The sequence below is a fragment of the Azolla caroliniana genome, unplaced genomic scaffold (genome assembly GCF_043228905.1).
Source record: "Azolla caroliniana isolate FFs.n. ecotype wild unplaced genomic scaffold, voAzoCaro1.0.p SCAF_18, whole genome shotgun sequence".
Classification (NCBI taxonomy): Eukaryota; Viridiplantae; Streptophyta; class Polypodiopsida; order Salviniales; family Salviniaceae; genus Azolla; species Azolla caroliniana.
The window spans coordinates 4,959,360-5,031,220 of NW_028230453.1; the positions used below are offsets into that span (position 1 = coordinate 4,959,360).

Below are 71,861 nucleotides of genomic sequence, written 5' to 3' on the forward strand. Positions count from 1 at the left end.
GACATGTTGATTATGTGCACTGTAGTGAGTAGAGCCTCAATGCAAAAGCCCTCACAGAGACAAAAGCACTTTATCATAGCAACAATTCTTTCTTGAATTTTTCGGTTCATGTATTCAACAATGCTATTCTGCTCCAAGGTATGATGTTTCGTGAATTCACGTTAGCTACCTATTTGTTTGCAAACCACTATGAAATCACCTTATTTATTGTCTCACCCACTATTGAATCACGAACATTAATGAACACTACAATGAACAAAACCAAATTGTTGTCCTAGGAGTACATTTTTAAAGCGATGGTACTAGTTTAACGTAACCTTTAATGGGACTACTATGTCTCCTATAATAGGTAGGGGGACTAGACTTCTCTCTCATGGATGGTCATTCCATGATCACAAACTTCAAGGCCACGCTTAATGTCTTACATTCTAGACATAAATGAAGAGTGTAATTGCATCCGGATTAAATGTAATATCACAACCAAAATGTTATATATTTGACAAAAAACTTCGGCTAAACATATTGATGTTAGGATGCACTTCTTCAAAGATATACACAAACACAAGGTTTTATTATGGTTGAGAAAATCAACATAAAAGTAATTCAATAGACATGATGACCAAACCAAATCCAATAGCCAAATCTAGGCATTACCTAAACTTGAGTGGCATATCAAGTTGATAAAACTTCAAGAGGGAGAGCAATAGAAAAACTATGATAGATTGGCATGTTTGGTCAAGAGATTGAGCTTTGGGCCCAATACTCAAAGAATAGCTAAATTCTTGTATGTGGTTATTTATAGATTTAAGGGAAATTAAAGGGGCAAAATAGTGACAATGTGAAATGTCACTTCCACTAGCTATAAATAGCCTTAACTCCCATCCATTTATAGAAAACCAACATTCCATGAATTACATACTCTCTTTTTCTCTCTTTAGTTTCTACTACAAAAAATCTCTTCAATGAGAGCGTGAGGGTAAGGGATATAAGAGAGGACTTTCGCTCTAAAGGTTTATATTGGGCATAAGTGATCTTAGGGAGTATATCATTACATTTGAGTTGTGAGTATGAATTGTAACTTTTCTTTGGCAAAAAAAATCTTATTATTCTTCTAGAAGTAGCCCCATTAGTGAACCATGTTCAATCCATGTATCCCTATTTTGTCAGCATCTTTTATCATCAATGATCATTATGCACATATGTGTTTCTTCACACTTGTAAATACAATATATAATAATTGTTTGTGCTTTTTGCATACATGTTGAGTTAGATACTTAATCACAGTTTAATCTTGGGTTAAGTTTGCTTCCACTAATATAGAGAAACAACTAGTGAGTGAACATGTATAGTATCATGTATGGATTAAATAATGACTATCATTTGCATTTGCCAGTGAATTGGTTTTTAAATTATCATGTTATGGATTAAATAGTGACTATCATTTGCATTTGCTTGTGAATTGGTTTTTAAAGTTTTGTTTGGAAGGCATCAAAGATAGTGAAGCAATAAACTCTTACAACACAACATTTTAAGATGTATGTCATGTTCAATCTCAAAGGCCATTTCGGCCTTTGAAAATACCTTGTTATATATCTTTCTTTCGACTAATTTGTTTTTTCTAATTCATTTGAAAATAATATCTCAAAGTAGTGAATAACTTTTTGCTTCTAGGTGTCTCTAGAGAAACTTTACTGACCTTTTTAAGTTTCTCTTTAACAGTATTTTTGTCCAAAAATTGCATGTCAATATTTTTGCATATACATGTTTTGGATAGCTATTTTATTTGAATGTTAGTATGCTATAACAATGTTGAAGATATGAGAAACTAGGGCATATAACACTCGAAGACAATTTTTCCTGTCTAAAATGATATGGTCTATCAATGCTCATCTAGAGGACATGTCTATTTCATCCTTGATTAAAATATATTAGGAAGAAAAGCATTTTCTTTTTCCTTTTTTCTATCACAATACACATTCTATGAAAAACGGGTGAAATGCAATATGTGTTGGGCGTTGAACTACTTTAAACAAGTGACACTTTGCATTGTTAAAGACATGAATTTCTCATGGTGTGTCCTTTCTCTTTTCCACATAAATCACAAACCTATATAAGGTTTGGTGGTCATAGAGGGTTTTATCTTTGTTGGGAGCATTTCGATCGATTTCGATATCACCATGAATGCTCTTCGGTTTAAAATGGCCTCCCTAATTTACACATTTGTAACTATCTCTTTCTTATGTGGAAGCTTAATGCTTCTATTGAATGTGGTTGTAGCACGTCCTGAGAAAGGAGCTCTTAACACGTACATGAGATGGTGGCCCACAAGTCATCAAGAGTCCAAAGGTACCTTTTTGAATTGTAGTGTGTGTGTGTGTGTGTGTGTGTGTGTGTGCGTGTTTATGTGTATATGTATGATTAACTATCATGGAAGATTGAATAAGGTCAATGTGTCAAAGTTGAGCCCAAGGTGAGGATTTCAATGTTGTGACTTTTGATGCTAACTATTCAACATAGAGTGAGAAAGAGATAGAATCAATTGACCCATACTTGAGAGATTGTATAGAGTGTAGCAAAGATGTGTGGAAGTAAGGATGTGAACCCATGACTTTGTGTTAATAGCATAATATGCTAAAACTAGACTAGGCCAAGCTTCATGGGCACAAGTTTATACAATGGAAAAGGAGAGTCCATGATGATAATGATACATACATACATACACACACACACACACACACACACATATTATATTTTAATAATTTGCATTGCCCAAGGTAGACTTTCTCATATTCTTCTAATAAAAGAATACTTATGGAACCAATGTGGGTGCGTGGATTGGATTATAGGTGAATTGCAATTGAGATTGCGCATTGTGAGACGAAGGTGTATGGAGTTGAAAATGTTGGAAATCAAGTTCTAATATGGAGTGAGGATGATATGATGACTTGATCAGCTATTTCATCTAGGCAATTGAATGAAAAGTTCACATACTATTAATAATATTATAATAAACCATCATAAAATCGAAAGTTTTATTTAATGCTTATAAGACTGTTACAACTTGGCTTCTCGTTAGATAGAAAAAAATGGTATTCTATGGTTGATCCAATATGTTCTGGCTACTAGTGAATTTCTATTGAGAACCATTTTGCCCTATTTTGATTCGATTAATGTTTAATTTTCTTCACCATGTAAGTTTTAATTTCACAGATGAATGTTAGACGACATAGAATGTTTGATGCATTAGTATTAAGACCATGGCTTCCTCATATTAGTTTTCTATAGTTTACAATGTTGTACATGGGATGTAAATATGCATGTATAGCTGGAGCACAAGTGGGTTAACATTATCGTGTTACCCAAATATCGTTGTTATAAAAGAGTTCGTTGGGATAAGTAGAGAGGGGGTAAAATGGGGCTAATTTCAGTTTTGTTGGAGATAGGGGCCGCATAAGTTTTTGTTGTTTTCTTACTAGTTCTGGAGTTGTTCCTCCGGGTTGTATATTTTAATCCCACAATGGATTCAAGTTGAACTCTTTTGTATTATGTTTGCTAACTAATACGAAGTAGTGTTTTTTTTTGAAAAAAAAAAAACCAAATTGCTTGTACTTTGCATGCTTCTTAGATGTTTTTTGCACAATTCCTTAAATAAAAAAAAGATGAATTCTTAAACTCAATTTTAAGGCTAGAGGAACAAGGTTTGTTGCAACCAACACGAAGTTTTTGTAAATATGCCCTTTTTTTAATCATTACTTGACATATGTTTTGCATATAGATGAGACGCGAAAGGTATCGTCAATGGTTACAAGCATGAAACCTCAAGATAGTGCATTTGGAGTCAACAACGAGATGGATAGCTCAAATGGTGACGTACTTAACAAGATTGATGAAGATGCATGGTGGCATGACCTTGCTAATAGCTACCCTCCGCCTTTCTTGGGCCCGGCAATTGCAGTTGACCCTTTATATGTCGGTAGTGAACTTGAAGACACAAGCACAAAGATGTCTAACAATCGTGATGAAGCTCCTATTAGAGACACTAGGGTAAAACATGAGTCTCATGATATACACCCTTAAAATATAGTGGTAATAATAATAGTTATAATAATGATGTGTCTACTAATTTAGCCATAAAACATCATAGAGAAATATAATATTAAGTTAAGTCTTAGACATCAATGGGTTTTACAAGTAGGCTCTACTACATTTAAGACTAGGTTCTCTTTGTTGGAACTTTCTTCTTCCATTTTGATAATCGAGGCTTTCTCACACACTCCTTATAACAAATCCATCAATCAAAGTTGGTTAATGTTTTGTTGCTTGAAATTTAATGGTGTCCAAGTAATTTAATGTAACCTTTTAGTAAATGTTGCTTCATTTTTTGTTATCAATAAGTATATTTCTATTAAATTAGAATGAACTTCCAAATGAAACGCTCTTATGTTTCTACCTTTGCTGATTATCTAAAATGTCTAAAGAGAAATTAAGAAGTATTTTGGTATTGCTTACCCTTTACAAACACTACCGTTGTTTTATCTCATGTTTTTAGGTTGCATATATCATGTTTTTTTTTTTCTAAACAAGATATCCTTCCATTAGTTTTAAGAAGCATGTCTGCTAAAAAATACAACCAATAGCTCAGCACTTCCAGCAACACCTTTGTTACAAAAGACTTCAAAAGCTTCCTTTGGAGCCTTGTGAAAGAGGGAATGGTGTACAAAGCATTACTCACATATTGCAGATATTTATCATGCAATTCAAACACATTCCATGCAAATGCCTGGTCTAATCCAGTTACAACCTTCTTCTCAGCCTTTGTATAAGATAATTCCAAAGGTCTTGGCAAATAGATTATGGAAGTATTTGTCAAAGTTTATACGTCCCGCCCAATATGGTGTTGTTCCAGTTAGGAATATATTGCATGTAATGTGTTGGACGTTCAATTACCATGGATTATGCAAGACACACTCATCAAGGATTGATTATGGTACAATTAGGTTTGGGGAAAGCTTATGATCATGATAATTATTCATTTATTTCTACTATAATGAATACAATGGAATTTGGACCATGTGTGTCTCGCCTCATATTTATATTAGGACAACCTGAATAATGCTTAATTGGAAAATTACATCTTGCCCTCACGAGATCAATTAGTCAAGGATGCCCTCTTAAACCATTGTTGTTTGTTATTGTTACTCATCCCTTGTTAGTGATTTATCAACGCTTGCAACTAATGGTGACATTGTGGGCCTACTTCCATCTGGAGGGCAACTGGTTGCATAAGCTTTGGCAGATGATCCTTTAATATCTCTACGAGCCTCATGTGAGAATCTTGATAAGGGGATGCTTGTATGGAAATAATTGTGTTGGCTTCTGGATTACATATTAAGTAGTGGAAGTCTAGTCTTGTATCATGTACCAAAAGGGATTTGGAATGTCTAGGATGGTAAGGACCCGTGGTAAGGAATGGCTCTATTTTTTTTATACTTGGGGTATCCATTGAGAATCAATGTTACGAATGGTCAATTGATTGAATGTACGTCAAATCACTTAAAGGGATAAGTTCAAGTACTGGAAGTCACAATCTTGGTTATTTCATGTATGACTAAAGGTTATACAATGTATTATGGAACCCATGATATTATATCATTTGTCATTGTTGTCATGGACAAAGAAGGATTTGTGTTATGTTTTGCAATCTCTTTAATATTTGTTGTGGAGAAAGAGGGGTAAGATGGGAATCATATGGGTTGCAAGGAATCATCTAGCAACCCCAAAGCACTTGAGGAAGTTAGAATATTAGACTTAACTATGCATATGATGACTCGTAGATTTTCGTTATTGCAAGTCATGTGTTCTAACTCACAACCATGGATATCTATTGTTCAATATTTCATTGAGAACAAGGGTTTAACACATGGGAGGACAATGATTAAGGCTTCATGGTGGCAATTACTGAACGTATGTATTTTACTTAAGATTCTTGACCCTTAATGTGTTCAAAACTTCGTTATCTCATGGCAAGAAGGGGTCTCTTTTTCTAGTAGAGAGAACAACTACAAAATATTATATTGATTCAAGGTCCTTTATCTCTACAAATAGAATAGCAACCTTGGGTTGACTAGTGTTTAAGGCGTCAAACGTCATTTTTTACAAGTGACTTATAATATATTGTATCACTTCTCTGTTGAGTCTCTTCAATGATTATCATCCAAAGCTGAACAAGAATAGAAAGTACATAACTTTGATTTTGGATGGTGGCAAATCTTAAAACGTAGTTGTCATTCTAAAGTGCCAATTGTAGCAAAGGTCTTGATTTGGAGAGTTTTGATTGGGGGTTTGTCTTTGAGATTAGATCTAATGCGATGTGGACTAATAACAAGCAATTGCTTCTTTTGCATTATTCAAGTGGAAGATAGTACTCATAATTTCATACAATGTTCGATTGCTTGTCATATTTGGAGTTACATTTGTCACGATGGTGTTTGAAGCCAAGACAATGAGTGTTTGTACAATTCATAAAGTCGGTCCAAATCAAAGATAGAGATCATTTTTCCTATTGATAAGGTATTATTGGGGATTGCATGATAATTGGGATATGCACAAGGCTTTTGTATTTGATGGTAGGCATGGAGTCAAAACATATCTACGAAAGTTGAACGGAGTACTAATTTGGCAATTTTCTTTGTGTTTCTTTGTCAAGCAATGGTGAATGGTTTAAAATGTCAACAATTTTTTAAATGGATATTATTTTTCTATGCAATTATTGATGAGGATTCTAGGCATGGATGGTACCATTGTCATAATATATGCGCAAAGAGGAGGGACGACAAGAGATTATTAAAGTAATGAGTGTTGCACAAAGCAATGGTGAATGGTTTTAAAACATCAACAAATGTTTGAAATGTTACATGATTTTTCTATACTCTAATTAAGGAGTTAAGTATAGTGTCCTTACATTCAAAGTTATTAAATCATCTCATTCTTATGTCTAAGATTTGGGCATCATTAATGATGATATTTTCGTCCTCTTTACCAACGGTTTACATTCAAAGTGTCAAAGCTTTACATTCTTCATCATGTACGGATTTGTTTAACTACATATGTGATGGGGACTATATGTTGAAAGTTCAAACAAAATCGATCAGCTCGTGATCGAGGTTTGGAAGGTCAGATCCTCCACAAAGACATTTGGATTTGTCCTTTTTGTGTGCTTGATGCACCTTTTGAATTTCTCGACTTTGTGTTCAAGTTGGGTGGAATTGAGCTCCTTTGCAATACATTCCTTTGTCCTTTTGGAAAGGTATGGTTGGCATGTGAACTTGGGCCAATCTTCATTGATGCCAAGGAAGATGGTGGCTTTTGCAGTTAGGATGTGGTCATGGGAAGGTATTTCACCCTGTGACTCCTCAACATGGTTTGTTAGAGAGAAAATGAAAATCCATTAAAGTGCATTAAGAAATGATAATAAAGTGGGATTCGAACTTTGTGTAGATACATTATAAATGTTTGAATCATCAATATTCATCCTCGCTCCTTGCCTACTATGCATTGAAATATCCTAGAGTTTTGTATTATGTTCCCAGATGCCCTTAAGTTTCTGTTACTCAGCAAATACCCCTTGTTAACCCTTGAAAGAGAGAAAATGTAGATGATTTACAATGCACTTTATGTTACATATAGTTGTCATGACGGTTTGTCAAGGGCATTTGGGAATTAATGGACACTTACAAACATTTGGAAAATAATTAATTTTTGAGTATTTGAGAGAAGATATTTTTCGAGAAAAGTACAATGCATAGCCAAAAAATTTAATACAAAAATGTAAATTGTACATTTAAATCATCATATAGGCTATCGAAAATAAATTAAATTGGTTTAAAATATGGTGATGGAAGACAAAACCACATCATGATTTGATATTAAAGATAAGTATGAAATGTGACAAATCCAAATTTTCCTTGCATATTGGGTCGCAACATTTGATGTTGTAGAATATGATTTCATGGATCTAACAATGTTAGTTACATTTTTGTAACCTAGCTTTGACCCTAGGTCACATGTTGAATTGAATTTCTTGTAAGATTTGAATGTTGTGAAAGTGTTTGGAATACATTGGGATTTTTTTCAAATCTAGTGTACGTGATAAAAATGAGTATCGAGGCAATTACAACTATAGTATATTTGGTTGTACATCTAAGATTTGATTTTTCATTCCATGAGAAAGAGGTAGATTGCTGCCACTATATCTCAAAGAGTTGCAAAAGCATAGATGTGTGTTCCACCATGAAAATAACGAGAAATTTTTCACCATGATAAATAATAATGTGAAAAGACACTATTATTTAGAGTAAGGAAATTTTACTTTGATATTTTGCTAGAATAAAAAAGTGCAATAAAATGATATGTTTGTTGAAGGACGTCACACATGTAATACATCAATCACTAGAACAAACAAAATGTGTAATGCACTAGAAAACAACACATTGCCCTATATAATTGTTCGTGTGAATGACAATCAATAGTGGATGTATTGATTAACAACAATATTGGTGGATACTTATGTGCATTGTTATAGACTCATTGACCTCCAAAATAGTTTGTTTGAATGATTATCTTTGATCTTGATTACCATGTTAGGTTGTTAGAAGAACAAAAATGATAGATTGTCAAATTAGTGTGATAATCACATGTGCATATTCGTCACTCGATTATCATTGTAACTAGTAGGACACTATACAACACAATAGGAAAGAAACAAGTCAATCTTGGTCATAATACTTGTTGTATCGAACAGGTTGGAAATTTGGTCATGGAGCCAATTGTGTATTTTGTCACAACTATTAACTTGATCATTGGTTTCTCTTTCTTCATTGCCACATTTACCAATCTAACTATCAATATCCTAGGAGGATTGTTTAATCTACTTGCTAGAGTTGGAAAGAACATGCCAACAAAATGTATGCACGATATCATGTAAACAAGAGACACTCCATTCCTAACTAACCATGAAAAATTCATAACACAAGATGTGAGCTTGAATTCAATGTCAAGTGTGGATAATATTTGGTACATTCTTGTAGCAACACTTTGTGATTTTAATGTAGAATCCCTTTGTGTCATTAGAAGATGAAGAAATTTCGTAAACTATTAGGCAATCAAGGAAATAGATGTGCCCTCATTTTAATGCAATCCTTTTATAAGCTTAATACAAATAGTACAAGACATATCACAAGCAATAATTTTCTAGTTTTATTTAAAATAAAGATTGCATACATGTGCAATGCATGCAAGTACTATGCTAAAATATGGAGAGACAAATGTTATCATCAAGCAAATTGTGCAAGGAAATAATCATGGTCATCATGTGTCACATAAAGGTTGTGATCATTTATATCTAGTTATTAATCCCTTCCTATGTTGAACATCACAACAAACAATTTCCAGTTATAGCATACAAACAATCCTAAATCGAATGTGCTCAAGGACATCCTTCATGGCAATGGTTTAAAACTATTATTTCCTTAGGTTGTGGCTATTGTACAAAAATATGTCCGCATTCAGAAGTAAAGTTATTTCTCAACAAAACTCAAAAAGGCTAATATATTGAACTTCACATCAAAACAAGTAGAGAAAAACAATGAAAAATAACAATGATTGCCAACTATTCATAAGTTCCTCGAAGATTACTAAAATACCATATGTTTGAAATTAACCATATTATGAGTCTCATGTCGCTGAATTACAAACAATTTGGAAGGCCTAGCTACAAGCTACATCCACAGAAGTGCAAGAGGTGTTGTGGGGGGGGGGGCTTCAACAATAGCATGAAAGCCTAATGAAGAGAATGTGACAACAAGTTTTGAAAATATCCATGGGATGACTTGCCAACTAATTAAATCAATCGTTGGGAATAGCTTTAAGGAACTTCCAAAGTAGGGATAACTCCCTTCTACAAAAGTTATGATTGATTATAATGGTAGTTTTAACAGTGAATCTCAAAAAATGTATTGTACTGAAGAACTTTTGAAGATTGGTACCCTTGGCGACGGTTTAGTTAGGCATCGACACAGCTCTACCCATCGATGATTCTCAAACCCGATCGTGTTGGTTAGGAAAGCAGCTCTTACTCATAAGGATAGTTTACTACTGTTGAATATCAGAAATTGCATTTAATTGGTGACGATTGGTATCCCAGAGGTTGTTTGGCTACGCATTCCTTTTCTTCTTCCGAGAGAAATTATTTGACACTCATTATCGCATAGCCAAAATAAAAACATCATTTATTCATATCATCATGTGTGGATGTGCCTAGCATACAACTGGTTTATACATCACATTTCACCAGATTTCCAAATTTGGCTACAGAAATATGGACAAACAAAATTATTTGATACTCATTATTGCATAGACAGCTTAAAAGTCATTTGAACTTGTGTAGAAGTGTATAGAACACATTTGGTTTATCCATCAACGAAAAGTACAGACCAGCGGTTTCATTCTTACATTTATTTCTGCAAATTTACTTAATATTCCATGACTAATTATGATTTCATAGCCTCAAATTTCCCACAACATGTCAACTGTCACAAACTAAACTTAAGTATTCACTATTCTCAGTCGATCATGACATGCTCTGGATATAAAAACTTTTGGCATTTATTATTATCAAGCCTGTCATAAATACAAATTCTTAACAGTATTATTATTCAATGAATAACTGTTACAATACCTTTAGCTGCACCACATTCTGAGGGTCAATTCTTCGATCAATGGACTGGAACAGAGATTTTGTCCTGAACCTGCTATGTGATTTAAACTACCATTTGGGCATATATCGCCTTCTTGCCAGAGGCAGCAACATTATGCTAATTCTTTGCAAGATTGAAAGCAATAGGAAAAGAAATCCAAAAACCCAAAAAAATAAAACAAAAAACTTACTCTCCCCCTCAATCTTCCATTATGGGCATAATATACCATTGGTATATATCAAAGCAACTTTTTGTGCTTCGTATGGAAGTCCAGATACGGTGAATTGGGTCCAGGAATATATTCACCATAATGCATATGAAGACGGATAGCTGCCAGTTTAGTCAAAATGCCCTCTGGGACATCAACTTCAGTGTATTTCACCGACTCTCTAACAGGAATTCCCTTACAAGTTGTCTGGTCTTTCTTGTGATAATCCAAGTAATCTATAGGCACTTCTTGGGTCTTTGGAAGATATCTTTTCATCTTCTTTGCTTGCTCTGGTGTTATGTTCTGTGAATGGATAAGTCTACGTAGGATTGTTTCTTGTTTCCTTAGACTCCTCCTTTTTGTAGACCCTCTCAATGATTCCCAGTCATACTTAAAATCCTTTCTACCACTTGGTGGTTTCAGCCTTTCTCCACCAGCATGATGACAATAGTATTAGCAATTTAGCATCCAATATCAATTTATGAAAGACTAATTCTCCGTCTTGCTCCATAGCTATTGTTAGTCCAACAGAATAAGGTATAATCAGAAACCAATGTCAATAATGATTTCACTCACTTGTACGCATCTCCTTTGATGAGAGCTGATCTTTTCCGATGGCAAAAGTCTGACATTCTAACTTCATGCAATGACCGCAGCCTCTTCAAATAGACTAAATTCTTTCTCTCTATTTTGCAAAGCCGATCTGGTAACACCAATAACACGTGTTTCCTAATGCTGATCTCACATTATATTGGAAAGAAATTTCATTGAACACCAAATGTCTCATGGCCACTAATATGCTTGCCTTCATGAACTACTAAGCACAAGAGAAATCTCTCAAAAGTTCACTTAGACCTTGAAATTACAAACCTTCTTGAAGTCTCATTCTCTTCGCATTCAGAGTCAGAAAAGGGCCTCGGTCAGGGGATTTATTATCAACAGCTGGTTTAATATTCTTAATGCGCAAATGATGACGACGTAATTTGATATCATGCTCCCACTTTAAGTATCCAGTCATCACTTCATACTTCTTCATCCTTGCATCTAATTTAAATGCATTGGAACACATTTTCGGTTCCTATCATCCGAAACCAAAACCAGTAAGATGCAGAACAATATATGAATTGCAAATATTAACAACGTTCTAAGACGATCTTATCATTATACTAGAATAGGCGTTGATGTCACCATTTTTTAGAAACACTGATGTTCAACATTGATAGGCTGCCATGACTCTTGCTATCAAGTCAACATTGATTTTTCAAGAATATGTATATGCAAAGTTTTCCCAATCAGCAACATACAGAAATTAGCTCGTGAGAAATCATTTGGATATGCATGTCTGATGGTGCATTAAGATTGTTTAGAAATGCCTCGTGTAAAATATGAAGGTTATCATGACTCTTCGTGGACAGCACTTCCACATGACTTTATCGTGTATAACAAATGATCTGATAATAATTCTCACAGTTCAAGGTACTTGCATGAGTGAAGATCTCTCAACGAGAAAGCTTATGATGAACAAAATTAATTTGTTTAGCATATCACACAATAAGATTATCTATAAATGTTTCTTCAATAAAAACAGGAATGCTCCATGACACTTGATAGAATGCGTTCATGAATGCTCATTGTAAAGTGGAATAGGCTCGTCATTTTTTAAGGTATTTTATATGAATTCTTCCCAGTGTCATGAACTTACTTATTGTCTTAATGGTAAAACTATCATATAGACCATGATGCAGAGAAAATCACTTTGAAAACAAGTAAGACAACTTATCATGTATGAAATGGAGAAAACATGTATATATTGCTTAAAATTATAGACTTTATTAGAAGGAATTCTCAGATACTGGCATGGATGTGACATGGAGATCTCATACGTTATGCTACAAATATCATATACCTCATCACGCAGAGAAATTTTGAATAGAAAGTGTTTAAGATTGTAGCACAGAAACTAAGGATCAAGAAACATATGACATACAAACTAAGAAGGGATGTGTTTCCAGACAAAGAAAATATGAGGAGAAACACATGTTCTTTTACCAAAAAAAAAGGAGTCTTTTTCTAACAGAAAATATAACTTTTAACAAGAAAGAAAGCAATCAGAAAATATAAACATATAAAACATCAGGAAAACATCTAACTTTGAGCAGAAGAAAAAACATCAGAAACAAGGACAGTACCAAAACAAAGTCTCTTTCCGAACAGGAAAGGATGGAAGAAGACAATGCATTCAGCATATCAACAGAGGGGGGAAAAAAAACAAGTAAAATCAAAGGATGTAAACGCTTACTTGATTCGCGAGTCTCGAAGAGTGTTCCCCTTGATGAAGAAGAGAAAGAAAAAGAAGAAATACAGATATATAGATGTATATATCAGCAGGAAACGGGGGGAAATCCCTGTCAACAAAAGGATGCGGATTAATGGAAGAAAGAAACAGGGACTAGAGCGCAGGAGGCCCTCGAAGAAGACGAAGGAAGGAAGGAAAGGTGTAGATCATCAAACGCGGCATCAATCGAATGTCCCTTCCTTTCCTTTGCCGATGTGTGTGTATGCGCATCTGCAGAAGGACGGACTGAAAGAAGGAAGATCGATCTGCAGGAGAGGGAGAGAGGAAGATCGATCTGCAGAGAGAAAACGAGATGAAGAGGCAACGCCGTCTCACGTCGAAAGGGTTTTCCAAAAGAGGAAAAAAAGCATGAGGCAAAAAAGCAAAAAGCAAAAAGCAAAAGCCAAAAGCCAAAAAAAGCAGAAAAGATACAACAAAAAGGAAAAAGCAAAAAGACCAAAAAGGTGAGGAGCGAAGAGATGATTATGTATATAAAAATAAAGAGAAAGAAATGCTTCGAAGAAGAAAGTAACAATCGGCAACGGCTCGGCTCGGTTCGGTTTGAGAGGGTCCAAACCGAACCGTTTAACAATTTTGAAACCTGAACCAAACCAAACCGCAAAACTGTTAAACCGAACCGTTAAACCATTAAACCGTAAAAATCGCGGTTTCGTGATTCGGTTTCGGTTTTCAACATAGGTCAAATTTTAAAATATTTTAAATTTATAATATTTCATTATTTAAATTTTTTAGAATTTTTAAGATGTTCCTAAAATGTGAGAATAAGGTCTAAAAATGAAAAGATTGTTTAAAAACAATTTTTACAATTTTTTAAATAAAAAATAAAAAACCGTTTAAACCACGGTTTCACAGTTCAGTTCAATTCAAACCGAACCGTTGCCGATTGTTAGAAGGAAGTTGTGACTTGACTTAACTGATCGGGTTGCTACTATGTGGGAACTGTCTGTCCATCTAGACGGAAACAAAAGAGACTATGTATTGACCTTTTTCTCCCTTCAGATTGTTGGCAATGTCCATACCCCGGCCGGACATGTGTGTCCCTCCATCCCAAGACGTTCTCATTCCAGTGCAGTTAATTATATGCCTCTCTTTTATGACATGCTCTGTTTTTATTTACATACTTGATGCGATGAGATTCTAGTAGGAATGCTTGGGCCCTCCATCACTAGCACGTGTGGCCATTATATCATTAAGTGATCCAAATTACCTCCAAGGACAAGGAGGGTGATTATCCTCAATGAGTTTGGTTGAGTATATGTATATATATACTGGCACATATATTCAACTGTAATGATTATTGTTTTCAATTTGTTTAATGACATGCATAACCTATATCAAATGGCACATTTTAATGTTTTGCCGCTAATATCAAATTGCCCCGTTGTCTTCTACATTGATGTTGTATCACATGTCACGATAACTTGCATCCCATCTTGACCTAAAATTTGATCCTCCCACTTTGAAACATCTTGAATCTTTTTGCACTGGTTTCCATGGGTCAATTTCAACCAAGTTTTTGTTGAAAGATGCGGGAGGATAAAACCAATTTTTATCTTAGTTGTGGTGCACCCAAACAACCCCAAACAAAGTTGAGACAGACCCGAATAGCCCCCCATCAGAGTTGGGACAATCAATCCCAAGGAGTCATAAGCAAAGTTGGGACAAGCTCACATAGTCCCAAACAGGGATAGGACAATCTTGATTAGCATGCAATTCCAATATGAGTTGGGACTCACTAAAAGAGCCAAACCTTGTCCTTGTCCCAAAAGGGGCACCGCCTTGGGGTGGGACAACCAGTCCCAATAGACTACCCAATGGCTAGTCCAACAACCTTATCTTGGCCTATACAAGTAGGAGCATCTTCACATTTTTTGCTAATTCCTAATCTCAAAGTTCTACAGTAATCAGTGTTGCCTTTTGATGGCCGTTTTGACCGTTTTTTTGGGCAAATTTAAAACCGTATATGAAGGTTAATTGAAAACTAAAAACCGTCAATCTTGACGGGCATATATGTTTTATGAAAACGTAAAAAGCGAAGGCTTAAAAAATTTGCTAATACCGTCAAATTTGGCTAAGACCAATATGTTATACAAGGGAGTACATCATAGTAGTGATGGGCAAAGTCTGTCCCAAGGATTCACAAATGTTAAAACGTGTTCCGGTTGGTTGCATTGGGAATTTGGGACCTTTATATATATATGTATATAGTTTTCGGTTTCTCTAATGTTTTCTCTAAAGTATATCCCCCTTTTTTTCCCCTCTTTGTTCGTTGCTCCCTCAACCCTGCGTGACCTTTTGCTGGAAGCTCGCTGCTCACTATCTCTACGCGACTCAGAAGCTTCTTGCTCGTTTGCTTGATCTCCTGCTCTGCTCACCCGTCTAAGGTAGCTCTCTCTCTCTCTCTCTCTCTCTCTCTCTCTCTTTTTACTGTAATGTTAAAATCCACTAACATATATAGCAAGCTAGAGAAGAAAACAAGAACAGAAACTAAAAAACAAAAAAACCACTTGGCTTTCAAGAAAATTTCTGTTAGGAGCGTACAAATCTAGTCTATACAACATTCTCAAAGGAAAATATAAGGAAAGGTTAAATAGGCCTGCAAGTAGAGGAGAAACGTGACAACAATACTGCTCAGGATTAGCTAAGAAAATAGTGAGAGGTATCTAATAATCTACTGCTGCTCATGTTGATCATTGGTCCCGTTTTCTTCATGAGAGGCAACCACCATGATCTCGTCAAAGTTGTCTGATTTCTTCAATGTTATTTCCATCTTTGGTTTTTGTACCATCCGCCCACGCATCTCATTGCCTATGTCAACGGTTGATGTGTATATCTTCTTCACAATAACTAGCCCATTGTTCTTCAATATTTCCACCACAGTCACAAGAGTAGAAATGGCCATTCCTAGTGCAGACAGCTCCACTTCCTCATATTGCTGCATAAACCTCTTTGCTAGGTTGACATAGAAGAACAGAGGTTTCTTCGTATTGGACACTTGGATTTTGTTCTTTCTGGCATATTATCGGCTGTGGCGTCTTTGTGATAATGTATATATGTTTGGTAATAGTAATTGATGGAAGCGTTTATTCTATTAATGATTATGGGGCTATTAAATAGCCAATTACAAGATATAAATAGACATATATATACAAGATACCAAAAGGTATTTGGGATATGGTTATTTCTGGATTCATGTGAGTTAGTGTTCACATTCATGTGAATTAGTGTTCACATTCTCCCTATTTTTTCTAGAATTATAAGCTATGGCTGTTTCTATTTGAAGTTACATTAATAAGTCCAATAGCTTTGCAGCAAAACTCAAGTTTGGGTTTAGGTACTGTTTTTGTGTGTTTGTTAATTGATGACGAGGATTGGTTGATCTTCTTTGTTTCTTCTATCCTTCTCCTTTTTTTATTATTTTATTTTGGAATGTTTAGAATTGTAAAAACAACATCCTTTCTTGCCAAAATGGTCATCACAGTCGATAAAAATTTGTTTGATTGCTCGATCTTCTAGTTTATTTCTGGTTGCATTGAGTACATATGAGGATATTGTACTGCCAAAGATCTTTAGGTGAGACAGATCTGGTTTGATACCTGACCATTTTTCGAATGGTGTTTGAGTGTTTTCATAGGCAATCGATTTTGTAAATAGGAAGCTGTTGCCATGGCTTCTTCCCAAAAGGTGTTTGGGAGGTTTGCGGCTTTTTGCATTGATCGAGCAGCACCCATGAGTGTGCGATTCTTTCTCTCTGCGTTTCCGTTTTGTTGAGGATGATGTGGTATGGTTGTCTGATGCAGGATTCATTGTGATTGTAGTATGTTAACGAATTCTTTCAAATTGGATTCTCCTCCATTATCACTTCGTGGTATTTTGTTTTTCTTATTTAGTTGGTTTTCAACAAGATTTTTGTAGACCAAGAAATGGAATAGGGCGTCAGATTTCTTTTTGAGGAAAGTGATGATGGTGTAGTGTGTGTAATCATCGATAAATGTGAGAAAGTAAAGAGCTCCGGTGAGGGAGGGAGTCGGCATTGGTCCACATAGATCAGTGTGAATAAGTTGAAGGGGATTTGTTGTGTATTGGGTTGAACAAGGATATGGATTGGAGGTCATTTTTCTGAAGAGGCAGCCTTCACAAAAGGTTAGATGGGTGAAAGGACCTATTATTCCATTGGCAAGGTTGTGTGTTCGGATCTTATGAAGGGCTTGAAGAGGTGGGTGACCTAACCTAAGATGCCTTTTGAGGGTGTTTGGAATTCCAGCGTCATGGATTTGGTGAGAGGCATTTGATATTTTGATGGGTGTGATGGGAATAGGGTGTAGGTTTTGTGTTTTGAAACAGGGAATTGTATACGATGTGCCATTGGCTTGTTGAGATTCGAAAAGACAGGAGGTACCTCTGAAGGTGAGTGTGTAGCCGCATTCGGTTGCTTGACTTACTGATAAGAGGTTCTTTGTAAGTCCCGGTACAAAGTAAACTTTATGAATATGTAGATGATTGTTGTTGGGCAGACTGAATGTGAGGGTACCATATCCTTGGGCTTGTCTGGTGCTGTTATCTCCAAGGTGGACGTCTAGGGGTGTGGTAAACTCTTTGTATTGTGTTAGGTATAGTTTGTTGAATGTCGTATGATGAGTGGTGCCGGTATCGAGGTACCATGAAAGGTCTAAACCTGTTGTTTTGGGCAAACTGGTATTGAATAAATACATTTCTTCACCTGATGATGGTGGATTTTGTTTAAGTAAACCTGTTGTGTTGGTTAAATTGGTATTGAATAAATACATTTCTTCACCTGATGATGGTGGATTTTGTTTAAGTAAACCTGTTGTGTTGGTTAAATTGGTATTGAATAAATACATTTCTTCACCTGATGATGGTGGATTTTGTTGAAGTTGTGCGATCCTAGCTTGAGATCGTTGGCCTACTTCATGTTGCTTTGGGCTACATTTTCTTTCCAAGTGTCTTTGTCTGTTGCAATAATTGCATGTCATTACTTTGGTGTTTTGATAATTAGATGTGTTTCTTTGCTTGGTTCTACAGTCTTTCTCCCAGTGGCCTGGTTGGTTGCAGTAATTGCAGCGAGGTGTTCTTTGGTTTTGGTGGTTGTAATTGATAGATTTGTTGAATCTATGTGGTTGTTGTTTGTGTTGGTTGGACATCGGGATGGTGGTCGCCATTGCAATTGGAATTGTTGATTGGTTGAGGTTGTTGTTGGTGATGGTTGTGAGCTTGGTGAAGGCATATTCTTGACGCATTTTGTTGATGAGGACAGCCAATGATTGAGTTTGATAGGATTGGGTTGTGATGAAAGGTCGCCAGGTCGATGGTAGTGCAACTAATAGCATGACTACATGTTGTTTATCTGTGAATCCAAGGCCTGTGGTTGTGCCTTGCTCTAGGAGTGAATGCCATAACTGTAAAAATGTTTCAAAATCATCACCTTCTTGCATGTGGAAGGTTGTGAGTTGGCGAAACAGGGCAATTGCATGAATTGTGTTGGTCTTTTCATATTGTTCACTTAAGACATTCCCACATTTCTTTGGTGGTTTCTTGGTTTGAAATGAGGTACATAAGTGAATCTGCTACATGGAATTGAATTTTGGATTGTGCTTTGAAATCCTTATCCCGCCATGCGTGAATTTCTGGATCATTTTTGTCAGGTTTGGCTTTGCTTCCATCTATGTATGCCCATAGATGTAGTCTGCGCAGGTACATTTTCATTCGTATTTGCCATGGGCGATAATTTGTGGCTCCGGTTAGTCTGTCAATTCGGATGGATCTGGATACTGTTGTGGAGGAGGGTATTGTATCAGCAACCATGTCTGGGTTTTCGACTGTGGCCATGATTGGTTTTCTTTTGTTTGTGAAATAAATTTTGAGTTTTGCTGCAAAGCTATTGGACTTATTAATCTAACTTCAAATAGAAACAGCCATAGCTTATAATTCTAGAAAAAATAGGGAGAATGTGAACACTAACTCACATGAATCCAGAAATAACCGTATCCCAAATACCTTTTGGTATCTTGTATATATATGTCTATTTATCTGGCTATTTAATAGCCCCATACTCATTAATAGAATGAACGCTTCCATCAATTACTATTACCAAACATACATACATTATCACAGTCTTGATTCTGGTCCATCCCTCCATTGCTCTGTTGCTGTTGCGCCATCGCCAACAGATAGAGAAATAAACAGAAAATCGTTTTAGGGTTTCTCTCTCTCTCTCTCTCTCTCTTGATGTGTTACAACTTACTACTACCCTCCACCTACCAAAAGTATCATCCATGTCGTCGTTTGAAAAATATGTTGATGTAGGAACATTATGTTGTGTTGGCTTGGGTTGTGTGGGGATGGGGGATTTAGGGTTTCTTAGAGAGTCAGAGATAGAGATGATCATGGTCTTCTATCTTTCTTGAGTGGCCAATAACATGAATTCTGGAACTAGAGACAATAGAATAGAATTCATTCTTTATCGTTCATAGGAGATGGGGTATTTAGGTTTATTGTGTTTGGGATGTAGTAAAGTCATAACATCCAAACTTTGGCTTCTAACGATTTTTAGCTAAAATGAGCTAATGATCCTGTTCCCAGCAATAATAATTTCTTGGTTTGAATGGAAATTCAGGAATGTTTTGTCATATTTATGCTATTTTGACATTCTGCATGTGGGAAGACTATTCTTTAAAAAGTATGTTTTGGTGATGATGCTACCCATGAAAGATTTAGTTAAGGACCGGAGGAATCCATTAAGCCATGGTAATTACACAATGTAGCACAATGTAATTCTTTCATTTATCTCACTATTGTCTTCATGATACAATGATCATTTGGGCTGTATTGCTTAGACAACTCTTGAAAGAATTTAAAAGTTGTTAAAGTATAAAGCCTATAACAAAGGATTAACCCACATTATTCTATATGAGACCCTGAATCTTATTACTCAGGGTGTGGATCCATCAATAAGGGCAGAAGTTTGGGAATTTCTTCTTGGCTGCTATGTAGTAGATAGCACACACTCAGAGTGTGTTGCAATTCGAAAGTCTCGCAAATGTCAATCTCTTAACCTTAGCTAATCTCTCATATTTTATACAAAGTCTACATGACCCTTGTTTGTGGAGTTGTGATAGTAACATGCTAATATGGACATATGACTAAGTTTTGGATGCTTGGAGTTGTATGTCATTACTCATATCTTAGAGATTATCCTTTTCGTGTCAAGGTATAATCAACAAAGTATGATCTTTTTGCCAAAGAGAATTATATTCATGTGAAATCTCAATGCTCAATAGGTCATAACTAATATGTATGGGTTTAATGATGCTAGTGATTGTTTTGAACTGATGGAACAATGCTTCTATCATCAAGGGGGGATGGAGGCTTTTGTCAATTGAACTCAAATGATCTCATGTGGGGTGGATACTTGGCTATATATTATCTAGGACAACTTAATGATTAGTGGACTCTCTATGCCCATATGTATATGGGGCGTCTTAAAGCCCATATGGTTGCATCATATATAAGGGTAGGGGAGCCTGGAGGAAGTGTGCTGAAGTTCAAGGGTAGCCAAAGTTACATATCCTTAAGTGAGTCGATCCATGGTGGCATGGTCATAGAGAAATGCCCATTTATGCTTGTAAATTTGCCCTCTAGATATAGACAAGAACCCTCCACTTCAACAACATGCATCTTCTTGATAGGTTGAAGAAATTTATTAAAATTCAAAGTTCAAATAGGAGGAGGAGAGGTCCAAGGTTCAAAACTCCAATAGTTCACCATTCATTCATTTTACGATTCACGAGCAAATCGGTGAAGGAGACGAGCGAAGCCCAAAACCCTAATTTCCTGCACACGACCAAACTGGTAAGTAACAGAAGAAAGGCACAGCGGGGGATACCTTCCTCCTCCCTCCTTCACCCCCATCTATCAGAACCTGTCCATTCTCTGTGTCTCCCTCAGTAAAATCTTCATGCATTGTTCCTTTTTATTTTTATTTTTTTTCTCTGCATCAATTTCATTGTTTGCCAAGCTTTGTCTTCGGAATTCTCACCGTTTTCTTGTCTTTGATTCCTTTCAAAGCAACGGAGAAATGGCGGAGCTTCTTTTCGAGGATATCTTCACTATCGTTAGAATGGACCCAGATGGAAAGAAGTTCGATCGAGGTATACTGCTTACTCTCTGCTCCATCTTTGCTTAATCATTGTGTCATCATTTCTTACCGTAGTTAGGATAAGCATGGGAGAACCATGCATTTATCATACCATAGAGTCTCCTTATACCTAATCAGACTTAATAAAACGCTTAATTATGATTCATCATTCGTAATCTTGAGTTAATCATGCTTCATGACTTCATGATAACTTGACATCGAAGAGCATGTCTACGAGTCGAAACCATTTGCCCCTATAAAACTACCACTTGCTCTTAGATTCTTTCCTCTCATGACTTATTTTTAGCCCCTTTTTTAAATGTTATATTAATTGACTTGCTTTTTAATGTAGTGTTAATTGACCTTTTTGTTTAATTATTAAGTTTCTAACTTTCTATCCTTTGTTGTGTTAATTACTTTTTTCTCCATTCTCATTGTCATTAGGTTATCCTTTTTAATTCCTTTTACAGACTAGTTCCCACTATCCTTAACCCTAAACCCTAACCCTAATCCTAAATCTTAACCCTAAACCTTGATCCCAAATATTCTCACTATCCTCAACCGATAACCCTAATACCCTTAAAATGTTAAAACCGTAAAATATTTCTCAACCATTTCTTCGTCTTCCTCTCCACTTGCATTTTGTTTAGGCTGATTGGAGTTCTAAGTTTAAAGCATTCTCTTTTATGTCTCAAGTTTTTAGATAAACTTCATATCGAAGGAACCTATTACTTAGGGTGGTTTAGTAACCCTTTCTATTGGTGATGTTGCACGCGTATTCAAGATTAATAATCATCTTAATCTTGATTAATCACTATTTCTCAAGTCTCCAGGATTGATATATGCTTCTTAGTCCAGAATGAGTAGTTAGCATATTCTTCATATTCGTGATACACACACAATACACATCAATTTATCTACATATATCCATTGCTTAGTTAGTGCTTGAATTTTCTTGTTCACTATACATTCTTATTCAAGTATGCTCCTTAATCATGCACAAATATTGGTACATTACTAATGCTTAATCATGGTTTTGTCAGTCTCCAGGATTGAGGCGAGGAGTGAGCAATTTGATATGCATATGCTTCTTGATGTGAACACGGATATCTATCCATTACAAGTAGATGACAAGTTCACGATGGGCTTGGCTAGCACTCTTAGCCTTGATGGCACTCCTGACGATGGTACTTTTGATCAAGTAAGTCACAATCACTATTCTTTTCAGAGTGTTTATATAAAAAATAAAGAGAGAAGTCCAACTAAATGACTATTAGGATGTTGCATTGTTAATATGATATAAAGACAACATAAAAAGTGTGTCTTACCTTGTAAATTTGAAGTCCAAAATCTCCACATTTGATGAAGGGAATAGCCATCATGTTCATAATCATGCTCATACAAAGAGAGCAGAGAAAGTGCTTTACAGTTAACGGGAAAAATCTCCTCTTTTGATCAAGGAATTAGCCATTATGCTCATAGTTAGCTATACGAAGAGAAGAAAGAATGTGCTTTTTATACTCTATTTATGAAGCGAGGCGGGTGTATGTAATATGGATATGCTAGTGAGTGATGACCAAGGTGTTTTTTAATATGATATAATGTGAATTTCAACATTTGAGATCCGAAGATTGTTATGTTAAACTGGATGTCCCCAAAAGTGGTAGAAACGCAAATTGGAAATTCAGATGAGGAAATTAAAATAATCAGACATTGATTGGCCTGGGGGTTATCTTGTAGAAAATTCTAGAATCTAATATAAATTACTGGGCTCATTCTCAGACAAACATATTTGTTTTTAACAACACTAAAACTTTAATGAGCTTTATCAGTCAAATTAAATATATGAGAGCCACTGTTACGAGGAATCTGCAATGGTTTGCTTTCGGCTTAACTTGTTCTGCCTAGTCCAAACCAAACTGGTTAAGCCTTAACCAGTTTGGGAGTTTTCAAACTTGAACCAAACCGTCTTCTAAACCAGTTAAGCATTAACATGTTTGGGAACCGGTTTAGCCAAAAACGGTTTGGTTCATCTTGAGCATCCCAAACCGGGCTCAAATTGGTTAAGGAAGCTCGAGCTGAGCTGAACTGCCGAACTGCCGAACTGCCAAACAGCCAAACCATTTAAAAACGGTTTAACGGCTCAGTTCAGGGTTGAGCCAAGCCAATGCCGACTCCATTGTCTCTCAATTTTAAAGTAAAAGGTGGCCATACAACCCTTCAAAGTTCTGACATCTCTACATTGTTGCAAATCTCCTTCATTATTTTGACATTTGTTGATTTGATGTTCATATGGTGAAATTGAGCATTTAAGATATAAACATTGGCATATATCATAAACACTACTAATGTGCTCTTAAATTTTGATTTAGACACAACCTGAATATGAAGGCATCCAAACATCTTGATGTTATCATTAATATTAAAAATGTGAAATATATTTAAGAGTGATTAATTAAGTTATAATCAGCATTCCACCAGTATCAGGAATCACATTGGCCAAGTATGTAGTTTAAAGAAACTTTTGTGTATATTTAAATTTAAGCAAAGATAGGCTAACTGTTGTAATTTCGTTATGAACGTATTGAGTATATTGATAATCCTTCACATCACCCTTTTTCTTTCCTGCTTTACAGAGTGGAAGGAAATCTCTTGCAGACAAGTATGAGTATGTTATGTATGGTAAACTTTACAAGTTTTCTGACCAAGAAAGCAGCGGTGCTGTGAAGATGTATGTAAATTTACTTTACTGAATCAATATGATTTGTGTGCATAATGTACCAAACAATGTGGGGATGCACAAATCCTATTTACTCTATGATTAGTATGCATAATGTATTGAATGACTCGGGAGTTTTTGTTTATTTTGATCTCCCAAGTAAACTATTGAAAGAGATAAAAAGAGGATGTGCTCAAAATTGCTCTTTCAAGAGGTTGACCTAGTGCGTTGAGAGAAAAATAAAGAAAAGCCCAAGGATATCACGAAGTTTTCCTTGCTAGTTGTTTAACATGATTTGTATGCATAATGTAGCATATGATTTGCCTTACGAAATTTCATGCACTAGCTGGTCATTTTCCTTTCTGCTACATTCTCTCTGCATATTGACTATAACTCACAGTTGATGTTTGTATTTTATTTAGTGAGGTTTATGTATCCTTTGGAGGTCTATTGATGTTGCTGAAGGGAGACCCGAGTAATATCGGAAATCTGATGATGGATCAGAGGCTGTATCTTCTTATGCGAAAAGTTGGTTAGCTCTTAAAGAAAAGGTTCAACCAGGCAGGATGTTGGAGAAACATTAATATATTAGCTTTTCTATGGCTATGTGTGAATATTACTACCAGAAAATTTACCATATACCACCAACTTTTGTATGGCTATCCAAGGCCTTAGGAAATTAATGCATTTTGGCGGAGAATTTCATTACCCAATCTCAGAGACTTTGTTCTCATTATGACAAACTACGAACTAATATTGGAAGCATTGTATATGCTCAAACTTATTGTTTAAAATGCAAGGTTGTACATGTTTACATGTGCATTGCGTGACTGTCATCTTAAACAAGGTTAATTTAGACAACATTCACATGAAAATACTAGAATTTGAATTACCACAATTCTATGTACTCATCGTTCATGTATGGCTCAAGTCCAGACACCATGTTGCTTATTGAGGTGTCACTCAGCCACTGTCATTCTTGAATATAATCTAAATAAAAATGACACACCAGGCTGTTAAATGTACAAATAGGTAGAACTTCACTGGAGAACATTTGTAGGATTTGTACACTTGAGACATCTGTAGAATCAAATGACAATTGAAATGATGGCTGGCAATGTAATGTGCCATTTGTATGTTTGAAGGGTATTGTTTTTATATTGAGCTTTGAAGGTTTTATGGAGGGGATGGTTTGTGAACCAAATGGAAAAATGCTTGGTTATTAGTCTATTTTTCTTGTTAGTCACCAAGGTTATTGCATTCTTTAGAAAAGAATAACGAATAACATAATTCAATGTACAAATAGGTAGAACTTCATTGGAGAAAATTTGTATGGTTTGTACACTTGAGATATCTAAAAACTGAAATGACATTGGAAATGATGGTTGGGTATGTAAGGGGCAAGTGTATGTTCGAAGGATATTGTTTTTATTTTGAGCTTTTGAAGGTCAAGCAAGGAGGGGATGGTTTTCTTAATCATTCCTCAAGTTATTGTTTGCATACTGTCGAAAAAGAGTAACTAAAATAGGCTAAAGCTTAATATGAAGATGAGAGATGGTCAAAAATGTTTCCTGAAATAATATGCAATGCTATAAGATACATTGTAAATATTGGCAGGCTTGATCATTAGGTTAATTATGACAAGGATCATGCATGCATTTTTTATTCTTTCAATTTCCTATACATTTTCTCCATATTAAACTTCGATTAATCACAATAAATATTTTTTATTTCTTTATTTCTTAGGAAGGTTGTTAAATGTATAAGCCTAGTGTGGTGGGTTAGCTATTTTTGATTGTTTGCCATTGTCAATGGTCTAGGTATTGGCAATTGTAATTAGATTCGCCCTCTTAATGGGATAAGTTAGTTTTTGCTTGTTTTATGGTTTCTCTACAAGGCATATGGTTTCCATTATCACAAAGTCCTTGCCATACTAACTCATAAGCAGTTACTAATAAATGCACACATGGTGAAAGTATATCAATTATTTGGCCAATGGAAACCTTAAACTCTTCAAAAATCTCATAAAGATCACTCAAGTCTCAATCTAGTTTTGGTGGAATTGGGAATCGACTAATAGTGACATGTACTAGCGACATATGTGTTTGAATATGAAGATAAATAATTATTCCTCACACAATGTTCAAATTTACATAGACAATGACGCAAATATTGGCATAATAATAGTTGTATCAAGCTGAACATGTCTAATCCTCAAATCAAATCACATGAAGGAACAATGAAGATGGTGAGAGTACGCAATCTTGACATTTTGTTTATGACCTATGTTTGAAAAGCTTTTGTGAGGGTTGAATTTTAATTGTAAAAACTAAGGTTGAATGTTTTTCTAGAAGTAATTCTTGTTTAAAAGGTAAGTTTCAATAAGCTAGGACTCTTTGCCTTTTGTCAAGTATTTACTTTTTTCTTCCAAAACTAAAAGAACGAAAACAAAATTTCAAAACTCTCTTCGATCACTATCTATCTCAACATAACTCATTAATACATTAGCAATGCATCACATCGTACCTTGCACGAAATGTTTTGTTGCATGCCACATTTGTTTGTCAGTTTCACTTGCCCCTAGAAATTACTATACCCATAGGAAAGAACTCCTCAGGAAGAAATAATGCATTGGATTGCATTACATTGCTTTATCAAAATGACTACAATTGAGCCTTCCAATTATACTTTAAAATCTACCTACAAATGACGTAACATTTGTATTCTTATGCCAAGCAACCATGTCAGGAATCTCAAATAAAGTTCAAAGTTGTTTCCACACCTTGATTGGAATCCATGAAGGTCCAATACTTTTTTTTTTTTGCTAGTATACTTACGTCCGAATTTAATGGAACGAACTTCACTATTGTGTCATCGTCCAATAGGGCCATGCATTCATATTTTCTGTAATTCCTCTTAATTCAAACTCTGGATTGGAGAGTCATACATTGTGAACAACAAGCCAATATTTACAATTTAGTGATTTCATAACAATATAGACTTGTCAAAACTCCTCATTTTTAAAGCCATAGAAAACACCCCAAGGTCGGGCCTAAAAGATGTATTGTAAAGGTTTACAATATAAGGACTTTGAACATGTCAAAAGATCCATGGGAATGCTAACATGTACCTCCATATTTTAACTAATGGAGAGAGAGAAATACAACAAAAGTAGTAGTGGACATTTTGTCATATTATATTGGAGGTGTCTTCTTATTGTCAATTTTCTAAATTCAAAATTTCCAAGACGTCCTCGTCTTGTTTTCTGGACATGACGAGCCCAAACGACATAACATTGGTAGGGGCAACAATAATATGTGATGGTGTTTTTTAGTATTCTTTTCCTTGCGTCCGAGCATTCCTTCTTTCATTCTTTCTCACATTGTCTTCCTTCATGTCCCAATTCTTCTTTGTTCGTCCTTTGTGGTCCTTATTAATTGGTCGTCGTCATTGCCGATTGTGTCTTTGTTTCTTTGTCATCCTTCATCTTTGTTTCTTCTAATTCTTCTGGATGCTTTATTTTGTCCCCATTAATCTATGTTCTTCGGCTCCTCATTTCCCGTCACCAATGTGGGGATCATAGCCTAGTTCCTATCCCGGTGAGTTCTCACTAGATCATCATCTCGAGTCTCCTCATTGTAGCCATTGTCGCCATCGGACTTGTTGGCACCTTTCCGCCATCAAGTAATATTCCATTGTCATGGTCATCGCCATCTCGTCACATGGTTGCCAAATCAAGTAGGGGGATGGGGCACGGGCCTCCACACCATGTGAAGAACCAACAAGAGAGAGAGAGATAGAGAATTAAAATGATGCAGCATTTTGATAGACCACCACACATTGTCATGCCTTTTAATACACACCTTAAACGATCTATGCATGTTTAATATTATTCATTCCCATTTTTACCAAAAACAAAGCATTGATAAGGGTTTCCAGATGTTCAACACCGACAATGGACTTGAACGTTTTACACTTGATAATGGTCTCGGACGTTGGACACCTCGATGCGACACACACACACACGCACACAACATCAAAACTATGTCGAGACACTAGACAAACTTCTCCATCCAATTTCAGTATGATTAGCGATATCATGTCTAGATTAGGGTACCATCCTATACTGCATAGAGATTACAATGACAATCCTAATAATAGCATGGCATCAAGATTATAGCGACAGTTCGTAGAGAAACAATGCCATGTTCGAGACCACGATGGTAGACCTATAGTTTCAGTGCATCAATGAGACTAAGGACATTCAGATCCAATTACACCATTGTTGTCGAGACAAATGACGTAGGATGCAATCCACGGTTTTCGAGACTAAGGACATAATTGATAGGATCCAACCCACGGGTTGTCGAGACAAATGACATTAGGATTTAATCCACAAGGTTGTTCGAGACCAATGAATGACATTAGGATCCGATCTCTACGTGGTGGGTTGTCGAGATTAATGACATTAGGAGGATCCAATCTACAGTTGCTCTTGAGACTTTAATGACATAGGATCCAACCCACAGTTGTCGAGATTAATGAGAAGAGGATCCAATTGATTTGTTTGGCTCTTCGGGGTTCTTGGCAATGGAGCTAACCTAATTGTCGAATCGAATGGGTGCATGTATGTAGATTGAACTTAATAAGTAGAGATGGATTCCTCCTGATCATTCAAGCTCAGAATTGAAATTTCAAAAAGGGGAAAAAAAAAACCTGAAAGCTTGAAGATGTGCTTACCCCACCAAAAATGTCTTGTTGTTATGATGTGTTGTATAAGTAAAAGGATTATATAAACAGTAACGAAGGAGTTGCTTTCCCACATAGTTGGATTTTGATCTTTCTTCTTTTAATTTTGTGTTACATCAGGCAGGTGCACAGTCTTGACAGAGGTAATGCCTAAATGAGAGAGAGAGACAGAGACAGAGACAGAGCGAGAAGATGAGCTCTGCCGGAATCGAACTCACGACCCCATCAAGGTTCATTAACTTCATTCATTCCAAACTTAACCATGGTTAACTAATTTTACTGACAAGGGGGATTCTCATTAACCATGGTTAACTTAAACCGGCTTTACCATTGATTCATAATTAATTAAACGATCGATATATTTATTACGATTATTATTATTATTATTTATTAATTATGTATGTGAGACACACAACAAACCATGGTTAATAATAAAAAAACGGCCGCTCTTAATTTAACCCATGGGTTAAGTTAAAAGCCGTTATTCCTTATTGTTAATCACCCCTGATTAACCATGGTTATTGTTAGAGCCACTCTTCGATCAACCATGGTTAAATAATTATTATCAATTTGGCCAGAATTATTGACCATGGCTAAAATATTATATCAATTGGCCATAAAATTAATATTTTTCACTCGGGGCTAAATAGTTATCAATAGGTCAGAATCATAAAGCATGGGGTTTTTTTTTTGATTAATCAAAGTATTGACATGAATTAATCAGTCGGTTTTTATTTTATTTTATTTTAATTAACCATGTTTAGCTAAGAGCTCCGCTATTTCTATCGATCTCGTCTGTTTTTCCTAAATGAGGGAACGAGTTTTCCTAATGGCGGGGGCCCGTCCGCATCATACATTGCCTCTGTCAAGACTAGGCACCTGTCTGCATGCTCAAATTAATTCGAAATATCAGGCCGGAGGAGGAGGAGAATGCAGGAGCAGCAGCAGCAGAAGAAGAAGAAGGAAGAAGAAGAAGAAGAATATGGCAGTGTTAATTGAAGAACTAAGGGTTTGCGGTGTTCTAGGGTAATTAAGGGGAGGATTAGTGCTAATCACGGAGGGATTAGGAGGCTAATGAGGAACGAGAGATGCAAATGGAGGAGTTTTAGGGGTGGGATTGGAGTTTGGGAGAGAGGAAGAGGGGGGGGGGGGGGGGGGGGGTTTAATTAAGGAAGTCCTGCAAATAAAATAAAATAGGCATTTCAAAGAAATAAATTAGTTTTCCTTTATTCGTTTTAAAAAGGAAGGAAAAAAAAGAAAAAAAAGAAAAAATTGGAAAAAATAATAATAAATAAAAATGGAAGGAACAAAAGAAGAAGAAGAAGAAGAAGTCCGCGCGTGAAACACGTGACGAAAAAGGCCACACCATTTAATGCTGTTCTCCGAATTTATTCCAAGCAAAAAAAAACAAAAAAAAAAGAAGAAAAAAGGAAAAAAAACAAAAGAAAAATATTTATACGAAAAGAAAGAAACAAAAAAAAAGAAAGAAATAAAGAAACGAGGAGCATACATATTATTATTATTATTATTATTTTAAGTAAACGAAAAAACAATTTGGGGAGCTGGAAATTTTTGTGTGTGCCACATGATGCCACGTGCGCACGTGACGGGGCCTCACGTGAGGGGGGGGCATGCCACGTCACCACCCAAACGTTGTCCTCGTTCCTAAGTTCATGCCCCCCCCCCCCCCCCCTCTCCCCCCTTTCAAAATAAAAAAGAGCTGCCCACAAGGCCCTTGCCTTGCCCACTCTTTTCACACACACACACACACACACACATTGTCCTGTGTCTCCATCTTCCATCTGTCACCATCAAAAGTATCTATGTGTGTGTGTGTGTGTGTGTGTCTCTCTCTCTCTCTCTCCATGAATTGCCTGGCCCTGCCCGATGTGTCCACATTGCATTTCGCTGAGGACCCCCCCCCTTTTCTCTGTTTTGTATCCACCTTTTGTACTTTGCTCGCCAAACTGCAGATGGTGCTATATGCTGCCGAGTCGCCGTCGATTCATTACCCCCCCACTAACGACATTTATATCGCCTCTCACGCGAAAGTGCACCTCTCAAGCTCCCCTGCCCTTTAAAAGCTCGTCCCTCGGCCTAAAAACACACAAAGGTGCGCCTCGTCTATCTGGTGTAAGGCGAGCCCTCGTTTGTCCAATGTCCTTACACGCCGCTTGAATTCTCGAATGTTCACACAACAATGTCATACAATCACCTTTGACGAATGCACACTCCAAGCTGTTGTATTCGCTCATCGTACTCAACACGTCGGTGGAGTTGTTTGAACCGATGGGCTAACCAAACACAAAAAAATCATAGAATGTAACAAAAGTCTACGTCAGCATATACTATCATTATATTACTTTTCTATTACATCCCCTCCCACCCTCCCCCAAGTTAATGTGTAGTGTCTTCTTGTAACTTTATATTATTCCATGCATGAAAGGAAAACATGATTGCTTAACAAATAAATGTTTTTGTACGAATTGGGGTCACAATCATCCTTTGATATCCTTCCTTCCATTGATGACCAACATGGCCAACTCTCCTTAAACAACGTGGTCATTGGCCAAACATATTCAAGCTCATGACATATTGGAGAAATGGTTCAATTTAGTTGCTCTAACTTGATAGAGAGATATTGCAAGGGATTTAGTTCAAGAAAACAAAACGTATCATCTCATCCAACATGCTTTAAATAGTGGTTATACCTCTAAGGATTGCTTTATTTTAAAAGTTATGAATATACAAATCACGGACTATTGACTTGACATAAGCTTAATCCACGTGCTCGATGAAACGTGAAACAACCATTCTCTACATTTGACACAACTCATGGCGAGTAGAGTGCTTTTGTTTAAACGGCCTAATAAATGAAACATGCACTCTTTACACCTCCTTTTGGCAACCTTTTTGTATTTAAAAACGGCCTATACTTTTTAAAGTGCCTATAAATCATTACACAAATGGGATTTTACGGCTGTCAAGAGATGCACATAAAGAGAACTATACCCCTTTCTTTTTATTAGTGTGCAATTGTCATATGATCATGAAACCAACTATCTTTGACTACTCTCCAGAACAAACTATAGCTATTTCTAATGCAAAATGTGCCTCGACAAGATAACATATATGATAACGAAACCAACATATTTGATCACAAACCAAGAATGAACTATAATAACTATTCTATTACAAAGTGTGCCTTTCTAACATTGTATGATTGAGAAAACTAACCATCTTTGATTGCAAATAAAATAAACGACAATTATGTCCACTACATAGTGCGCCTTTGTAGGATATCATATGATCAAGAAACCAACCATCTTTGATTACAAGCTAGAAACAATTACCTCCTTTGATTTTTTTTAGCTCACTTTTTTGCATGTGCTCTCATGATTTGAATTGCAATTGTTCTCTCTTGACTCTCTCAAGTTTCTCAAATTTTCTCTACATGTCACATCCAAAAAATAACGTCTTCGTAACAATGGCGGTTGTAGTCTTACAAAAACCGCTTCAAGCATTGATATACATTGCAATGTACTCTAAACACGTTTCTTTGTACTTGTAATGGCTATTGCCAACCCATCAATTACTAACAATGTGTGGATCAATCACCTAGGATGATCTAGGTCATTAGCCCATTAATACCTAGGATGATATTTTTCTCAAAAGAAGCATTTTCAAAACTATAAAGTTTACTTCTATTTTTTTTTTTTCTGAACAACATATCCATCCATTAGTTTTAAAAAGGCATATCAGCTACAAAATCAAAATAAATGGAAAGGAATTGACAATCCTTCACAAGCCCGTCTTGTGTAAGACAATGGGTAACCATGGATCCTTCGTTTTATGAATTTGATTGAGCACTTCCTCAAATTTCCCATTCTCAGCATATCCTACACTCAATGCATTCCAAGATACCTGTTCTTGGACCCGAAAACTTGTTAAATACTACAAGTGCCTCGGCAAGTGATCCATATTTCGCATACATATCTACTAATGTATTACCAATGAAATAATCTCTTTCAACAACTTTTTGTACAAAGTCCTTTTGAATTTCATTGCTTGCTAATGTAGCTCTAATGCTACCACATGCTTTCAAGTAGCAAACAAGTATGAAACAAGTCTTTGCATATGCTCAAAGAGTGAGAGTACTGTCTCACTATATCCATGTTCCACATATCCCTAATACCACAGTAAGCAAGTCCTTGAGATTCCCACACATTGTTTGGGTCAAAGAAGAATTAATTGTTGTCTTCAAAAAGATTGTATAATTCAAGAAGAATGCCAAAATACATGGACCCAACACAACAAGTTGAAACCCTGTTTCAGACACTTGGGGAAAATTATGGTTCTCTTTAAATCTCCATTTAAAATTGTCTGTATTACACCACATAAGAGTAGTTGATCCATGCAATTATAATGCTCAATACTTGGTTGAATTAGATCCTTCATCAAATTACTACATGATTGCAAGTTGACAAAGTACTAGTAAATGCGACATCAACTAGATTTAGTCCCTATTGTTCCATCTCTTTCAGGCAATGCTTGCTACTGTGTGCATACTATGTAGAGCGACGTCCATGAAACCACCTCATGAAATGGTAGTATATTGAACATTCAGTGAGACTCTTCCAACTTTCCACATGTTGCATACATGTTAATGAGCAAATTGCCTATGAAAACATCTGAATCAAATCCATTTCCTATAACTTGATCATTGTAGAAACAAATAGCGTGCGGAAGCAATAGAAAACAGAAAACAGAAAACAGGTTTAATGGAGAGCTTAATAGTACGTGGGAGAGACAAAGAGAGAGAGCACACAAAAACTCAATTAAAAAATACTACTAAGTCTGTACATACAACGTGCTCAACAACACTATTTATAGAAGTCCTCATGGGACTCATAGAAGTACAACATACTTCAATGCTCACACGAGCGTCTGACACTAACTACGAGACAACAACTACCTAGTAATCTAAGCTATTACTCGGCTTCTGGTTACTGCTGGATATGGCTAACCGGCTCCCCAGCTCACCGGCTCATCCTTCCGGATGCCGATCCGACTAAGGCTTATTCAGCCGATCTGGATCCGGTTGAGCTTGCTGCTCAACACTCCCCCTCAAGCTCAAGTTGAGGTCGGGTCGAACTGTCAGTCTCCATGGCAGCCGGTCCTTCCACCCGGCTCCTTCTGGCGTCACTCCGCCTTGCTCGCGCTCCTCGTCCGGTCCGGTCCCGTTTGCCACGACCCTTTTGTTTCTGTGCATCTCGACCTCCTCGGTCAACTTGTCTGCTCAATAGGCCCAAATCAGCTCCCTCGCTGCTGTGACTTCGGCGCTTGTCGACCCGCCGATTCCTTCGTGTTGGCATCGACTTTTGCTGCCATCTCGTCCTCTTGGCCTTGAATTGATCCGGTTCTTCTGAATCCGTTTGTTGAACCGAATCAACTATCTCCGATTCGTTCCAGCTCTTGTCCGAATCGGTTGCTCCCGATTCGTCTTCCGGTTCCAGGCCCTTCACCACATTAGACCATGTCCGGGTCTTGGCCTTCTTCTTCCGATTGGCTCTGTCCTTCTTGACTCTACCGCCGTTGCCGCTTGTTCCGACTTGTTCGGATGTGTCAACTTCCTTTGTTGACTTGGCTCCTTTCTTCTTCTTGTCTCCCCATTTGTCAGTTCTTCCCTCACTAGCGCAATCGGCAGTTTCTTTGCCTTTGCCCGTTCTGGTGTATTTGCCCGTTCTCCCCCTCAACTGTAGCATGTCGAGGTGCTGAACACCAAGCATTTCGGTGAAGTGCTGCAATTTGTCCAATCCGAGCGGTTTGGTGAAGATGTCGGCAACTTGCTGATCCGTATGAAGATACCGAAGTTCGACTTCACCGCTCAAGACATGCTCACGCACGAAGTGGTAGTGCACTTCTATGTGCATTGTGCGAGCATGGAATACAGGGTTCTTGGCGAGCTTCATACTGCTTATGTTGTCGTAGTAGATCAGGATCGGGGTCGGAACCTCAATCCGCAGGTCTTGTAGCAGTCGCCGAAGCCAAATGGCTTCATAGGTGGCAATGGTAGCGCCCCGTTATTCAGCCTTAGTGCTCGAGAGGGCCACTGTTGGATGCTTTTTGCTGCTCCACGCATCATCCGCGCTACCAAGGGAAAACATATATCCGGAGGTGGATCGGCGATCTGATGCATCGTCGGCCCAGTCGACATCTGTGTAACCGACTAGCTCTTTGGTTATACCTCGCCGGTATAACAATCCCCGGTCCTTCGTGCTGCTCACATATCGCAGTATTCGATGTGCGCACAGAAGGTGCTCTACGGTCGGCTTCTACATATATTGGCTGATCATGCCGACCGGATAGCTGATGTCGGGTCGGGTGATTGTCAAATATATGAGGCTTCCGATGATTTGTTGGAACTGCTTCTCATCGTAGGCCGCTCTAGAGTCGGGATGGTGCTTCAGGTTTCGGTCCAAGGGTGTGGAGATCGGTCGGCATTCCGTCATGCCGAACTTGTACAACATATTCAACACATAGTGTCTCTGTGAGAGCAATATGCCGTCGGGGGTTCAGATCACCTCGATCCCGAGGAAATAGTGAAGGTCCCCCAGGTCCTTCATCTCAAATGTGTCCGAAAGCTGGGACTTGACTCGGCTGATTTCATCGAGTCTAGGTCCGGTGATGACTAGATCATCAACATACAACAGGATGCAAACTGGACCGTTCGGACCTTGCCGGATGAACAACGAAGAGTCGGATTTGGAGGCCGCAAACCCCATCTTACGCAACCGGTGCGTGATCTTCGTATTCCAAGCTCGGGGGGCTTGCTTCAGGCCATAAAGTGACTTCTTCAGCCGGCATACCGCCGACTTGTTTATCTCCGATTGAAAACCAGGGGGTTGGATCATGTAGACCCGCTCTTCAAGATCGCCTTGAAGAAAGGCATTCTTCACATCCATTTGATGAAGATGCCACCCCCTTGTTGCAGCAACTGCCAGTACTACACGAACCGTCGTCATCTTTTCCACCGGAGCGAAGGTCTCATCGTAGTTGATTCCGTGAGTCTACGCGTATCCCTTCGCCATTAACCGGGCCTTGTACCGGTTAACTGAACCATCGGCATTGTACTTTACCTTGTACACCCACTTGCATCTGATCGGTTTACATTGTCGGGGAGGGTCAACTAGGTCCCATGTGTCATTGGCATCAAGTGCCCACGTTTCTTCTTCCATAGTGGCATGCCAATGTGCGTCCTTTGCCGCTTCTGCGTGGCTTTCCGGCTCACGCACCTCCGCCACCTTGGTCATGTACGCATAGTGATGCGCCATGTACTCATTTTATCTGTACCTCTTCACGGGTTCCTTCTGGCGCGAAGACCGGCGTAACTCATCGTTACCCGGTTTTGGGCCCTTCTTGGCCGGTTCGGTCTTCGTTCCCGAAGATCCGCCATGATCTTGCTTTCCGGAGTCGGAACCGCTCCGATCCAACTCGTCATTGCCGGTTTCGTATCTCGACATCTTCTTCTTCCCCTTCTCTTTGCGCGTGAACCGTCTCCTCGGTTCCTTGCGCGGGGAGTGCACGGCAAAGTCTCCACTACTCTCCAGTTCATCATCCGACTAGTTTGGCAGACCCGGTCGCTCGTTTGGCTTGCTCAACCGAAACGAGTCTGGACTCTCTTCTTGAGTCTCAGACCCTTCGTCTTCTAACTAGACCGGTTCAGGCTCACTAGCCTCATCCTCCGGTATCGGGTCGGGGTCGGAAGTCAGTAAGGCATACCATGATGCCGTTTCATCAAACTCTACATCCTAGCTAACTCGGACTTGCTTCGTCCGAGGGTTATAACACTTGTACCCCTTTTGCTCATGCGAGTAGTCGACTAGGATGCATTTCTCTGACTTTGCATCCAACTTCCTGCACTTCACATCCGGCACATGTACATATGCAATGCTACCGAATATCCGAAGGTGTCGCAAATTCGGCTTGAGCCCGAAATATAGCTCGTGCGCGGACACCTTGTCACCGATCCGGTTTTGGATGTAGACGACCATCTGGACTGCCTCCACCCAGTAGAAATGGGGCATGCTCTTCTCTTCCAGCATTGCCCTTGCCGCGTCGACAATTGACCGATTTTTCCTTTCGGCCACACCGTTTTGCTCCGGCGTATATCTGCAACTGAATTCGCGCCGAATTCCCATTTGTTGTAGATACCCGTTGAATTGACCAGAAAAGTACTCTTTTCCGCCATCTGACCATAGGCACTTGATCTTCCTCTCAGTTTCCCGTTCAACAAGGCTTTGCAGGTTTCGGAAACACTTGAAGACTTCGTTCTTCCGCTCAATTAGGTAGATCCATGTGTGCCGGCTGTAGTCGTCGATGAAGGAGACGAAATATCGAATCCCGCCAAGACTAACGCTTTGTGCCGGTCCCCATACATCCGAATGGATTAGGTCGAGCTTGTTACAATTCCGGTTTTGTTCGGTGGGGAATGGAAGCCCGTGTTGCTTCTCGAGTTGGTAGGCTTCACATACATGGGCCTTCCGGCCACTAAACTTCGGCAAACCGAAAACAACTTGTTTCGTTTGCAAGTCTTGAAGCCGCCGGTAATTGACGTGGCCGATCTGCTTGTGCCAGAGATCAATATCCGATTCAATCTTCTGTCCTTTGGCGAACAGCGCGATGCCGACATCATTGGTGTTGCGGATGAACATCCTCCCGTCTTTGTGCCCTTGCGCAATGAATTGGCCCTCCTCCTCGATGAAGCAACCGAGGTGCGTAAACTGCACCTACATTCCCTGGTCGACAATCTGTCCAACCAACACCAGGTTCTTTGTGATGGTCGGAACGTGTAATATGTTCATCAGCTTCCCCCTCTGTCTGACGTGGCTCAAAGGGACTTCTCCGATGTGCACGATTGGGTGTGGAGTGTCGTCTCCGGTTTCGACGACTCCTGGTTTCGGTTTCTCCAAGAAAGAGAACCACTCTTTATGGCTCGTCATGTGGTTTGACGCACCGAAATCAACGTACCACACTTCCTCCGATTTGGAAGTGGTCTTCTTCATTGAGTTAGCCTTGTGTTTCATCACCAAGGCTGGCCCTTGACCGGCTTTTCCGGTTTTGGATCCTCCCGATCCTTCTGCGTAGTGTGAGTATTGCCGGTTCTCTCTGCCAGATCCGGATTTGTCCGAATCGGCGTGTTTCTTCTAGCACTCGCTTACTCTGTGGCCCTTTTTACCACAGTACCAACATTCTGTGGCGGATTTGTCTTGCCGGCGTCCGGCGCCGCCTTGACTCCCCCTGGTTGTGGAGGTCCCGGAACTGCTGTCGGCACGATCTCTGTGCCGTCGGTCTTGCCCTTGCCAGATGCCTCCATTGCGTGCCGACCTGCCTCGTCCACCACACCCATGGGGCCGATCTGCCTCTGTGTACAACATCCGGTTGTCGGTGGGTGCACTTGTTGACGCACCGGCATGGTTCTCCTCTACAAGGAGCATCGACTATTAGTCGAAAAATGACGACGTATTCTCCCTCGTACATACTGTTGTCCAGAAAGCTTGGAACTTAGACGCTAGGCCCCCAAGACAGACCTGTACCATCTTGTCTTCCTCTACTGTGACGTTGATAGAGGCAAGCGAGTCACATATATCTTTGATTCGGGCCGTGTAATCAGCCACCGACATGTCCTTCTGTCGGACATTGCTCAACTCCTGTCGGAGTTGCAGCTTCCGGGCTGTAGTGCTTGCGGTGAACACCTTCTTCAGGTTTCCCCAAGCCTCTTTCGGCGTCTTGGCATCTCGGATGTGGCTCAACAGCTGGTCTCCGACACTAGACGCAAAGCAGTACATCACTCTGCTTGCCGATTGTTCCCACACTGGGAAGTCCTTGTGTGTCGCATCAGGTGATGTGTCCTTAGCTCCATCGACATAGCTCCAGTAACCATGCCCAAGTAGGTATTGGTGCACCTTGTATGACCGAGATGCGTAGTTGGATCTATCGAGTTTCTCCACTGGGAGCGAGCTAGCCATTCCTCTATCCATTTGTTTTCTTTTTTCTGTTCTTCACAAAGGTTAGGTTTTCTTCTTGCGAAAGCGAATGTCAGCTATAGAGGTTCTCAACCCTCGCGCTCTGATACCATGTAGAAACAAATAGCATGCAGAAGCAATAGAAAACAAAAAACAGAAAATAGGTTTAATGGAGAGCTTAATAGTATGCGGGAGAGACAAAGAGAGAGAGCACACAAAAACTCAATTAAAAAATACTACTAAGTCTGTACATACAACGTGCTCAACAACACTATTTATACAAGTCCTCATGGGACTGACAGAAGTACAACGTACTTCAATGCTCACACGAGCGTCTGACACTAACTACGAGACAATAACTACCTAGTAATCTAAGCTATTACTCGACTTCCAGTTACTGCTGGATCTGGCTAACCTGCTCCCCAGCTCACCAACTCTTTTGCTCACGGGCTCATCCTTCCGGATGTCGATCCGGCTCAGGCTTATTCAGCTGATCCAGATTCGGTTGAGCTTGCCGCTCAACAATCATGTATCAGACTTTCCTATTTCACGACTCCCATCAATCCATAGGTTTTTAGCATGCAAAGATCTGTGACTTTGTCAGCTTTAACCCCTTCAGCTTTCATTTTTCAAAGATTTCAAAGCTGAAAAATCTTTATTATTCCGCACCTGCCTAGAAATCATTGTGTTGTAAGTCAGCACATCTCGATTATGTTGCTTAGAAAAAACTGTGATTGCTTCTTCCATGTTTCTAAATCTAACATACATGCGCATATGCATACATTCATGGTTGTGTAATTTTCTTTTCCTCCAAAATTCCCATTCCTCACTTCTATCATCTTTTAGTACCTTTATATTTATTTACTTTCCTTTAAGCTCAAGAAGCTGACCTAAAACATTTAACTAGTCAAAAGAAAGCCTCCAAACCATCTTGTTTCAGGCATTCGAGGATCTCATGGTTCTCTCTAAATCTTCATTTAAAATTGCACATACTGCCAATATGGGTCCATAGATCCTACCCTTACACCACGTAAGACCAAAATTGTTGATCCCACTTGTTTTACCAAAATGAAAGATGAGTGAAAAATTTGGGAATACACCCTCCATTTGCATTTGGTTCAACATATATTGAAGCTCTTCAACATAACCCTACTCAGCATATTCACAAATTAATGTGCAAGATACTACATTTCTAGCTGGTAGTCCTGCTCAACGTACCGTGAGATAAATGTTGTCCACTCAGGAAATAAACCATCTAACTAAAACTGTGTAAAACAATGTAACACTTTGATATTGGCCCAAACTTGGCACATCCTGAAAGTAGTGTGTTCCACAACACTATGTAACTGATCTTGATTTGGCTATGAATCAAAAATATGTTGTGCATCAAAGCATCCATCTTCTTGCACAAGCATTCGAGGATAGAATTGTACAGCATCCTCGTTCTTACCATGCTCAATATAGCCCAATAACATGGCAGCCCATTGTACCTGAATACATCCTAATACAACACATTTTGACATGTTGAGATACAAGCTCAACATTGGGTGTGTAAAAAAGTGCGTAGACTAGGTGCGTAAACCGGGTGCACAACAAGATGCCGTAGCGGTGCGTAAACTGGGAGGCCGTTGGATAGATATTCTGTAGAGGAATATATTTCGGGAGTTAGTGTGGAGGCTCATTGATGAGCATTGAAGTACATGTCAGTACTTCTGTCAGTCCCTATGGACTTGTATAATGCTCTTTGAGCACATCCTATGTACAAAGTTTTAGAGTATTGTTTTGGAATTGAGTTTTCTGTGTTCTTCTCTCTTTGTCTCTCCTGCGTACGATGTGTTGATTAATCTTTCCATTAAACCTTCCTCATCTTCGTTGTCTTTTGTTTGTTGTTACTCGGTTGTGTCTGTTAAGCTTCCGCATGTTATCGAGGAATTACGCATGCATGTGCGAAACAAAGGTGGGACCACAAAGGCCTCGGACCAAGGAGCACAAGAAGAGAAAGAAGCAAAACAACACATGATTATCAACAAGAAAAGTACCAACGATTAATTAGGGAAACAAAGTAATTACAATCGGCTCAGCCGGGTTTGAGCTATGAGCTAAGCGAACAACGCACACACCCACACACCAAGATACCACAAGGAGCCTTTGACGGGAGCACGCGAGTAGAGGCGTCCGTGCCAACAAAAATGAAGCAGAGAGCAGAGAGTGGGTGCTCGGTTCCCAGTCTAACAACACTTCCTTCTCCCTAAACGTGCGATCCCCCAACTTAGTCCTCTCTCCCTCCCTTTATAGACCAAGGAGAGAGAGGGTTGTTTCATCAAGTAGTTAATCTCTGCCATTTCAGACAGAGATTCGCCTAGATTTATTCATGTGTTTAATTCGTCCTATTAAAGTTTCCTACATCACGCTGACCTAGCCTAGTCCTAGGTTATTTACAAGCATAGTTTATAATCTGCGTGCATTCGTGCATGTTGCGGTTCCCACGCCTATGGTCTCCGTTTCTTCTTGTAGCCGGTTTTCCCCACGACATCCACCCCCACCAAACCGCATGTCCACCGGTATGTGCCGATATATATATATATATATATATATATGGGGAAGAACCGGCCATTTATCACTCGTCGTCCTCCGATCAGTCAACCTTCCCGCTTGTGTCCGCTCTTTCTGGGCCGTCATTCTCGTCTTCGCAACCCGGGTCCGGCTCTGTTAGGATCTCGGTCCCTCCAGATGGGATGATGAAGGCCCAGTGAGAACCGCTCATAGGATGAAGGCACATATATGTAAATATGTTCCAGAGAGCCCATTGGGGCTATATTTGTAAATAACCCGAAAGTCATATTAATATAAATATGACCTAGGGCAAACTCAATGTAGTTTTTTTATATAGAGTTATTAGTGTAACTTCTGTACATGATGCAAGTGTGAGAGTGAGAGCGATACAGAGTGTGTGTCTCTACTGTAATCGCCGCCAGGTGAAGGTTGAGAGCACAAGGTCGTTGCCTTTGTGCTCCCATGTTGTATTCTCTATACATAGTGATAGTTCGGGGTCTGTGGGCTCCCGTGGTTTTTTTCCCGTTTAGGGTTTCCACGTTAACATATTGTGTATCCTCTTTCATATTGTCTGGGTATATGTGCATTTACCCTCATTGCCCATTTCTTCTGTGGTTGTGATTTTAACGAAGTGATTGAAGTCTCGGTTGTGGCTGAGCATTATTCCTCGTATTCGTTACAAACTGGTATCAGAACCAAATGACACAAAAAAAATGGAAGATTCGTTGGGAGGCATGTTCAAGCTCACTGGCTCCAACTACTCAGTGTGGAAGTCGAAGATGAGGGACATGCTCGTGGTTAAAGATCTTTGGTTGCCGGTTCAATTCGGGGACAAAAGACCGGACAAGATCGATGCCACGATATGGGAGGTGATGCACATGAAGACAACGACGTACATACAGTGCTTCATCGACATGAGCATGTACAACAACTTCAATGAAGAGAGCAAGGCTCATGAGCTCTGGGAGAAGATCGTCATTATGTTTCAGAACAAAAATGCTGTGAATCGGGTTTCGGTATTCCGGAAGCTAGTGCGGCTTCGGTACCAAGATGGCTCCAGTATGGCGGAGCACATGAATGCATTCCAGGGGTTGATTCACCAGGAAACATCATTGGAAGTACCTCTCGCCGATGAGGTACTAGCATTAATCCTACTTGGCTCCCTCCTGGATAGCTGGGAGACGTTAGTTGTCACTTTGGGCAACGCCGGGCCGGAAGGGAAACAGTTATCCCTAGCAAGAGTCAAGTCGAGCTTGCTAGATGAGGATGCACATTGGAAAGACAAGGATATGAGCTCTGAATCCAAAGCGCTCCTTACCAAATTGGAATGCGGAAGACAAAGGAACCGTAGTCCCCAGAACTGGGAAAAGTTGGGGACACGGTCAAAGTCAAGGTGAAGGCCCACTTGCTTCTATTGTGGGAAGCCGGGGCACTTCCAGAAGAACTGTCGGCATTTCCGGAAAGAGAAGGAAACCGAGAATACCGATTCGAAGTGGTCATAGGACCGGAACGGTAAAGACCGAAGGGGACCGGACTGGAAGGGAACGATGGCAACCGCGGCAAGTGAAGAAGAGTTGGTGCTCATCACTGAGGAGAGTGAGTTGAACCTTGCTGGCGACGAGACGACGTGGGTTGTTGACTCAAGAGCGTCGTTCCACCTTACCCCGGGCCGAAAATGCTTCTCATCCTACACAGCTGGCGAGCACGATTGTGTCCGGATGGGGGATGAAGGTACATGCTGAATTGTCGGCATAGGAGACGTGTGGTTGACAACACCAACTAGATGCAAGTTGCTGCTGAAGGATGTCCGACACGTTCTGGAGGTTCGATTGAACCTAATATCAGCCGATCGGCTGGATGACAAAGGCTACATAGGTAGCATCCGGAACAGAGTCATGAAATTTAACAAAGGGAGCCTGATAGTGGCTCGGGCTCGGAAAGTCAACACGTTGTACCTGATGAATGCCTGGTTATGCCCGGAAGAAGTGAACGTTGCATCCAACACTGCCGATGAGCTGTGGCACAAGAGATTGTGTCACATGAGCGAGAAGGGGATGAGGAGGCTTGCCGATGACAACCTCATTCCGGTGAAGAACGTGCATCTTGAGAGGTGCACCGACTGCCTGGCCAGTAAGCAAAACCGGACCTCCTTCCGATCAAGGCCACCGATGAGACGTAATGCACCACTGGAGTTGGTGCATACCGATGTGTGTCAAATGGACACAAAGTCACATGCCGGAGCGCAGTACTTCGTGATGGTCATAGACGACCACAACCGGAAGCTGTGGGCCACACCATTGAAGACGAAGGATCAGGTGTTATGCGTCTTCAAGGAGCTCCACGCAAGAGTGGAAATAGAAACCGGCCGGAAGCTGAAGGCAGTTCGAGTAGATAACGGAGGAGAATACCGGGGACAATTCGAGGAGTACTGCCGCTCGAAGGGAATCCGGTTCGAATTTACCATGCCGAAGACGCTGGAACTCAATGGGCTGGCCGAGAGGATGAACCGGGCCATAATGGAGAGGGTCGGAGTATGCTAGCACATGCAAAGTTACCCAAGACGTTTTGGGCTGAGGCGCGGGTGACAACGACGTACGTGATAAACAAATCACCCTCAGTGCCCTTGGACGGAGACAAGCCGCAGAGATTGTGGACCGGTAAGGAAGTGACTTACTAGCATCTAAAGGTTTTCGGGTGTCTCGCTTATGTGCATGTGGCAAAGGACCGGAGAGCAAAGTTGGACCCAAAGTCCCGGCCTTGCATATATTCCTCGGATATGGTGACGATAGGTTCGGCTACCAAGTGTGGGATCCGGTCGACAAGAAAGTTTTCCAGAGTCGAGATATTATCTTCATAGAGGACAAGACTCTTGCCGACTGGGAGTCGGAGAAGAAGATAATGAACTCCGAGTCGACTGGAAAGGACCAATTCGATGAGATACGGATCTACCCGGCTAAGAGCTGGTTGACACTCGAAGAACCGACCGGTTACGGAGAGGACACCGAACCGGCAGAAGAAGAAGAGGAAGAAGGAACCAGAACCGGCCAAGATCCCGAATCGGATTCGGATGAAGATCAAACAGAAGAGCCGGTTGCGGAAAGCCAAGGACGCAAGTATCCTCTAAGAGAGAGAAGGCCCCCCCGGAGATTTCCTTAGGGCTGGACAATGGCCTAACACAGGGTGTCTACGGAAGACACTTCACCAAAGGGGTGCTACGGCGAGATAACTTAAGACTCAACGATTAATCAGACTTTAATTGGTTACTTAGCAATATGGCATTAGACTTGATACACGTGTATGATAGAACAATTAGCACAGAACGGTAATCAACACTTAAAGATAAAACAAGAAGCTCTAAAATTATCCGTCAAAGTTTTACATTGTAATTGGGCCTTTATATAGGTCACTGGTGCTGAGTACAAAACGGTGCCAACCGGCACCTATTCGGAACCGGTCCGGATCCGGATCAACATACCAATTCTGGTCCGTCCATTCACGTCTCATAAACTACTTAATTATAATAGATTCTGAATATACAATCCCTTTCACATTCTGGTCTTTAACTCCTTTGCCGGCCGGGTAACACATGGCACGCCCGGGTAACCTTGTACGTCGAATCCCACTATCCGGCCCTTAGCCTTCGTCCAAGATATCCAGAATACTCTACTCCAGGGTGTCCAATGGTTCTTTGGGAATCTGTTGTTGCTATTGTTGTTGTGGCTGCTGTTGTTCCGGCTCCGGCTCCTCCGACTGTTGCTCCTTGGATGGAGTCAGTTCGGCTCCTGGTACCGACGGTTGTGGCGGTGATTCCTCCGTCAGCTACTCTGCCAGATTTGACTCCGGTTGACTTGCCCCGGCCTTGTCCCCGTTCGGTCCTTGCCCTGATGATGGCTCCTGATCGCTGAGGTTGACGGTCGCCGCCTGCCTTGCTTCTTCTTGCCGTAGCCTAATTCGCTCATGTAGTAGTCGTCGCCATCCTTTTGCCAGTTTTCTGCGTCTGCGCTTAGCAATTGGAGCTCGGCTGTGTGCTTTGCCCATTTGTCCCACCATTGCATGGAGCTTTCGTCAATCAAGCGTTTTGTCTTGTTACTCCATGCCTGGACAATGAACTGGATCCGCTCAAGTCCCATCTTCGATTTGTCCTCCGCGGCTTGTTGTTCTTCCATCAATTGCTTGATCAGCCTCACCATGTCAGCCTCCTGCTCCTGGTAATGTGACAATTGGTTTTGGTAGGTGTTCTGCAACCTCTGCAATACCATTATCGCTCTTTCCTTTTCTTCATAATGCTGCTTTTGGAGCTCCATACGTTCCTGCGTGGCTTCCTCCAGTAGTGTTGTTCTTTCAGCCCGTTCTTTAGGTATTGCTGTCTCGGCTCGATGAACTTCTTGCCGGAGCTCTGCTATCTTCTCCTGCTACTTCTTATACTCCGTATCCAGGTGCTTATAGTCCCGGTGCAGGTGCTCAAAATCATCGGTCTTCTGCTTCAACTTCTGGTTGAGTTGCCGGCGAGCGCTTGCGCCGCCACTGTCTCCGGGACTAGTTCCGTCTCCAGGGTCCTATTACTATGTATAGGTGCTGGTGTGTCTTTATTCTGTACATCTACTGGAGTCCCCGGTGCTTGGATCAGTGGTCCGGTTAAGGCCATTTTGGCCAATTCCGGTTCTGGTTCCGGTTCCACCTTTGGTGCGGGATGCTCAGTGTGGGGTAGAGGCGTTCCATCCTTCATCCTTCTTTGGGTCCGAACGCTCCCCGACCTATTCTATGGTGCTTGCCTTCTGGCGCTGTTGGAGGTGCTCTAACGGTTCCTCCTCTGCTTCCTCCTCCTGAGTCCCGATGTTGACTTTTGCTGCCAAGGGGTTCAGCTCTTGTTGAACCGGTCGGTGAAATATGATATTGATTGGCCGTTGTCGTGAAGAAAACCGTCCCTTAGCGCAATCGGTGCATAGCGTGCGTGAACCGGCTCTTCACTCGTGCGCGCCATTTAATGTATATAATAGGGAATTAGGTACATAGGTATATCTGGGTAGTTAGATTTGGTAGGTAGGAAGTAAATGAAGGAGACGGCTCCCTTCTTGAAGCTATAAGAGAGAGGGAGACGCGGGGAGAAGGGGATCGCGCATTGAGGAGGACGAAGTCCTGTCAGACCGTAACCGAACGCTTCTCCTCTGTTTGTTCTCTATTGCTCTTCTCTGCAGGTTTTCGGGAGGCTCGCGCTGCTTTGAGGAACGCCCGTGTGCTTCCGACAGCACCTCCATCCTATCCCCTTTCATGCGCAGACGAACAGGCATCGGCATTTGTTCGCCGGCCTGTTCGGTTGTAACCGCTCGCGTGCTCTGTTGTGTATTTGTTATTCGTTAATATACAAACTTTCGTGTCTCTCTGTCTCTGTGTCCATTCGTGTTTTCTGCGTTGACGGGCCGTGTCCCTGTGTTTCTTCGCTCATACGTAACCGGTCGTCTCTCTCTTTCTCTTTCCCCTCCTATCACCTGCTCTTCGGTTCAAGACCCCGGTGGTCCCGCCTCGTTTCTCCACGCATGCGCGTTGTAACGCGACATATTTGGTGAACCTGACGTGAAACAGGCGGCAGAGGAGCAGAAGATGAGGGGGTCGGATCTTGCAGAGGCCATGGCTTCGGCCGTGGACCGGATAGTGAACGCGCGCGAGGGCACCGACGCCCTTGACAAGGCTATTGAGGCGATCGTCGGTATGATCGGCCGGTTCAGTGGAAAGGATGCCACGAGTTATTTGGCATCCTACCGGGCGGAGATGTTGATGAGGGATGTTCTGGAAGAGAGGCGTCTTGCCGGATTCCCTCGAGTGGCGATGCTGGGCATCCATGCGGAGGTGCTCGAGGTCCGGGCGGAGAGCCGGACCTGGGAGGAGTTCGAAGGACGGCTCCTGGAGAAATACGGGCTGGATGACTTGCTTCGACTTTCGAAGCGGGGCTTCATGGAGTGGGTGGAGTCCCCCAACAAAGGAAGAAATGCGTCGGCACTCCTCCGGGAGTTTGAGGATCGCTTTGCGCGCCTTTCGGCGCTCGATCAGACCGTTTTGGACACAAGTCGTGTCCTACTGTTTGTCAAATCGGTTGACGCACGGGATCGGGAGCAAGTGGGCTCCTTACTGGAAACCGAAGACGGGCTGACGACCGATTGGGCCGTGGTAAAAAGAGTCTGTGGTCGTTTTGACAAACGGTGGGAGTGGGCTGATACAGGGGCGACCGGGGCGGGTCCTGTCGCAGCAAGGAATCTCGAACCGATACTGCAGGCGCGATGGGAAGAGACCCGGGAGTGGGTCGAAACCGGTTCGGCTTCGACCGGCGTGGTTAGAGGCTCGTCCGGGGGGACAGCTTTGGAGTAGTTGACACGGGCGGTAAAGGATCTCCAGATCGCCCAGGCTCGGAGGGAAGGCGGCGATCAGGCTCGTGACCGACGGCCTCCGACAAGAAATAGGTGCATGTGGTGCGACGAGGTCGGCCACATCCGGAAAGACTGTGAGGACTTTACGGAGGCTTTGAGAAGCCGGGTAGTGTACCTGTGGGAAGGTCGGGTGCACGCCAGCGATACCCAAAGGGCCCTGAACCGGAACGACGGGCGAGGAGGAATGAAAAGGCTGATGGAAGAGGCGGCGGCCCGGCATGCGGAGACCGTCCACTACTCAACATCAGCCGGTATTCGGGTCGGAGGCAGCGAGGCCCGGAAGGAGAGCAAAGCCGGGTTCTGGCCGACGGTGCTGGAAGGCCTCGCCGGTGCCTGACTAAAGAAAGACGAGGCGGACGGCGCGGAGAAGCGGGTCCAAGGGGTAACGGGTGGAGTGACCCGGTCGAAGAAAAGACAGGTTTCGTCGAAGCAGCTTGCCAGAACTACGAGGCTCTGGTTGAAGACAAACGGGTAGGTAAAACCGGAGGGGCCGGACCCTCACAAAGATACGAAACCCGATTCGGGCCGAAACGGAACGAGGCCGGTGAGTCTAGTGCCCGGGATAACCACAAGAAGGGCGGATACCGTTTGGGCACGGAGATCGAAAGGACCACGGACCTACGAAAGGTCCTGGAAGAACGAATCCTCGACAACAAGGTGGAACTGTCGTTGCGGGAGGTGCTCGGAATCGCCAAGAAGGAGTTCCACGACTCCATCGTAGACTTGGTGAAGAGGAAGAGGCTGTCGACGGAGGCAGAACCGGAAAGGCCGGTGGAGGTGCGGACGACGCACATAGAGGACATGGCGCTGGAAGACGAGTAGGCGGAGAGCCACTATTCGAGGCCACACTGGGCCCGAGCGACCACGGACACCCCGGTGAAGATCGGAGATGTTCAGGAACCGATGGTGGCGCTGGTGGACCATGGTTCGGAAATAAACCTGATGTCCATGGACTTCCACAAGAAGGGGAAATGACCGATCAACATCAAGCACAGGTGGAAGATACGGGCGGCGACGCGCGCCACCGAGGAACTACACGGGGCCTACCCAAACGTGCGAGTCAAGATCGGCGACGTCGAGATAGACCAGCACTTCTTTGTGCAGGAGACGTCCTCGCACCCGGTCATACTGGGAGAACCGTACATTACGGCAGCGCGAATGGAGACCAAGGTGCTGGACAACGGGTCAGCTTACGCGAGGGTCAAGAGTCAGGACGGGCGTCATTCGGTCCAGTTCCTGACAGTGCGACCGAACCACGAGCGAAACTGCGAGTCCCTCGGTGGCGAGAACCGAGAGGATTTTTAGAGAGGGCTGTCAAGGCGTGGGGCCGCGACAGTACGGACAGTCCGGGAAAACCCCACAAATGTACGATAGAGGCGAAACCGAAGAAACCTTGTAACATAAGTAGGAAGTTTTGTTTCTCCGACAACGGAGGGTGTACGATAGTCGGCGTCGTAGGCCGAGAAAAGACAAGGGTGGAAGAGCGACTTCGGCCGTGCGGAGTTCTCGGGCCCAGCGAGGAAATCAACGGAGCCGTGGAGGCGGTCTCCTTCGACGATACCTTGGGAATACTGTGAGAGGTGGTCGGAGAGGGCCTTAAAGAGGACCGGACGATACCGGTTTGTTCAGAAGAGATGTACGAAGTCATCGCGGACTTCAGTCGAGGGCTCGAATCGGATCGGACGGCCCGGGTTAACACGAAGTACAAGACTGTGGACCGGAAGGTAAGGCCAGTCGCGGCACCCTTACCGGAGGGCAGCGAGTTGCGAATCAAGGGGGTCGCGTTGGACCCCAGTTTACGTGATCCGGCTTGCATAGGACACACCTTCACCGACAGAACGCTACGGGAGCTCAAAATCGGTGGGGGCGGGTTCCTACTGCCGGCGGAAGAAGACCGGTTTCGGAGAATGCTTGGAAGGCACGGGAAAGCCTTCGCATTCTCACCGGAAGAAATTGGGTGCGTAGACCCGACAGTCGTAAAGCCGATGGTGATATTCACGGTACTGCATGTGCCGTGGAATCTCAAACCAATTCCGGTACCGAGAGCTCACATCCCGGAGCTGATGGAGCTGTTGAGGCAGAAAGTCGATATGGGCATCCTCGAACCGTCGAGTGCCCTGTACTCGAACCGGTGGTTTACCGTACCGAAGAAGAACGGGACGTTGCGCTTCATTCAAGACCTGCAACCGGTCAACAGAGTGACCATTCGGAACGCAGGAATCGGACCAACGATAGACGAGTTCGCAGAGGCCTTCGCCGGAAGGTCGATCTACTTGGTCGGTGATCTGTACTCGGGGTACGATCAGTTCCAACTAGCCGTGGAGAGTAGAGACATTACGACGATGCGGACTCCTCTCGGCCTAGTGCGGATGTGTACCCTGCCACAAGGAGGGACGAACTCGGTGGCCCACATGGTGAATGCGATGAACAAGGTGTTGAGGGATTGTATCCCGGACATCACCATGCCATTCTTGGACGACATCCCGATCAAGGGATGTCTGGTGGAGAAAAAGGACGAAACGATCGGACCGGACGGATGCCGAAAATTCGTGGCGACACACATTGACGACTGTGAGAGGGTGCTGCAGAGGCTAGAGGACGCGAGGCTCACCTTCTCCGGGGAGAAATCGGCCTTCGGGCAATCGGAGATCATGGTCGTCGGACATGTATGCGGACCGTATGGCCGGAAACCGTCTCCGGCTAAGGTGGAGGCGATCTCCGCAATGAAGCCCGACTGTGACTCGGTCACGGAAGTACGGAGGTTCTTGGGAGCATGTGCGTTCTACCACATATGGATCCCACATTACGCCCACGTTGCCGAGCCGCTATATGGGTTGGTGAAAAAGGGGCGAAAATTCGAGTGGCGGGACGAGCATACGGAGTCGGTCCGAAAGATGAAGGAGGCTCTTGCTGCAGCTTCGGCACTTCGGAAGGCTGTCTATGAGAAAGGTACTCCCATCTACTTAATGGTAGATACAAGTCCGTCCGGGATCGGATGGGTCGTCAACCAAGAAGATGAGGACGGCATTCGGTTCCCAATCTGGTTCGGCGCGAAGGTCCTCAGCGAGCGACAACGAGGATACGCCTAGGTTAAACGCGAACTCTGGGGTATCGTTTCGGCGGTGAAGGCCAATAAAGACTATCTGATCGGGACATAAGTGATTATCGAGACGGACTGCCTGCCGATTCTCGGCATGGTTTCTGGATGCGCAACCCCGGACCTGGCAATGCTCAGGTGGATAGCGTACATCAAGTCCCTGGATCCGGAAATACGACACATTTCCGGAAAAGACAATGCCATGGCCGACATGCTTTCAAGGGTGCGATTCGACGACGAGGGCGGCATGGTTTCAGAGGACGAGGAACTCGGCGTGGACTTCTTCGAGGTGGCTTACGTAACAACCGAGGGGGGGAGCACTCCGGCGCCTAACGATTTTGATGAGAGCAAGTACAATGGGGAGTGGCTGCAGATTGGGGGATTCTTAAGGACGATGACGCCGGACGCGTCATGGACAAAGGACGAGGCCAACCGGATCTGGAAGAAAGCGTACCGATTCTTTCTCCGGGACGGATCCTTGTGGAAGCACCCGAAGAAGAGAAACGACATCCCGCTCCGAGTAGTGGCGATGAACGAGGAACAGGAGAAGTTGCTGAAGGCCTACCACGACAACCCCTGGGCTGGACACTGAGGGACGTGGGCCACGTTCGAGAAACTAAAGGGGAAGTACTGGTGGCCGGGACTGTACCAGGACGTGCATCGGTTCGTGACAACTTGTGAGAGCTGTCAGATACACTCCACAGTCCGACATCGGGATGAGCTTCATCCTACATACCCTCCGGCCATCCACTTCAAGTGGATGGTAGATTTGGTGACGATGCCGATGGGCGTAGGGCAGATGCGATATCTGGTGCTGGCCCGGGAGGACCTGACGAACCAGGTGGAAGGCCGAGCCTTGTAGAACAAAACGACCGCGGCCGTGTGTCAGTTCCTGATCGAGGACGTGATATGCCGGTACGGGTGCGTCGGGAAGATCGTGGCTGACCGCGGGGAGTTGGACGCCGAAGAGGCCAAGGAGCTGTTCGACCGGTTAGGGGTCAAGCTCTCGCTCACCACAGCGTACAATCCAGAGGCGAACGGGAAGGTGGAGCGCGGACACGGACCGATTGTCAAAGCACTGGTCTGAGCATGCGGAGGCCAGGTCGGGAACTGGCCACGACTGTTACCTTATGCCTTGTGGGCGGACCGGACAACGCACAGTTCGGTAACCGGGTTCATGCCGTCAGAGCTCATGTTCGGACAAACGCCAATCATGCCGACGGAACAGATGATCTCCTCTTGGGCGACAGTGGACTGGAGAGACGAGATGAGCCGGGAAGAACTGCTAGCGGCGCGTATACGGCAGCTCGAGCGGAGGCCAGAGGACGTGGAACGAGCGGCGGAGAGACTTCGGACGGCGAGGATGAGGAACAAAGCCCGGTTCGATCGAACGCACCAGCTCCGACCAAAGAAAATCGAGGAAGGCGACTGGGTGCTAGTCTACGACAGCAGCCTCGACAACCAGCACCGGGCAACACGGAAGTTTGCAAAGCGGTGGTTCGGGCCTTACGTGGTAACGAGCGCCAACGACAATGGGACGTATCACCTGGCGGAACTCGACGGCTATGTATAGGTGCTGGTGTGTCTTTATTTTGTACATCTACCGGAGTCACCGGTGCTTGGATCTGTGGTCCGGTTAAGGCCATTTTGGCCAATTCCGGTTCCGATTCCACCCTTGGTGCGGGATGCTCAGTGCGGGGTAGAGGCGTTCCATCCTTCATCCTTCTTTGGGTCCGAACGCTCCTCGACCTATTCTATGGTGCTTGCCTTCTGGCGCTGTTGGAGGTGCTCTAACGGTTCCTCCTCCGCTTCCTCCTCCTGAGTCCCGATGTTGACTTTTGCTGCCAAGGGGTTCGGCTCTTGTTGAACCGGTCGGTGAAATATGATCTTGTTTGGCCGTGCTGGTGTCTCCTCCTGCATTTCCACCTGCCGCTTCGTATTGGCGCGCTCTTTTGCCGCCTTGTCCGTGTCGGCCGCCTTCCCTTTGGGTGCCTTAGAGGCCAACAGCTGCTGCTGTCATGATATGGCAAGAATCGAACCCATGACCTTATGGTATATGGGTCGAGCTCTTAACCATCACACCATCTATTGTAATTCATAGGATATTATTTTCATTTATGTTTTATTATAAGAAAGTAATGTATATTCCAGATTTCTCTGGAACATTCTAGAAGTTTCAGGATTACTCCTGACAACACTATAAAAGAAGGCACTAGGCATTATGTTGAACCAAATTGGTTCAACGCCAGTCTTAAGCCTCTCAGTCTCTTTGTACTTATCTTTTCACATAATATATCAGCTGCTGTCATCATCTTTCTCTCTCTCTCATCCTCGCTATCTCTCTCTCTCTCTCTCTCCTCTTCTCACTTCCTCTCTCGGGAATCTTACGCAGTCTCGTCCTCTTAGTACTAATAGTACTGCTCTTCTTAGTACTAATTCCATCTCTGCTTTAGTACTATTCCTGACAGTTTGAACCAATTTTTCCTTTCCTCCAACCTACTTGTCGTTCTCCCTCATCCTCCTACCCTTTTCCCTATACTATGGCTACTGTTAGCGCCCAAGAATATCAATCCGTTTTCTCCGAGTTACAGTTCCTAAAAGAAAAGTTTGTTGCCCTGGAACAAGAAAACCAACGGTTGATAAGGGATCTGCAACAAATCGCTCTCGGAAAACAACAAACGCAACAACAACATGGGGAGTTAGCATTACGGGTACAACAACTCGAAGCAGCGTTACAACAACAAGGATCAAGTCCCCAAGGATTTCATAAAGAGCCCAAGATTGGACTTCCTATGAAATTTGATGGAACGCGATCGCAATTCCGGGGATTCCTTAATCAGGTACGCTTAGTCATCCAGATGCATCCTTCCCAATATCCCACTGATGCATCTCGAGTCGGCCTAATAGGCACGTTACTTAGCGGCTCAGCCTTGGCATGGTTCGCTCCGCTTCTAGAAAAACAATCACCCTTGCTTAATAACTTTGAAGATTTTATTGGTGAGTTTAAAGCCTGCTTTGGAGATACCGACAGCATCAGGACGGCGATCAACAAGATCCAAAGATTGCGTCAAGGCGATCGTCCAGCCTCTGCCTACGCGGCGGATTTCTGTCTACTCGCCTCAGATATTCCCTGGGATGATCAGGCCCTCATGGAGCAGTTTCGCTACGGCTTGCGCAATGATGTCAAAGATCTGCTTTTAACCTTCCCCGAAGAACCAAAGTCTCTTACGGAGGCAATTAGTCGAGCGGTCCGATGCGACAACCGCTTTTTCGAACGGCGTTCGGAGCATCAATTACAAATACCACGCTCTCGGCCGGAACCCACATACGCTTCAATCACGGCTAAACCGTTTGTACACGATGTACCTCAAGCCAATATTCTGACACTGATGGAGATCGACACCATGCGTCGACGCGGCCCGTTATCGGAAGAAGAAAAGTAACGACGATGTGCCAATCGATTATGCCTTTATTGCGGTGGACTAGGGGATATCGCCATCAATTGTCCCCATAGGCCAAGAAGACAGGTAAATCAAATCGTCGCCTGTACTAAACCCGAGTCAATTCTTCCCTTCGGAGTGTCTGATAGTATTAATAGTACTAATAGAGTGTCAGATAGTATTCATAGTACTAATAGCCCAAGTATCTCAAACAAATTTGAAATCCTTAGTCAATTAGATGAAGAGTTAAATGATTGAGTCCAGCCAAAATAGGAGCCGTTTGGTTGGACAGCAGCCCTAGATCTGTACAACCCATTAGTGGTTCCATTCCTTCCAAGCAAGTTAGCAATGTGTTCGTAGCCCAAGTCATCGTTAGTACTAAAAGTACTCCCCCAGTACCCGTCCTAGCACTCTTAGATTCCGGAGCTAATTCCTGTTTCATGGATCGAAATTTTGCCCAAGCTTCTCAGATATCCCTAAGAAAACTTCCTTGTCCCACATCTGTAGTAGTCATTGATGGTCGTCCCATTGCTTCCAGGAATATTGTAGAAGAATCAGAACCCATTCAAGTTGTCCTAGGTAGTTTTGTGTGTGTAATATCATTTAATATAATTAGTAGTCCAGAGCATCCCATTGTCCTAGGATTACCTTGGTTTGAATTACATAATCCAGCCATAGATTGGAGAACAAGAGAAGTCTGATATCGACCACCCCAAGAATCTACTCACCGAGTTTCGACCCTTTCACTCCATCAATTACGCGAAGAAGGACACAAGGAGGCAATGTTCCTATTTGCAATATCAGTACATCCTTCCAGCACTATTAAGAAGGACTCCTCAGTACAACTTTTGGCAAAATATCATCCTTATGCCGATGTATTTGACAAGGTAAAAGCCGGTACCCTTCCTCATCACCGTCCCTATGACTGTCCCATCGATTTAAACCAGGAACCGAGCTACCATGGGGACCAATTTACAACTTGTCACCCACCGAGTTAGAAGTCCTTCGAGCCTACATAGAGGAGAACTTGGCAAGAGGGTTCATCCGTCATTTGAAATCTCCGGCTGGTGCACCCATCTTCTTTGTCAAGAAGAAAGATGGCAAACTTTGTCTCGTCGTTGATTACCGCGGATTGAATAAGGTCACCATCCGGAATAGGTATGCACTTCCTCTTATATCAAGTCTTTTAGAGCGAGTTAATGGTGCCAAGTTTTTTACCAAAATCGATTTACGAGGAGCGTATAACCTCGTGCGGATCCGACCGGGAGATGAATGGAAGACCGCCTTTCGCACGCAGTATGGGCATTTCGAGTATACTGTTATGCTGTTTGGCCTAACCAATGCACCCGCAGTCTTCCAACACATGGCAAATGATATATTCAGAGACCTCTTGGATATCTGTTTGATCATCTATCTTGATGATCTATTGATTTATTCGAAGACCCAACAAGAGCACGATTCTCATGTACTATTAGTACTAAAGCGACTCCGCGAGAATGGTCTTTATGCCAAGCTAGAAAAATGTAGCTTTGATTGCAAGCAAGTGGAATTTCTAGGCTACGCCATGGATCCAGCTAAAATCCAAACTGTACTAGAGTGGCAAATTCCATGGTCGGTACGAGATGTACAATGTTTTCTAGGTTTTGCTAACTTCTACCGTAAGTTTATACAGGATTACTCGAAGATTATCTTACCCCTCACACAACTTACGAAGAAGGGCCAAGCATTTCTTTGGTCCATTGAAGTAGATATGGCTTTTCGGATCCTAAGAAAGCCTTTACATTAGCACCGATTCTAGCTCATGTGGATACTAGCAAACCATTCATCATGGAGGCCAATGCTTCAGATTTCGCCCTCGGTAGCATCCTTTCTCAACAAGGAGATAAAGAAGAGTTGCATCCGGTGGCTTTCCATTCGCGCAAATTCGATGTTGCGGAAATCAACTACGAAATACATGACAAGGAGTTATTAGCCATCGTGGATTCATTTGTGCAATGGCGACATTTCTTAGAGGGCTCTCCACATTAGGTCGTTGTCTTTAGTGATCATAAAAATCTTGCTTATTTCCAGAACGCTCGTGTACTAAATCGACGGCAAGCTCAGTGGGCGCAATTCCTCACGCGTTTCGACTTCAAAATCACATATCGACCGGGGAAGCAGCAAGGAAAAGCAGATGCACTATCATGACGTTCATATCTTGCACCTTGTCCTGGTGATCCAACATTTGATAATCAAAAGCAAGTAATCTTGGGACCAACACGATTGCACACGACGCGGTGTCGTGAAAAAAACCGTCCACAAGCGGAATCGGTGCACAGGAGCGTAGGAACCGACTCTTCTCGAATGTTGGCCATAGAAGATCTTAGGCGGGTAGATTTAGTAGGTAGGAGGTAAAGGGGGAAATGACTCCTTCCTGGCCTATAAAAGGAGGGAGACGAAAAAGGGGGAGGGATCGCGGAGAGTCGAGGACGAAGTGCTGTCGGTTAGTGGGCGAAGGCTTCTCTCTCTCTCTCTCTCTGGTTCGCAAACTCCATAGCTTCCTTCTGTGCAGGTTTCGGGAGGCTCGCGCTGCTCTGAGGAATGCCCGAGTGCTTCCGGCAACACCTCCAACCTGCTCCTGTCTTTCTGTGCGTTTACGAACAGGCATCGGCATCTGTTCGCCGGCCTGTTCGGTTGTAACCGACTTCGTGTTTTTGTTGCTTCCATGTTCTTGTTGTTGTCTTGTTAATATATACATACATTCGTGTCTCTCTGTGTCGCTGTCCCACTCGCGTCTTTGTGTCGAAGGACCGCGTCCTTGTGAATCTACGCTCTCACGTAGTGGGTCTCTTGTCCCTTCTCTCTTGCTCTTCGGTACAGGACCCCTAAGGTCCCGCCTCATTCCACGCATCCGCGAGGAATACCTCGACATCTTGGTGAACCTGACGTGAAAGAGGCGGCAGAAGAGCAGAAGATGAAAGGGTCGAATCTTGCAGAGGCCATGGCTTCGGCCGTGGATCGGATACTGAGCGCACGCGAGGGCTCCGACGCCCTCGACAGATCCATTGAGGCGGTCATCGGTACGATCGGCCGGTTCAGCGGAAAGGATGCCACGAAGTATTTGGCGTCCTACGGGGCAAAAATGCTGATGCGGGACATTCCGGAAGAGAGGCGTCTTGCCGGGTTTCCTCGAGTGGCGATGCTGAGCATCCATGTGGAAGTGCTCAAGGTGCGGGTGGAGAGCCGCACCTGGGAGGAGTTCAAAGGCCGACTCCTGGAAAAATACGGGCTGGACGACGCGCTCCGGCTTTCGAAACGAGACTTCATGGAATGGGTGGAGTCCCCCGGCAGGGGAAGAAACGCGTCGGCACTCCTCCGGGAGTTCGAAGAACGCTTTGCGCGCCTTTCGGCGCTTGACCGAACCATTCTAGATACGAGCCGGGTCCTACTGTTCGTCAAGACGGTGGACGAGCGGGACCGGGATCAAGTCGGCTCCTTGCTGGAAACCGAAGACGGGCTGACGACCGACTGGGTAGCGGTTAAGAGAGTCTATGGCCTTTTCGACAAACGGCGAGAATGGGCTGATAACGGGGCGGCCGGTGCGGGGTCTGTCACAACAAGGAGGCTTGAACCGGCACCGCAAGGGCGAAGGGAAGAAACCCGGGAATGGCTCAAAACCGGCCCGGCTTCGACCGGCATGGTCAATGGCTCGTCTGGAGGAGCAGCGCTGGAGGAGTTAACGGGGGCGATAAAGGATCTCCAGATCGCCCAGACTCGAAGGGAAGGCAGCGAACCGGCTCGTGACCGACGGCCGGCAGCAGGGAACAGGTGCATGTGGTGCGACGAGGTCGGCCACATCCGGAAGGACTGCGGCGATTTCGCAGAAGCGTTGAGGAACAGGGTGGTGTACCTGTGGGAAGGCCGGGTGCACGCCGGCGACACCAGGAGGGCCCTGAACCAAAACGACGGACGAGGAGGTATGAAGAGACTGATGGAAGAGGCAGCGGCCCGACACGTGGAGGCCATCCACTACTCGGCGTCGGCCGGCATTCGGGTCGGGTGCAGCGAGGCCCGAAAGGAGGGCAAAGACGGATTCTGGGCGGCCATGCTGGAAGGTCTTGCCAGCGCACGGCTAAGGAAGGATGAAACGGACTGCGCTGAGAGACGGGTCCGGGAAATAACCGGGTGGAGCGATCCGGTCGAGGAGAAGACGGGCTTCGTAGAAGCCGCCTGCCGGAACTTTGAGGCTCTGGTAGAAGACAAGTGAGTGGGGAAAGCTGGAGCGGCCGGGCCCTCACAACGATACGAGACCCGATTCGGGCAGCGACGGAACGATGCCGGTGGGTCCGGCTTGCAAGATAACCCCAGGAAGGGCGGATACCGATTGGGGACGGAAATAGAAAGGACTACGGACCTACGAAAGGTCCTAGAAGAACGGATCCTCGACAGCAAGGTGGAGCTGTCATTGCGGGAGGTGCTAGGGATTGCCAAGAAGGAGTTCAAGGACTCCATTGTAGACTTGGTGAAACGGAAGAGGCTGTCGACGGAGACGGATCCGGAAAGACCGGTAGAGGTGCGGATGACGCACATCGACGACTCGGCGCTGGTAGATGAGTGGGCGGAGAGCCACTATTCGAGGCCACACTGGGCCCGAGCGACCACGGAGACCCCGGTAAAGATCGGAGATGTTCAGGAACCGGTGGTGGCGTTGGTGGACCACGGTTCGGAAATAAACCTGATGTCCATGGACTTCTATAAGAAGGGGAAGTGGCCGATCAACACCAAGCACGGGTGGAAGATACGGGCGGCGACGCGCGCCACCGAGGAACTGCATGGGGCTTGCCCGAACGTGCGAGTCAAGATCGGCGATGTCGAGATTGACCAGCACTTCTTCGTACAGGAGACGTCCTCGCACCCGGTCATATTAGGTGAACCATACATCACGGCGGCGCGAATGGAGACCAAGGTGCTAGAGAACGGTTCGGCCTACGCAAGGGTCAAAAGCCAGGACGGGCGCCATTCGGTCCAATTTCTGACCGTGAGACCGAACCACGAGCGGAACCGCGAATCCCTCGGTGGCGAGAACCGGGAGGATTTTTAGAGAGGGCTGCCAAGGCGTGGGGCCGAGACAGTCTGGACACTCGGGAAAGACCCCACAACTGTACGATAGAACCGAAACCGAAGAAACCTTGTACGATAGGTAGAAAATTCTACTTCTCCGGCAACGGAGGGTGTATGATAGTCGGCATCGTTAGCCGAGAAAGGGCAAGGGCGGAGGAGCGACTGCGAGCGTGCGGAGTTCTCGGCCCAGACGAGGAAATCAGCGGGGCCGTGGAGGCGGTCTCCTTCGACGACACCTTGGGGATGCTGAGGAAGGTAACCGGAGAAGACCTTAGCGAAGACCGAACGATATCGGTATGTTCCGAAGAGATGTACGAAGTCATCGCGAACTTCAGTCAGGGGCTCGAGTCGGATCGGATGGCCCGAGTTAGCACGAAGTACAAGACTGTGGATCGGAAGGTAAGGCCGGTCGCGGCACCCTTACCGGAGGGCAGCGAGTCCCGAATCAGAGGGGTGGCGTCGGACCCCAGTTTACGAGATCCGGCATGCATAGGACACACCTTCACCGACGGGACGCTTCGGGAGCTCAAGATCGGTGGGGGCGGGTTCCTACTGCCGGCGGAAGAAGACCGGTTTCGGAGAATGCTCGGAAGGCACGGGAAAGCCTTCGCATTCTCACCGGACGAGATCGGGTGCGCAGACCCGACGATCGTGGAGCCAATGGTGATATTCACGGTACCGCATGTGCCGTGGAATCTCAAGCCGATTCCGGTACTGAGAGCCGACATCCCGAAGTTGATGGAGCTATTGAGGCAGAAAGTAGATATGGGCATTCTCGAACCGTCGAGTGCCCCATACTCGAACCGATGGTTTACCGTACCAAAGAAAAACGGAACGATGCGCTTCATTCAAGACCTGCAGCTGGTCAACAGAGTGACCATTCGGAACGCAGGAATCGGACCGACCATAGACGAGTTCGCGGAGGCCTTCGCCGGAAGGTCGATTTACTCGGTCGGTGATCTGTACTCGGGGTACGACCAGTTCCAGCTAGCCATGGAGAGCAGAGATATTACAACGATGCGAACTCCCCTCGGCCTAGTGCGAATGTGTACCCTGCCACAAGGAGGGACCAACTCGGTGGCCCACATGGTGAATGCAATGAACAAGGTACTGAGGGATTGCATCCCGGACATCACCATGCCGTTTCTAGACGACATCCCGATCAAGGGGTGCCCGGTGGAGGAGAAGGACGAGACAGTTGGGCCGGACGGATGCCGGCGATTCGTGGCGACACACATCGACGACTGCGAGAAGGTGCTACAGAGGCTAGAGGATGCGAGGCTCACCTTCTCCGGGGAGAAATCGGCCTTCGGGCAATCGGAAATCACCTATGTGGACCTTATGGCCGGAAGCCGTCTCCGGCAAAGGTAGAAGCCATCTCCGCGATGAAGACCGATTGTAGCTCGGTTACGGAAGTTCGGAGGTTCTCGGGGGCATGCGCGTTCTACCACATATGGATCCCTCATTACGTCCACGTTGCGGAGCCGCTATACGGGTTGCTGAAGAAAGGGCTAAAATTCGAGTGGCGAGACGAGCACACGGAGTCGGTCCGGAAGCTGAAGGAAGCTCTTGTAGCAGCACCGACGCTCCGGAAGGCTGTCTACGAGAAGGGTACCCCGGTATACATAACGGTGGATACGAGTCCGACCGGGATCGGATGGGTCGTCAACCAAGAAGACGGGGACGGCATTCGGTTCCCGATCCGATTCGGCGCGAAGGTCCTCAGTGAACGACAGCGAGGGTACGCCCAGGTTAAATGCGAACTCTGGGGTATCGTTTCGGCAGTAAAGGCCGACAAAGACTACCTGATCGGGACAGAAGTGGTTATCGAGACGGATTGCTTGCCGATTCTCGGCATGGTTTCCGGATGCGCGACACCGGACCTGGCGATGCTCAGGTGGATAGCGTACATCAAGTCCCTGGACCCGGAAATACGACACATTTCCGGAAAAGACAACGCCATGGCCGACATGCTTTCGAGGGCGAGGTTTGATGACGAGGGCGGCATGGTTTCGGAGGACGAAGAAGTCGGCGTGGACTTCTTCGAGGCGGCGTACGTGACGACCGACGGGGCGAGCATTCCGGCACTTAACGACTTCGATGAGAGCAAGTACGACGGCGAGTGGCTCCAGATCGGTGGATTTTTGAGGACGATGACGCCGGATGCGTCATGGACGAAGGAAGAGGCCAACCGGATCCGGAAGAAAGCAAGTACCGATTCTTTCTCCGGGACGGATACTTATGGAAGCACCCGAAGAAGAGGAACGGTGTCCCGCTCCGGGTGGTGGCGATGAAGGAAGAACAGGAGGAGCTGCTGACGGCCTACCACGACAGCCCATGGGCTGGACACCGTGGAACGTGGGCCACGTTCGAGAAGGTAAAGGAGAAGTACTGGTGGCCGGGACTGTACCGGGACGTGCATCGGTTCGTGACAACATGCGAGAGCTGTCAGATGCACTCCATAGTCCGGCATCGGGACGAGCTTCACCCTACGTACCCTCCGACCATCCACTTCAAATGGATGGTAGATCTGGTGACGATGCCGATGGGCGTAGGACAGATGCGGTATCTGGTCCTGGCTCGGGAAGATCTGACGAACCAGGTGGAAGGCCGAGCCCTTCAGAACAAAACGACCGCGGCCGTATATCGGTTCCTGATCGAGGACGTGATATGCCGGTACGGGTGCATCGGGAAGATCGTGGCTGATCGCGGGGAGTTGCACGCCGAAGAGGCCGAGGAGTTGTTCGACCGGCTAGGAGTCAAGCTCTCGCTTACCACTGCGTACAATCCGGAGGCGAATGGGAAGGTGGAGCGCGGACACGGACCGATCGTCAAGGCGTTAGTTCGGGCATGCGGAGGTCAAGTCGGGAACTGGCCGCGGCTGCTGCCTTATGCGTTGTGGGCGGACCGAACTACGCACAGTTCGGTAACCGGATTCATGCCGGCAGAACTCATGTTTGGGCAGAAGCCGGTCATGCCGATGGAACGTACGATCTCCTCGTGGGCAACCGTGGACTGGAGAGACGAGATGAGCCGGGAGGAACTGCTGGCAGCGCGTATACGACAGCTCGAGCGAAGACCGGAGGACGTGGAGCAGGCTGCGGAAAAGCTTCGGGAAGCAAGGATGAGGAACAAAGCCCGGTTCGACCGAACGCACCGGCTACGACCGAAGAAGATCGAGGAAGGCGACTGGGTGCTAGTCTACGACAGCAGCCTTGACAACCAGCACCGAGCGACACGGAAGTTCGCAAGAAGGTAGTTCGGGCCTTACGTGGTACGAAGCGCCAACGACAACGGGACGTACCATCTGGCGGAACTCGACGGTACGAGAATGGCGATACCAGTAGCGGGGAAGCAGATCAAAGGAGTTCAAGAAGCGTCACGACGACGAGCCGGATCCGGTTGGCCTGGACCGCGGCGACGAACGATCCGAAACTGAGGAAGAACCGACGGGCGGGGAATGAAGGTTGAACCGGTTTTCTCCGTCCCAACTCAATTTGGCGCATGCCGGTGGATGCGCGGTTAGGTGGGGGCGAATGTCGTGAAGAAAACCGTCCACAAGCGGAATCGGTGCACAGGAGCGTAGGAACCGGCTCTTCTCGAATGTTGGCCATAGAAGATCTTAGGCGGGTAGATTTAGTAGGTAGGAGGTAAAGGGGGAAACGGCTCCTTCCTGGCCTATAAAAGGAGGGAGACGAAAAAGGGGGAGGGATCGCGGAGAGTCGAGGACGAAGTGCTGTCGGTTCATGGGCGAAGGCTTCTCTCTCTCTCTCTCTCTGGTTCGCAAACTCCATAGCTTCCTTCTGTGCAGGTTTCGAGAGGCTCGCGCTGCTCTGAGGAATGCCCGAGTGCTTCAGGCAGCACCTCCAACCTGCTCCTATCTTTCTGTGAGTTTACGAACAGGCATCAGCATCTGTTCGCCGGCCTGTTCGGTTGTAACCGACTTTGTGTTTTTGTTGCTTCCGTGTTCTTGTTGTTGTCTTGTTAATATATACATACATTCGTGTCTCTCTGTGTCGCTGTCCCACTCGCGTCTTTGTGTCGAAGGGCCGCGTCCCTGTGAATCTACGCTCGCACGTAGTGGGTCTCTTGTCCCTTCTCTCTTGCTCTTCGGTACAGGACCCCTGAGGTCCCGCCTCATTCCACGCATCCGCGAGGAATACCTCGACAGCGGATTTTTCACACCCCCGATGGATTCACGGATCACCGATGACATACGTGCAAACTTGAAGACGGATAGTTTTGCTCAAAACATCCTGGTGCACATTGATACTTCTCGGGCATCCTGTTCTCAGTCTCAACAACCAGGTATTGACTACCGACAATTCGAATATCATGATGGTTTATTATTCTTTAAAAAGCGCGTATATGTCCCCGATTGCTCCTGTTGCCTTCAAATCGTCCAGCATTGTCACGACACCCATACGGGGGGACATTTCGGTAGGTACTAAGACGTTGGAGCTAGTGCAACGATCTTTTTGTTGGCCCCACATGCGCCGTTTTGTCGATGACTACGTTCGGACCTGTGATGCTTGCTGCCGAGCAAAGATGCCACGACACCATCCATATGGCTTGTTGGAACCCTTACCGATTCCAAGTAAGCCGTGGCAATCTATTTTTCTTGATTTTATCACAGATCTGTCGGTCTCGCAGGGGTTCGATGCTATCTTAACTGTCGTCGATCGATATACGAAGATGACACATTTTGTTCCGTATACTAAGGCCATCACTAGCGAGGAAACTGCCACCCTAGTCATGCGTGAGGTATTTCGGCATCATGGCCTCCCAGACAGTATCATTAGTGACCGAGGACCGCAATTTGTCTCCAAATTTTGGCAGCATCTCTTCAAGATGATCAAGATCTCTTGCAACCTCTCCTCCGGCTACCATCCTCAGGCAGAATGAACAAACCAAACGCTGGAGCAATATCTCCGGTGTTTCTTGAGTTATCAACAGGACGATTGGGTCGAGATTCTCCACTTTGCGGAGTTTGCATATAATAATGTTGTTCACTCCTCGACTCGAGTCTCCCCATTCTTCGCTTATACCGGTTCTCATCCTCGCTGGTCGGTGATCGACACCCCGGAGCTACCTACCAATCCTCGTGCCGGGGATCATTTGGAGAGACTACGCAAGATCCAAACAGATCTCTCGACTCATCTTCGTCATGCTCAACAGACACAGAAGACTTACGCGGATTGTCATCGGCTTCCCTCCTCTTTTGCCATCGGAGATCGAGCATGACTCTTACATCGTCACATCAAGACTACTCGCCCATGCGACAAGTTGGATTATCGACGACTCTGTCCTTTCCTTATTACGGGTAAAGTTAATGATGTCACATTCCGCCTTGATCTCCCTCCGCAGCTTTAGATACATCCGGTTTTCCATTGTTCTCTTCTTGAACCTTATAAAGCAAACACCATTCCTGATCGTGTTACACCACCGCCGCCTCCGCTGGAGTTGGACGCCGGCCCGGAGTATGAAGTTGCTGCCATCCTCGATTCCAAACTTATTCGCAACAAACTTTATTATTTGGTCGATTGGGTTGGTTATAGTTCGAGCGAACGCACTTGGGAACCCGTCGAGCATGTTGCCAATGCTCAGGATCTGCTTGCTAATTTCCACCGAAAGTATCCAGACAAACCCGGTCCACAATCAGCGCCGACTCGTTCCACTCGTCGTCTTTAAGGGAGAGATAGTGTCATGATATGGCAAGACTCGAACCCATGACCTTATGGTATATGGGTCAAGCTCTTAACCATCACACCATCTATTGTAATTCATAAGATATTATTTTCATTTATGTTTTATTATAAGAAAGTAATGTATATTCCAGATTTCTCTGGAACATTCTAGAAGTTTTAGGATTACTCCTGACAACACTATAAAAGAAGGCACTAGGCATTATGTTGAACCAAATTGGTTCAACGCTAGTCTTAAGCCTCTCAGCCGCTTTGTACTTATCTTTTCACATAATATATCAGCTGCTGTCATCATCTTTCTCTCTCTCTCATCCTCGCTATCTCTCTCTCTCTCTCTCTCCTCTTCTCACTTCCTCTCTCGGGAATCTTACGCAGTCTCGTCCTCTTAGTACTAATAGTACTGCTCTTCTTAGTACTAATTCCATCTCTGCTTTAGTACTATTCCTGACAACTGCTGTTTCAAAGCCGTTTTCGGGGTACCTTCGGTCGTTCTCCCCCGCTTCGTGGTCTTGTCAGGCTTGATAGGTGGCGCCAATAGGGTGAGCCATTGCACCACTGCAGTCCATATTTTCAGACCCTCCTTGCCTCTGACAGAGTCAATGGCTGCATAGAGGCCGTTCGCAATCAGTACCGGCCAATCCACCTTCACGCCTTCATACATTGCTATGATTAAACCGGCTCGGTTCTGAGGCATGCACGGGGGACGAGGGTATACATGTCCAAATTCATGGAGCACACAGGCAATCTCTAGATATAATGTATCTTCGCCGCCCTGTGTCCTGTAGGCCTTGCTGGCCAGAGAGTATTCGCCAAAATATTTTCGGAGTTGCTCCGGGGTAGGGTTGTCGATACTTAAGATGCCCCCCTCCGGAAGGCCAATCAAAGCATGGATGGCCTCCTCCGTGATTAGCTATGTGTCGATTTCCTTTACTATCTTCTCCGCCTCCCGGTGCGGTGGCGCCTCCATGATCGTGAGGAAACCTTCTAACCCGTGTTGCCTTAGCCACTTCTTGGCTGCTTTAGAGAGTGCTTGGCAGTCCATGGCTTCTTCGAGGTCGGTGAGCGCTGGTGAGGGGTGTGTGTGAGGAGGCTCTGTGTGCGTGGGCTCGCGTCTGATGATCTTCAATTGCCTGTGTGCGTTTGTGCTCCTTTGTTCGCGAAATGTGAAGACCTCCATGCGGTGGGGGTTTTCTTGCTGCATGTTGGTGCCTTTTTTTTTTTCTTACCCGCGCGTGTGCACGTCGTGTACTAGAATAGAATGACGTGCCATGTGGCGGCGGTTTAATACCTTATTAATAGCCCACTACTGACCTTTTCAAGGTGCCTGTTCACTCCGCGTTCTTGCATGTGTCCGTTCACACCTTGCCCTTGCATGATTTACTTTGATTTGATTTGATTTGATTTTTATTTATTTATTTATTTATTTATAAAACTGTTTGGTTAATTCGCAACCGGTCCCACTAGACCCCTATCCGAATTGTGGGACTTGCCGGCTCGTGCTCCCTCTTACCGGCTTTGCGCTTGCCGATTGCTAAACGTATTGCCGTCTCTTCCGACTTACCGGTGTCCGGTTCTATGTCGGCCTTTACTTGTTCAAATGGGTTTCTTGGCATGGGTCCATTATATGGTTTGAGTCGGAACACATTGACCCATTTACCCAGAACCTCGTCGGCGAGTGTCCCTAACTGGTAGGAACCGTTGAACTCACGCGTGATCCAATATGGACCGGTCCACCGAAACCGTAGCTTCCCCGACATCTTACCCATCCGGGTTTGGAATACTAGTACCGGCTTATCGATTTCGAACATCTTTTCATTCCCTTTTCAGTGACGATCCACGAACGCTTTCCTTCGCCACTGCTCTAGTTCTAGGTGCATGATGCTGGCTAGCCGGTGTTCTTCCAATTCGCATAACTCATTTAGGCGTTCCCGAATCTGTATTCGTAAACTTGGTACCTAGAACTCGACCGACATCACTGCTTCCAATCCGAATGCTAGGCGAAACGATGTTGTGCGGATACTTGTCTTATATGCCGTTTGATAGGCCCAGAGTGCACCGTGTAGCTTTGTATCCCAATTCGTTTGGTTCTCATTGACGATTTTTTGAAGGATGTTCTATAGTGTTTTATTTGTTGACCCGGCTAATCCGTTGGCTTGCGGATAATAGGGAGTGCTCCGTTTATGCACCACCGCATAGAATGTCGTCAAACTTTCCACCACTTGCCCTAAGAAATGCCTACCTTGGTCACTTATTAGCTCTATCGGACATCCATACCGGCACCAGATGTATTCATATAAATTTTTTTCCATGGATGCCGCGGTGTTGTCGTGTAGTGCTTTGGCTTCCACCCATTTTGTGCAATAATCCGTAGCGACAATCACGTACCGGTTGCCAGTTCTCATTGTTGGTGGTTTGAATGGACCGACAAAATTCAACCCCCATTTTTGAAATGGTTCTAACGGTAGCACGGGCTGGTGAGGCATCCTGGCTTGTTCGGTTGGTTGGCCCATTCGCTGACATAGGTCACATTCTTTAGCGTACCAGACTGCATCCTTAAATGTTGTTGGCCACCATAGTCCAGTCTGCCATATTTTCCTTGATGTAGCGTCTTCGGCATAATGTCCTCTAGCCACTCCGCAGTGTGCTTCGTGCAATATTATGTCCTTTTCGTCACTGCACACTGCACGCCACCATATGCCATCTGCGCCTTTGTGGTATAGTGTGTCCTGTAATAGACATAAGTGCTGGCTTTGAACCGCTAAGCGTTTCCTCTCGTCTCTGTTCATCTCCTCGAACGTAAGCTAGTGCTCAGAAATTGGTGCATGTTGGTGAGCCACTTGTCTTCCTCTGCGACCGTACCATCCGTTGCTGTTTCTGATGTGACTCTAAACAACTCTACATTCGGGAACTCGTCTAGGACGCCATCACCGGAATCTAACCCTAAACCCTTTCGCCGGAATCTAACCGGCTCAAATAGTCTGCTACCGCATATCTCGAACTCAAATTCTTGTAATAGTAACGTCCACCGGGCCAGCTTATCGGTGAGTGATGCTTTGGACACCAAATAGAGGAGCGCCGAATGATCTACGTGAAAGGAAAATTTCCTTCCCAATAGGTAGTGTCTAAACTTGGTGACATTGTAGATCATGCCCAAGGCCTCTCTTTCCGTTGTGGAATAATTACGTTCTTCTTGGGACAGCTTCCGGCTGGCATAATACAATGGCTGATACCACTTCGGTTCTGTAAGTTGCATAAGCGCGCTCCCGATTGCGATAGTGCACGCGTCAACGAACACATGAACTCTTTAGACCAATCCGGAGGTTGCACCACCGTTGTTTGTGACAATAGTACTTTTAGTGCTCGGTAAGCCTTGTTTTCTGTGTCCGTCCATTGGAACGGTGTTCGATGTACCGTGACATGCAATGGTGTAGCTAGGTCTGCCAGATACCAGAGCATTCGGCTATGCCATCGAATTTGTCCTAAGAACCGGCTTAATGGCTTTGCCGTGGTTGGTGCCGGTGCCTCCAAAATAACTTTGACCTTGTCCCGATCCACTGCAATACCGTCCTTGCTCACGATGTGGCCAAGTAACGCTCCGCTGGACACTTTGAACATGCATTTTTCCGGGTTAAGGCTTAGCCGGTAAACCCTACATTTCTCCAGACATAGTCGGAGGTGCTGAAGGTGATCCCCTTCCCAGCTATAAACAACGAAGTCGTCCAGGAAAACCTGCATGAATGCTGGAATGAATTCTCTGAAAATTTCCATGATGATCCGCTAGAAGGTTGCCGACGCCGTTTTCAGTCCGAACATCATAACTACGGCAACAAAGACTCCCCATTCGGTGACAAAAGCGGTTTTCTCCTAGTCGTCCGGGTGCATCCGGATCTGATTATAGCCGCTGAAACCGTCTAGAAAATTGTACACCTCATGACCGGTGACCGCATCCAAGACTCCATCCGTGAATGGAAGTGGGAAGGCGTCCGTTACCGTAGTCACATTCAATTTCTGGTAGTCGACGCAAACTCTTATCTTACCGTTCTTTTTCGGTACTACAACTATTGGACTGAGCCATGTGGCTTTTTTTTTACCGGTCAGATGAAGCCAACCCTTAGCAACTTGTCGATTTCTTCTTTGACTTTTGCTACGTAATTCAGGTTCATCCGGTAACGCCGTTGCGCTACCGGTTTGGCATCTTTACTCAGATGTATCTGGTTTTGATACAACTGAGGATCGAGTCCCCGATGTCCTCATAGGACTAGGCGAACACATCTCGAAATTCTTTTAGGAGTGTGATCATTGGCGATGTGAACCGGTCTTGCGTCCTCTGTGGTACTTAGGTTTACCTCTTCTAGTTGGGATGCTTTTACGCGTTGTGACACTGCCATTTCTCTTTCCAGTGCCTCCTATGCTTGCCGTAACTCTCGGATCGCTTCTTTATCCGGTTCCTCGTCGGTCCCGTCCGGTTGCAGTATGTACGGTGATACTGCTTCGGTTACATCAATTTCGAACAGAGGTACGATCTTCGGATTTTCCTGTAAGTATTGATCGACCTCTTCCTCCGCCAATCCTTCCAGCATGTTGACACATTCCGCATATAGCGGTGTCAATTCCTTGCCGGTACCCGACTGTGGTTGAGTCGGTACTCACACTTTCGCTTTTCCACGCCTGCACCCGGTTTTGGTCCGGTTGGTTGCTTGGAGCGCCCTTTTCCAATTCCCGTGGATGACCCCCCTTTTTGTTGAAACGATGTTTCTTGTTGAAATTCTTTTTGTTTCAATAACCTTGACGGGGCTGGTCGTCATACTTGCCATAGTCATCCCGTCGTTGGTTGTAACCAGGGTAGTGATCCCAGTTGTATCTCTCGTACCGTCCATTATAGTCCCGGTATCTATCCTGTCTGTCATACCGGTCATAAGTGTCTCTTCGATCGTTGTACCGGACATCTTGTGCTGGCCGGTAGCGCTCCTCTCGCTGCCAGCGTTCTTCTTCTTCCTCCCGGTTGCTTCGTGGTTCAATTTGCCGGACCGGTGGTGCTTGCCGATTTAACAAGTTATACTCACACCGTTCCATTGTGTGACTTCTGGAGTGGCAGAGCAAACATTGGGAACGCATGGTGCATTCCAGCGCCGAACGTCGCATGTTGTACATTGAATTGCTTGCCAGAAGCAGAGGTCCTCATCTATTGGTAGTGCACGTTGAAGTGCGCCCAGGGTTAGCCATGAACTTGATTTTTCCATTTCCCGAACTCGGTCGATCACTTGATCTATGTTGTTGGTGCGGAAATCAATGATGGTGCACACCGTTCGTAAGGGTTCCCGGAGTGCCGCTAAGAATATGGCCTTTGTTTCTTCCTCCGGTGGTGCCCGACTGAGCTGACTGAGGATCCACTGGAACCGGATGACAAACTGTTGAATGTTCTCTATTGGTTCTTGTCGGATAATGTAAAATAGGCCCACCATTTCCTGTTGGTCCATCTCCTTGTGAAAGAAATGCAAGAATTTGGTCTTTAATGCTTCAAACGTGGGGATGGTGGTGGGATCTTATGTTCGGTGCCATCTGACGGCCTGTCCGTCTAGGGTCATGCCGAACTTTGCCATTTTTGAGTGTTCCTCTTCGGCCGCATTTAAGCGTTGGGACACATGGTTTGCCTCCCAGGTCTGCTAAAATGCATGAACGTGGGCTTCCGTGTCTGGATCATCCCGGTATCTGGGATATTGGAACGGCATATCGTCGTGTAGTGTCGGTACGCGGGCTGTTGGTGTCGGTGGTCTTTCCTCCTCCTCTATGGGCGTCAAAGGTCTTTCCCACTCCTCTGTCAGCGTCGGAGATCTTTCTTGCTCCTCTTCCGGTGTCAGAGGCCTCTCCTCCTCGATTTCCGGTGTCGGAGGTCTCTCTTCCTTGACTTCTGGTTCTGGAGTGTGCTCGACTTCTACTGTCGGAGGTTCCAGCCTTGTCAATTTTGGTTCCGGTGTCGGCAAGGTATACGACTCCTCGTCCTCCGGTTCGTCTGGGGTGTTGTTACTGGTGCGGTAGTTCGTATGTGCGTTGTATTCCCCTTCCGAATCCGATTCAAAAGCCGAAAATACTTCGGATCCGCCTTTGCCTGCTGCCAATGCCTAGAGAAGGGATTCCGCTTCCTAGAGGCTGCTTAGGTTGCTTCCTTCATCTGGGTAGTCGTTTTGTTGTAAACGAAGTTACTCCTTGGCCACTCTCTGGATCTCCTTGGAAAATGAGTGATCCGTTCTGATTTCTTTTGCCGCTTGCTGGAAAGCCTCTCGCTTCCTCAGCCGTTCAGCAAGTCTCCTTGCTCGCTCCGTAACTGGGTCGTTCGTTCGTCATCCATTCCCGCCGTTGTTCGCTGCGATTGTGCAAGAATTGTGGTTGCCAAAAACTGTGTTATTCTTTAGGGCCGGACAATGGCCTAACACAGGTTGGGTGTCTACGGAAGACACTTCACTAAACGGGTGCTACGGCGAGATAACTTAAGACTCAACGATTAATCAAACTTTAATTGGTTACTTAGCAATATGGCATTAGACTTGATACACACGTATGATAGAACAATTAGCACAAAATGG

General features: G+C 44.2%; 3 protein-coding genes, 1 long non-coding RNA gene and 1 pseudogene across 5 annotated transcripts; 3 read left to right on the top strand and 2 right to left on the bottom strand.

Moving 5' to 3' along the window:
- Positions 1–2,162: 2,162 nt before the first annotated feature.
- LOC147852192 (uncharacterized) lies at positions 2,163–4,077 on the top strand. Its single transcript, XM_087334425.1, has 2 exons — positions 2,163–2,346; positions 3,776–4,077. The coding sequence occupies exons 1-2, from the start codon at positions 2,178–2,180 to the stop codon at positions 4,075–4,077; spliced, it is 471 nt and encodes a 156-aa protein (XP_087190551.1). The 5' UTR covers positions 2,163–2,177.
- A 6,563-nt stretch (positions 4,078–10,640) lies between these two features.
- On the bottom strand, positions 10,641–13,525 carry LOC147852193 (uncharacterized). The gene is made up of 4 exons (XM_087334488.1): positions 13,262–13,525; positions 11,833–12,040; positions 11,539–11,665; positions 10,641–11,386 (listed from the first exon to the last, which is right to left on the bottom strand). The coding sequence occupies exons 2-4, from the start codon at positions 12,029–12,031 to the stop codon at positions 10,993–10,995; spliced, it is 720 nt and encodes a 239-aa protein (XP_087190614.1). The 5' UTR covers positions 12,032–12,040; positions 13,262–13,525; the 3' UTR covers positions 10,641–10,992.
- A 2,158-nt stretch (positions 13,526–15,683) lies between these two features.
- On the top strand, positions 15,684–25,099 carry LOC147852194 (DNA-directed RNA polymerases II, IV and V subunit 8B-like). 2 transcript variants are annotated; one of them, XM_087334313.1, is made up of 5 exons: positions 15,684–15,702; positions 21,404–21,486; positions 22,517–22,674; positions 24,110–24,204; positions 24,615–25,099. In XM_087334313.1, exons 2-5 carry the CDS (start codon positions 21,414–21,416, stop codon positions 24,727–24,729), a joined length of 441 nt encoding a protein of 146 aa, XP_087190439.1. In that variant the 5' UTR covers positions 15,684–15,702; positions 21,404–21,413; the 3' UTR covers positions 24,730–25,099. The 2 variants fall into 2 exon arrangements, with proteins under 2 accessions (XP_087190439.1, XP_087190438.1); XM_087334312.1 differs by lacking the exon at positions 15,684–15,702 and adding an exon at positions 21,124–21,187.
- Positions 15,990–17,049, bottom strand: LOC147852195 (uncharacterized protein At2g34160 pseudogene; annotated as a pseudogene).
- On the top strand, positions 18,161–19,204 carry LOC147852196 (uncharacterized). Its single transcript, XR_015531454.1, has 2 exons — positions 18,161–18,886; positions 18,982–19,204. It is a non-coding gene; the product is annotated as an uncharacterized LOC147852196 (long non-coding RNA).
- Positions 25,100–71,861: the final 46,762 nt, after the last annotated feature.

Bases quoted from the DNA above. Each gene is read 5' to 3' on its own strand.
- LOC147852192 (XM_087334425.1), top strand. From the start codon at position 2,178: ATGAATGCTCTTCGGTTTAAAATGGCCTCCCTAATTTACACATTTGTA. The intron at 2,347-3,775 runs GTACCTTTTTGA...TTTTGCATATAG, and splicing joins AAGTCATCAAGAGTCCAAAG to ATGAGACGCGAAAGGTATCG.
- LOC147852193 (XM_087334488.1), bottom strand. From the start codon at position 12,031: ATGTGTTCCAATGCATTTAAATTAGATGCAAGGATGAAGAAGTATGAA. The intron at 11,666-11,832 runs GTTTGTAATTTC...TGGTGTTACCAG, and splicing joins GAGAATGAGACTTCAAGAAG to ATCGGCTTTGCAAAATAGAG. The intron at 11,387-11,538 runs GTGAGTGAAATC...TGGTGGAGAAAG, and splicing joins ATCAAAGGAGATGCGTACAA to GCTGAAACCACCAAGTGGTA.
- LOC147852194 (XM_087334313.1), top strand. From the start codon at position 21,414: ATGGCGGAGCTTCTTTTCGAGGATATCTTCACTATCGTTAGAATGGAC. The intron at 21,487-22,516 runs GTATACTGCTTA...TGGTTTTGTCAG, and splicing joins TGGAAAGAAGTTCGATCGAG to TCTCCAGGATTGAGGCGAGG. The intron at 22,675-24,109 runs GTAAGTCACAAT...CCTGCTTTACAG, and splicing joins ACGATGGTACTTTTGATCAA to AGTGGAAGGAAATCTCTTGC.